Below are 72089 nucleotides of genomic sequence, written 5' to 3'. Positions count from 1 at the left end.
CTTCAGCTTAGGAAAAAAAAAGAGATGGCAGAATGGACACAATAGAAATTTATAAAATCATAGGTGGAATGGAATGGATAATTAAAGGCTGGGGAAACTCCAAGAAACTATCAACCAGAAGATTTAAAAGAAATAGTAGAAATGATTATTTCACACAATCAAGCTGTGAAATCTGTTTGCCAGAAGACATGGTCAAGGCAACTAGCATAACAGGGTTTAAAATAGGTTTGGACAAGTTCCTAGAGGAAACATCCATAAAACACTATAAAACACTGGGATAACAAGAAATAGATCTACTTTTTGGAATCTGCCAGATACTTGTGGCCCAAAATATACAGGAGACAGGATGCTGGGCTCAATAGACATTGGTCTGATCCAGCATGGCATTTCTTATGTTCCTAGAACTTGGTGAGAAATGGATACACCTTTCCTTTTGGGGTTCTGGAAGTTATTTTGGTTTTAGTGTTCATGAATATCTATGCAAATAAGGAGCTTAAGAGGAAGTGGTGTCTGACTGCAGCAGAAGACAAGAAGGCTCATCTGCATACTTTTCCCAGCAGCTCCATTAGAGGACTCCAGAGGACACCATGAGCCATTTAAGTTTCAGCTTTTATAACCCCCTTACACTATTTCCAGCAGCAGAGAACTGGAAAGCTTATTTTCATCTTTTTCCCAACAGAGGATTCCAGAGGACACTGTGAGCCACCTAGGTCTGAGCCTTCATAGCTCCTGCACTCTAACAGTAGCGGACCTGATGGCTCATTTGCATATTTTTCACAGCAGAGGAAGCTTTCATAGCTCCCCACACTGTTTCCAGCAGTAAACTGGTAGGCTTATTTACATATTATTCTCAGCAACCCCAGAGGAAGACACTGTGGTCCATCTAGATTTCAGCTGTTATAGCTTCCCACACTTGTTTCTAGCAGCAAAAAAACTAGAGGGATTATTTGCATACTTTTCCCAGCAGCCCCCAGCAGAGAATTCCAGAGGATATTGCAAGCAATCTAAATTTGAGCTTTCACAGTCCCTGTACTCTAACAGCAGAGGACTTGAAGGCTCATTTGCATACTTTTCCCAGCAGCCCTAGCAGAGAATTCCAGAGGACACCATGAGCCAGCAGGGTTTCAGTTTTCATAGCACCTCGACACCCCCCCCCCCCCCCCCCCCACACACACACACACACTGTTTTCAGCAGTAGAACTATTATTTGCATACTTTTCCCAACAGCCCAAGCAGAAGATGCTATGAGTTGTCAAGGCTGTTTCTAGCATCAGAGAACTAGAAGGTTCATTTACATACTTCTACTAGTAGAGGATACTGTGAGCCATATAGGTTTGAACTTTCACAGTCCTTGCACTCTTTCTAGCAATAGAGAGCCAGCAGGCTCATCTGTACACTTCTCTCAGTAGCTCCAGCAAAGGACTCTAGAGGACATCATGAGCTGTCTGGACTTCAACCCCCACACCCCAGCTTCTACAATCCCCTTTCTTTCCAGCAGCGGAGAATCAGAAGGCATATGCCAAAACACCATGTCAACAACAGATTTATTTGATACAATAACAGGAATTAGTTTAAAAGAAGGTCAATAAGTTATGTAAGTGAGTAAGTGTAAGTAGATTAATTGTTGTCTCGGGAGGATCACTGACAGATAAATACAAAATAAACCAATAGATTAAAAGTACTTTAGATTATTTTGAACACCCCTACTCCTTTAGAAATGTTAAATCACTAGCAACTGAACAAAATTAAGATGCAGACAGTAGACCAGCAGTGAGAGGAGGGCTATCTAGTCTTTTGCACTGAGTACCAAATGTATGATTATTTACCAGTTGGTGAGAGGTTGCATGTGTGCACTTGGTGCAAAGAGCTCCTAACTCTCACAGAATTAGTCATATCTCAAGGCTAGAGTGGCTAGGGCTAGCTGGAGAGGGGGGGGGGGGGGGGCAGACTACACTATGGCTGTGGGGAGGGACTCTGCCTGGGGAGGGCAGACTGTACTGGGGCTGAGAGGAAAGGCTTGGCCTAGGGAGGGCTGGCTGTGCTGAGGCTGCTGAGGCTTAGGGAAGGCTATGCTGGGGCTGGGCTGCAGGGGTAGGAGCAGGCTGAGCTGGGGCTAGAACAGGTAGGGCAATAAATAGGAGCCTCTGGGGAATTTCCATGAGTGGCTATGCAGCAGCTGGGGCAGAGGCTGAGACTGGAGGAGAGAGGCAGGCTGTGCTGCTCCTGGAGGTACCAGGGGGATGGAGGACAATTCATAGGCGTTTCCAGGAAATTCTCATGGGTATTGGCTAGTATAGACTAAAGCTACACACACTTGTTATTGTACTTTTGATTTGCTGTTTTTATTGTCTGGTGACATTCTACTGGTATTGGGATAAAATTCCCTAACCTGTGCTGGTAAAAGACCAGTTCCGATCATATGTTCACCCTGGTTTTGGAACTATGAGCTCTGTCGCCTAAGCACTCCATCTTCTAGACAGACTACAGATGTGAACTCTACACCAAGAATGAAACTTAGGTCTTTTGAATAGCACTGCAGAGCATTAGTTAGTGGGTTATCAGTGGGATACCAGTGGGCTAACCCTTTCAATTTATCAATTCATTTCAAGAAGCCATAAAAAAGAGATTCTAGTAACTATCTACAAAACTACTGTAATAAAAATTAATTAATAAATGTGCAAAAGGAAATGAAGTGACATGCTGCCATCTACTGTATTTGTAGTTTATAACTCCACAGAATTTAAAACAATTTGCAACAATTTGAAAAAAATCAAGATCTAAAAATAAATACACTTAAGTAAAATTTAAGATTGGCATGAATAAGTTACTGTAAGAGGCCTGTCTAAAATAGTAAGAATTGTAATCTCATAAATAATGCAGCAGGGGCCTTATAGGACCTGCAGAGAAGGATTGGTTGTGGGGAGAATTTACATAGCTCTGTGTTTTGGCCCAACTCTTGCTCCTGTAGTAGGGGAGTAGAAGCTCTGACACCCTTGGACTGACATTATCAGGCTATGCCCAGGCATTTGATAAGAACCACATTCTGTGGTATGCAGCCACCAGCACACTGCCAAAGCTGTACACCAAAAGGTATGTGCTCCCTGTGAACTCCTTGGGGAGTTTCATGGAATGCACTGGGGGCAGCGAAGATCACTGTTTGAGCTGCCAGTAATCTCATACTTTGGGTGCTGAGGTTTTGCTAAGTAGGCTGGAAATCTACCCGATTAGTGGCCAGTAATATCCCAAGGGTAAGAAGTGGAGAAGATGTACCTGGACTTTTCAGTAACAGTCTGTTTCATCCAAACATCTGGCACAGACAACTTTAGAAGGATTTGTGACTCGCTCAACTCATGACTTAAGGTTGGAAGGATGAGACTGAGATTGGAGCACCTCTGTCAGAGGTTTCACTCAGTCCCAACAGCCGCATGCCTTCACGGAGTGGGAGGGTAATCTGCTTCAGGGTCTCAAACATCCAGGGGGCATTTGAAGTTACTACAGTTTCCAGATTGTGTGTACGGAGAATAATGGCTACAGGTGACCAGCAGATTTAACTGATAACCTTTGATATGAATTCAATAGTTTTTAAGGGAGCAGAAGCTTACACTTTTTATAGGGTAGTCAAATCAGTTATTTTAGCAGCATAAGTATATAAGATTTAATATGTTAAATATAGTTTTGTTTTTAAATTTCTAAGTTTTACAGAGCCAAGCACTGATATGGAAATAAGCATAAACTCAAGAGTTACCTCCATGTTAACCTGCACTTGACAAATACGCAATGCCAGATTAATTAACCCAGCTGAAAGATTAATTAAGCCAGTTTATCTCACCCTTAGCGACTGGTGGGTCACACTCCTGCAGAGATCCAGGACCTGTCTCACAGCACAGTATAGGGGAATTTAGCAAAATTCCAGCAGGCAAATGACAGATTGTACCAAGTCGCAAGGAAAATAAAACCCAGAGGTCTCACAGCGTTCTCTGTGAGGTATATTGGCAAGAACAGGGTAAAGGACTTAGCTTGCCCAAGTTCCAGCAGGGCTAGAACTGGTGAGTATGACAAGACAGCTAATCCAAGATTAGCAGAGCAAACTATGCTGGAGCAAAATCTCAGTCTTAAGCTTGATAATTCATAGGTATAGTGAACTGCAATAATTAAAATTCTGGTGAACAAAATCCTTCAGAAAATGTCCTTGGGAAAAAATCCACAGTCTGTATAGTTCAGAGCCCTTTTCTCTGTTCGGAACTTCACTGCATATTCAGTCTCATATTAAGTTGCCAAAATTATCATGTGACTGAAGACTCCATTTTTGTAATGCTGAGGCCTGCACTTTGGTTCAGTCAGTGTGCACGGCTGCAGGCTACAGTTCAATTATGCACAGCCTTGTTTCAGATGACGAGCTTTTGCCTTATAGTGTCCCCATGCCTCTGCTGAAGGAGGGGGCATAGTTGCCTATCTAAGTCTATAGATCTTGATCTGATATAAGTCCCTTCCAATAAAACCATCTGTAATGACACTAGATACTCTATGGACAACTATTGTTTGTATAGAGAAAGCCCTGATTGCTAAAATTGATTATGCACTATTATCACATATTGAATTACATAATCAAATTAATACTCAGGCACAGGTGACTGAAACTGGTTCACCTTGAAAACCAGCAAAAGGAGATGAAGGGATGTGAAGCTACTCTGATTAAAGATAAGAATATAGTTCATAAGTTAGAGCTTTTAGAAAATCAATATAAGGAGGTTCCATTTTTGATTGCTAAATTTTCCAAAGTCACTTCTGATTGTACCATTAGATATGCTGAAGAAATTTTAGAAAAGAACTAGCATGAGTTTTGTTTTGTTTTTTTTAATTCTGAGAGGGTCCGGTAGGTATGGCCGAAGGTTGGGTTTTTGTTTGTTTGTTTTGTTTTTTAAATGAGGTGTGCCAGTGGAGCAGCATGGAGCCGCTGTGAGCCGATGTGACCGTGTGGTAAAGTGAAACTGGCTCTCGGCCACACGATGCAGGAGTGCCGTGGGAACCTGGGCTGTTCAGGAGAGAAGCCATGTGGGTGAGGAGCCAGAGAGGGCGGCCGGTAAGACTACTGCTGCTTCTGCTGCTGAGACTGGCCAGGACTTTTTTTTCTTTTTTCTTTTTTTAAAAAGCTGCGCCGTCACACAAATTTCCAGTCAAGGCAGTGGCAGCCTTTGGGGAAGTTGCTGCTACAGGATTGAGAGTGATCAAGACTTAGGCAAGCCCCCGGCACAACAGAGGCATAGGCCAGGTCCTGATATCATCAGTGATGTCAGCAGGCACCCATGACTCAACCAGGAAGCATTTTTTTTAACTTAAAAAAAGGCAAAATAGGTAAAATAAAATGTAAAAAACCCAGCGATTTCAGTGAGCAACCCAGGGAGAAGTTCCCCACCAAATATCAAGTCCCGGGAAGCACCTCAGTGTACCCAGCACCACAGAGCTAAAAACTACTTAAAATTAATAAAATTTTAATGGTTGCTGGTGGTGGTCAGGTGAGAAGGAGGATTAGACCTGAACAAACCCTTTTGTTGAGCTGAAAAAACATTTTTAAAGCAAAGGTTTGTTTCCCTGCAGAGGTCTTCTTGTGCTGGGAAAACAGACAATATCAGTGGAAACAATGGCTTTTTGGTTGGAAACTTCTAAGCAGTTGTCTGAGACCCATGGTTGGACATTAATTAAGTTTAAAATATTATAATTTGGAAGTTTGGGAATGGGCTTATTCCTAATGGATTATAGAGGGGTTTGGTGATATTAGGATGCCCCAGAGGACATGGGAGTGAAAATGAATGAGTTTGGACCAATTTTGGAGTGCTAGAGTGAGATTTTATAGTTTTATTCATACATACTTTTAAATTTAGTGCTGAGTCCAGTGAAAAAATGAGGTCTGCCAGATGGATGGCAGGGTAACCGGTTGTTAGAGAAGCCATTACCAAGGTAATACTATGGAGTTGGAATGGTTTTCCCAAGCTCAGCAGTGAGATTGTATGGGTAATTATACTTTTATTAAGCCAAAGTATCACATGGAGAAATTATTACTTACCTGATAATTAAATTTCCTCTAATGAGGACAGGTCAAGCCCCACCAGTGGGTTATGCACCTCTGCCAGCAGATGGAGACAGAGCAAAAGATGATGTCACAGCTATATAGTCCCGCCCCAACATCAGCCTGCCAGTATTCTCTGGAAAAGCCAAACTGTGGACAAACTGATTATACTTGAACATTATCATTAAAAATCAACCACTCAAGTTTCCAACCCAATGGGAACACTGAGCTCAGACAAAAGAAGTAACATATGCACTAAACTAAGGGGCTAGAATAGCCACTTACCAGCCTTCAAAGAGCAGGAATCACACTCTGCAACATTTTCCCCAAAAAGGCTAATCATAAATTCAACATTGGAAGCCTATGGTGGGTCCAGGATTGAATTGCCCTCATTAGAGGAAACAAAATTATCAGATAAGCAGTAATTTCTCCTTCCTCTGCATTTTGGCAGGTCAATCACCACCAGTGGGATGTTTCAAAGTTAATCCCGAAAGGGCGGGAGGCTGCCAGCGGTCCAGTCAAAACCGCCCGTGCGAACGCGGCATCCTCCCTAGCCTGAGCATCAACATTGTAAGGCTTGGAAAAAGGTGTGCAAAGATGACCACGTCACCGCTCGGCAAATCTTGGCAGATGACAACAAACGAAGTTCTCCCACAATACTTCCTGAGCCCTCGTGGAATGCGGTCTATGTTTCGACAAAATAACCTCAGCAGCCATATAAGCAGCCGTAATGACTTTCTTAACCCAATGGATTACCATTGCCCACATCCCCAGTTCTCCCTGTTTACCCTTATTATGGAGTACAAACAGATGATCAAACTTCCAACAGATTTAGTCATCTCCAAGTATTGCAGCAAATGACGCTTGATGTCCAAGAAATGCTAAAGAAGGTACTCCCTTTCATCTCTGTCCCTGTCCAATTTGGGCAGCTAATGGTCTTATTTAAATGAAAGTCTGAAACCACGTTTGGCAAAAAGTAGGACACAGTCTGAATCTGTACTGCTCCCAGAGTCATATGTAGAAAAGGCTCCTGGCAAGAAAGAGCCTGCAGTTCATAGACCGGACATGCCGAACAGATTGCTACCAGAAAAACTGTCTCAAAGTAAGCAGTCGGACGGAAAGAGTATGCAGCAGCCAAAAGATTGGACCTGCCAAGAACTTCAGGACCAAATTAAGATCCCACAGAGGTACCGGAAACCGTAAAGGGGGGCAAAGTTGCTTAACTCCCTTCAAGAAATGAAACATGTCAGAATGGAAAGAAAAAAGCGCTCTATTGACTCTCCCCTATAACAAGGAAGAGCTGCAACTTGAACTTTCAAGGTGTTAAAGGTCAAGCCCTTATGCGAGCCATCCTGTAAGAATTCCACAATCAAAGGTATACCCATTTTGAGAAGCTGAGAACTTCACTCAGAACACCAGGCCTTGAAAACTCTCCAAATTCTTATAGGCTGGAGAAGTAGAAAATTTCCTGGCCTGAAGTAAGATGGAAATCATAGCAGACGAATAACCCCATTTCAACAATTGAGCCCTTTTAATGGCTATACCGTAAAACAAAACTGACCCAGATTCTCATGTAAAATGGGCCTCTGCCGCAACAATAACTTCTAAGACAGTAGCCTGAGGGGACTGCCAGCAGTGGTCTCTGGAGATCGGCATACCATGGTCTCCGAGCCCAATCCAGAGCCACTAAAAGGACGGTGTTGGATTGACAATCCTACCTATCATAGGCCAGGGCGGAAACACATACAGCAGGCACTTCATGGCCACTCCTGAATGAGTGCTAATGCCCCGTGCTTTTGGGTCTTGTCTGCAATTGAAAAATCATGGAACCTGCATGTTGTTGAAGGTTGCCAACAGGTCTAGGTTTGATAGGCCCCAGCATTTCCCAAGGAGCTGAAAGGCTTCTTCCACCAGCTCCCATTCTCCTGGGTCCAAGTTTCTCCTGCTGAGGAAATTGGCTCCGATATTGTCCATCCTGGCAATGTGAGAGGCAGATATGTTTAGAAAATGTTGCTCCACCCACACCATGAGGGCAATTATCTACTTTGACACCTGCTGACTCCTGGTTCCACCCTGATGATTGATGTAAGTACCGCTGTTGCATTGTCAGACATTATCCGGACTGCTCAAGCCTCTAGATACTCGGCAAACTGCAAGCACGCTAACCGCACCACCTGTACTTCCAATCTATTGATGTTCCACTGTCACTCCTCTGCATTCCAGCAACCTTGCACCATCAACTCCAGAAAGTGAGCCCCCCCCCCAGCCCAAAAGGCTCTCATCTGTCATGAGTACCAACCAATCTGGCATCTCCAAGGAAACTCTCTTCCTGAAATAATCCGCTTATAACCACCAGTTCAACTGAGACCTCACCTCCAATGGTAGGAGCAGCCTCACCACATAGTTCTGTGACTGTGAGTTCCATCAGGAAAGCAATGCACTTTGAAGAGTTTGCATATGTGTCCTTGCCCAGGGAATCTCTTCCAATGCGGCAGCCATCAACCCCAGGACTTGCAGATAATGCTACATCCCTAGATCTACCAAAGAACTCTTAACAATGATTCCACAACCGACCTCATATAGTATATATTACTTCATCAGAAAGACCCTTGGAATTGTTAAACCCCCCGCTGCTACAGATCCAAATGTATAATATCTCACCCAGCCTATACACCTTCCCCTATCCCTCACTTATTAACCCAAGCCTATATGTAACATCAGTATATATATGTAATATCCTTGCTGTATGTAAGATCTTTACTATATATGAGCCTCACAATTGATAACTTTTATATGTAATCAACTTACACCACATGATAAGATGCTGTGATGATGTTTATACAACTGTCCCATGATTCTGTAAACCGTTCTGATGGCGAAACCGAATGACGGTATAGAAAACACGATAAATAAATAAATAAATAAGCTCACATGGTTGGGTGAGCAGTGTTCTTCAGGGTTTGAACTCAACCCATCAATATTTGGATTCAAGTCTCTTGCAGAAATAATCTGCCCTGCCTTGTATAGAAGCAAACCCCAAGATACTCCAAAGTCTGAGACAGCTGCAAATTGCTTTTGGCCAGATTCACCACCCAGCCTAGGTCCTGTAGCAATGAAACCACTTTGCGAGAAGCATGAAGACTTTCTTCCACACTCTTGGCCCAAATTTATTTATTTATAGGCTTTTCTATACTGATATTAGTGGGGACATCATATCGGTTTACATCAAAACTATAGTGTGGAAATTACAATGAACAGGTATGGGGGAGGGATTACAAAGGAACAAGGACAGCAATGAAGTAAAAGAGAACAAACACTTGGGGCTGCTTAAGGTAACATTGGGAGCCCATGGGCATGAGCATAATAAAGTAGCAAAATGTAACAAGCATGTAACAAGCATGTAACAAAAAATGCAACAAAAGTAAAACTATGTACAAGGACGAATGGACGAATCAATCAGTCATCCAGACATCCATCTTTGCATAGGGCTGCCGCTACCACCATCATGACCTTGGAAAAGGTCCTGGGTGCCGTGGCCAGCCCCAACGGCAAGGCCTGAACTGGTTGATGATTCAGAGTGGCAAACCGAAAGAACTAATGAATGAGAATATGCAGTAGGGATGTGAATCGGTACTGGACTCATTTCCGGTATCGGGTTCGGGTAAAAACCACGGGAAATCTTCATTCCCGCTGTTCTTGCAGGTTTTAATCAGCTGTCTTGTGCCAAACCCCCCCCCCCCCCCCGACCCTTTAAATTTAATTATTTCAAATCTCCCACCCTCCTGATCCCCCCAAACTTTTTTAAAGTACCTGGTGGTCCAGCGAGGGTCCCAGGATCCATCTCCCGCTCTCGGGCCGTCGGCTGCCAGTAAACAAAATGGCGCTGATGGCCCTTTGCCCTTACCATGTGATGGGCTATCTGTGCCATTGGCCAGCCCCTGTCACATGGTAGGAGCAATGGACAGCGGGCACAACCTTTAAAAATGGCACGGGCCGTCCAGTGTTTTGCACTGTGAAATGCTTACAAACAGGCAAGAATCTGTTTATTGTAGTTATGCCAGTAGTTCTATGGTAAGAAAGTAAACAATTAATTCATACTAAAGTCTGAGAGACTGAAGGTCACACAGCTGTGCCTGAACCTGATAAGAACTCAGAGGGCAGGAACATTGCTGCTTTTCCCAAACATTTAGTGTATAAGGAGAAATAGCAGCTAGAGAGAGAGAGGGAGAGGTACTTCTGGATGTGATAGCATAGACTGATCCTTTGGAAACCTGTAAGCTTTATATATATGTAGCAATTATTATTATGATCTGCAACTAATTATTCTGTATGATCTGATTCTATTTGCTCTATCCTCTTATTGCTCAAATAAACTTACTTCCCTAAATAACTGGAACCATGATATACTAAATAAAAGTTTGAATGTGTGACTATTTGTGTGGGGAATAAGCTCCTGGTATAATTCCAGTAATTGTGTGTGTTTACTTTGGGTAAGTCCCCGAGGCAGACCTGTGTGCAAGCAGTGATAAGCCCCTCCGGTAAGTCCCAGTGTAAACCCCAGTGAGATTAGCCCCCAGGTCAGATCCCTAGGAAGAAAACCAGTGTGCTTTTTAATAAAATATATAAATGATTTGGAAAGGAATACGACGAGTGGTTATCAAATTTGCGGATGATACAAAATTATTCAAAGTAGTTAAATCACAAGTGGATTGTGATACATTACAGTAGGACCTTGCAAGACTGGAAGATTGGGTATCCAAATGGCAGATGAAATTTAATGTGGACAAGTGCAAGGTGTTGCATATAGGGAAAAATAACCCTTGCTGTTATGTTAGGTTCCATATTAGGAGCTACCACTCAGGAAAAGTATCTAGGCATCATAGTGGATAATACTTTAAAATTGTCGGCTCAGTGTGATGCAGCAGTCAAAAAGGCAAACAGAATATTAGGAATTATTAGGAAGGGAATGGTTAATAAAATGGAAAATGTCATAATGCCTCTATATAGCTCCATGGTGAGACCGCACCTTGAATTCTGTGTACAATTCTGGTCGCCACATCTCAAAAAAGATATAGTTGCGATGGAGAAGGTACAGAGAAGAGCAACCAAAATGAAAAAGGGGATGGAACAGCTCCCCTATGAGGAAAGGCTGAAGAGGTTAGGGCTGTTCAGCTGTTATTATGGGAGAAGAGACGGCTGAGGGGGGATATGATAGATGTCTTTAAGATCATGAGAGGTCTTGAACAAGTAGATGCGAATTGGTTATTTACACTTTTGAATAATAGAAGGACTAGGGGGCATTCCATGAAGTTAGCAAGTAGCACATTTAAGACTAATTGGAGAAAATTCTTTTTCACTCAATGCACAATAAAGCTCTGGAATTTGTTGCCAGAGGATGTGGTTAGTGCAGTTAGTGTAGCTGGGTTCAAAAAAGGTTTGGATAAGTTCTTGGAGGAGAAGTCCATTAACTGCTATTAATCCCCACGAGCATCCAGGCAGCGCTGACACAAACTTAAAGAAAGCTCCAGCTGCATTGACCTGATGTGGCATGCAGCATAAATAGATAAGCGCCTAGACTTCTTCACCACAGGCACCATGGTTGTAAAGCACCCAACTAGACGCACAAAAAAATGCGGTCAGGTATATGCGTATAGAATGCTTGCCCAAACTAGATGCCCAAAATGGGTATTCAGGTACACCCAAGGAATGCCCAAGTTAGACATCCAAGTTGTGCATCCATATACCAGGATGCCCAATTTTGTATGCACAGTCGACAATGGATGTACAATAGGAATGCATAGGCGCATACCAATGGCGCACAGTGAAAAATGCGCAAAATCACCCTTGCGGCCTAACATGCACCAAAAAGGGAGAAGCCTGAGAGTGAGGCCTAGCCAAATGGCTACTCAACTGGCTGTGTCTGAACTACCTCCACACCTCACAGAACTCTCCAGAGACATGAGCAGGAAGGCTGAACGCAGAGGATACAGACCCAGTGGGAAAACTCCTCTCTTCTGCGTTTTTTTTTTAATTATTATTATATAAAGCGAAAATTTTTATTTGAGCTCAGTCCTCCATAGCTGACACTAGAAACGGGTCCCAGCTACGGGGGGAGGGCGAAAGCATCTCCACCTAGTCTCTCTCGGCCTGCAACCGCTAATTGAATTTTAAGTCCGCGCCACCCAAGGCTACCGGACTGAAATTACTCTATTGAGGGATCGAATGGTATCACCTCAGGAGGCAAGTAGTGTTATATAGACGTCTCATTTTCGTGATGTCTCCTTTTGTACTTCTTCCTTCTTATCTTTCTTTAACGTTTACTCACACGTAATCCCTCGTATAGGAAATGCATGTCCACCGTTTGCTGGAGACGGAAAATACTGGCGGGCTAATGTTGGGGTGGGACCTTACAGCCATGATGTCAGCTTTTGCTCTGTCTCTATCTGCTGGTAGAGGTACATAACCCACTAGTGGGAATTGACCTGCCAGAATGCAGAGAAATTTTGTATTATTTAATTGAATTATTTAGAAATGTTAATAACATCAAAAATATCTGTGAAATCCTCATATATGAAGAGGAGAGTTTAAAGTTGGTTATGTCACAGACTATAAGTTATTAGTGGGATTAGTACTATTTGCTCTGATGACATCACAGTAAACAGGGATTCCCTGACCATTAGCTGAGAGTGACAATTAGAAGCTGTACTGATTTTTAGGAGAGGGACTGAGATGCTTTTACTCTCTGTCAGGCCTAAATTGAAGTGTAAAAATATTCAACAGTAGTGAGGGAACACATTTTTGACATGAGTGTGTAAGCACATTATTTAAATGCTCAGATACTTTTTTCAGGTTAAGCAGGGGCAATAGTGAGGTAACTTTAAATTATAACTGATCAGTGTTCCTTCATCGGCTTTATCAGTTATTGGTGTGAAAGAAAGTAGAAGTGAGAATATTTTATTTATTTATTTATTTAAAAACTTTTATATACCGGTATTAGTATGCATACATCATACCGGTTTACAATGTAACTTTAAAGGTAGAAATTACAATGAACAGGGAGGGCGAACAAGGAGGAGTATACAAAGAGCAGGAGGTGGAGGAATTAAAGCAATAAATAAAAACTGCAACGGACTATTTACAGGAATATACAAGGCGTAGGCAAGATACTTGCAGAAATTAAATATGTGATCATAAATTTGGTGATACCAAAATAATCCCATATTTCCAGAGGAAGTCATAAACCTCTGAATTCTTATTGAAAAGAGGCTTATATGTTTGGAATGTACTGTAAAACTTCTAAAATTTATTCTGAAGTTTAAAACAGTTTTGATGAAAAGGCTAGGCTGTACAAAAGGAGTGCTGAGTAGAGATGTGAATCGGAACCGGAATCAGTTCGGATTCCGGTTCAGATTCACATGTGGGTTTTTTCCCATCGGGCACAATCGCATTTTGTTTATCGGCTGCCCAGCTCCCGGACCCCAGCTGGACTTTTGGCAAGTCTTGTGGGGATCAGGAGGCCCCCCCCCCAAGCTGGCCACAAGTCCCTGAGGGTCCAGCGGGGGTCCGGGAGCGATCTCCTGCACTCGTGCCGTCGGGTGCCAGGAACCAAAATGGCGCCGATAGCCTTGCCCTTACTATGTCACAGGGGCTACCGGTGCCATTGGTCAACCCCTATCACATGGTAGGAGCACAAGATGGCGCCGGCCATCCAGTGCTCCTACCATGTGACAGGATCCGGCCAATGGCACGGATACCCTGTCACAAGTTAAGGGCAAAGGACGGCCCGGTAGCTGGAGGACGGCCCGGAGCGGGAGATCGCGGGAGATCGCTCCCGGGATCCCCAGTGGACCACCAGGTACCTGTAAAAAGGTTTTGGGGGGTCGTGAGGGTGGGGGAAGCTAAGGGGTTACTTTTAAAGGGTCGGGTGGGTTTAGGGGTTATTTTTGTGTGCCGTTTTTTCCCGCCCTCCCCCAAAAGGATAAGGGAAGCCCCACGATCAATATCGTGGGTTTTCCTATTGTTTTCGGAGAGCCCCCGATTGCTGACGATTTTGAAAATATCGACGATATTTTCAATCGTCCGAAGCCCGATTCACATCCCTACTCAGCACTAGGGATGTGAATCGTGTGCCCGATCGTCTTAACGATTGAAATCGTCTGGCAGGAGAAGAAAATCGTGTTTGGCACGATTTTTTAGTAAAAAAATCGGTTTTTCCGATTAGTGCGCACTAAAGGGAGTTAGTGGGCACTAACCATTGTTAGTGAGCACTAACAGAAAATGATACAATTTGACACTTTTCAGGGCAGTTAAGGTCAGTTTAGGAATGAATATGTATTCCTATTGGCTGCCCTCTTATTTATTCATGTTACCAAGGTTCCCACTGACAATATATGGGGGATGGGAAATGGAAATGGTTGGTAGCTTGACAAAAAAAGTAATGTGATCAGTCAATGTGACTAGAACTTGCGCCCTATCCCTGATACCGGGAGTGTTGTGATCTTCCTGCAAACAGTGCCCTATCCCAGTTACCGGGGGTGTTGTGATCTTCCTGCACGCAGTTCCCTATCCCTGATACCGGGGGTGTTGTGATCTTCCTGCACTCAGTGCCATATCCCTGATACTGGGAGTGTTGTGAATTTCCTGCATGCAGTTCCCTATCCCTGATACCATGGGTGTTGTGATCTTCCTGCACACAGTGCCCTATCCCGGTTACCGGGGGTGTTGTGATCTTCCTGCACGCAGTGCCCTATCCCTGATATGGGGGGGTGTTGTGATCTTCCTGCACACAGTGCCCTATCCCTGATACTGGGAGTGTTGTGAATTTCCTGCATGCAGTTCCCTATCCCTGATACCAGGGGTGTTGTGATCTTCCTGCACTCAGTGCCCTATCCCTGATACCGGGAGTGTTGTGATCTTCCTGCACTCTGTGCCCTATCCCTGATACCGGGGGTGTTGTGATCTTCCTGCACGCAGTGCCCTATCCCTGATACCAGGGGTGTTGTGATCTTCCTGCACACAGTGCCCTATCCCTGATACCGGGAGTGTTGTGATCTTCCTGCACACAGTGCCCTATCCCTGATACGGGGGGTGTTGTGATCTTCCTGCATGCAGTGCCATATCCCTGATACCGGGAGTGTTGTAATCTTCCTGCATGCAGTGCCCTATCCCTGATACCGGGGGTGTTGTGATCTTCCTGCATGCAGTGCTCTATCCCTGATACCAGGGGTGTTGTGATCTTCTTGCACTCAGTGCCATATCTCTGATACCGGGAGTGTTGTGATCTTCCTGCACACAGTGCCCTATCCCTGATACCGGGAGTGTTGTGATCTTCCTGCATGCACTGCCCTATCCCTGATACCGGGAGTGTTGTGATCTTCCTGCAGGCAGTGCCGTATCCCTGATACCGGGAGTGCAGTGATCTTCCTGCACGCAGTGCCCTATCCCTGATACCTGGAGTGTTGTCATCTTCCTGCACGCAGTGCCCTATCCCTGTTACCGGGGGTGTTGTGATCTTCCTGCATGCAGTGCCCTATCCCTGATACCGGGAGTGTTGTGATCTTCCTGCATGCAGTGACCTATCCCTGATACCGGGGATCTTGTGATCTTCCTGCACTCAGTGCTCTATCCCTGATACCGGGAGTGTTGTGATCTTCCTGCATGCAGTGCCCTATCCCTGATACCGGGAGTGTTGTGATCTTCCTGCATGCAGTGCCCTATCCCTGATACCGGGAGTGTTGTGATCTTCCTGCATGCAGTGCCCTATCCCTGATACGGGGAGTGTTGTGATCTTCCTCTCTGCAATGCCCTATGCAGGATCTCGAGAGCTGTGATCTTCTAACTTGCAATGCCCTATCCCTGATACAGGGAGTGTTGTGATCTTCCTGCATGCAGTGCCCTATCCCTGATACCGGGAGGGTTGTGATCTTCCTGCATGCAGTGCCCTATCCCTGATACCGGGAGTGTTGTGATCCTTCTGCATGCAGTGCCCTATCCCTGATACCGGGAGTGTTGTGATCTTCCTGCACGCAGTGCCCTATCCCGGTTACCGGGGGTGTTGTGATCTTCCTGCAAACAGTGCCCTATCCCGCTTACCGGGGGTGTTGTGATCTTCCTGCACACAGTGCCCTATCCCGGTTACAAGGGGTGTTGTGATCTTCCTGCACACAGTGCCCTATCCCTGATAACGGGCATGTTGTGAACTTCCTGCACACAGTGCCCTATCCCTGATACCATTGCAAGGTAGAAGATCACAACTCTCGAGATTCTGCACAGGGCAGTGCAGAGAGGAAGATCACAACACTTCCAATATCAGGGATAGGGCACTGCTTGCAGAAAGATCACAACATGCCCGGTATCAGGGATAGGGCACTGCGTTCAGAAAGATCACAACACTCCCGGTATCAGGGATAGGGCATTGCAAGGTAGAAGATCACAGCTCTTGAGATCCTGCACAGGGCAGTGCAGAGAGGAAGATCACAGCACTCCCGGTATCAGGGATAGGGTACTGCGTGCAGGAAGATCACAACAATCCCGGTATCAGGGATAGGGCACTGCGTGCAGGAAGATCACAACACTCCCAGTATTAGGGATAGGGCACTGCATGCAGGAGGATCACAACACTCCCGGTATCAGGGATAGGGTACTGTGTGCAGGAAGATCACAACACTCCCGGTATCAGGGATATGGCACTGAGTGCAAGAAGATCACAACACACCTGGTATCAGGGATAGGGCACTGCATGCAGGAAGATCACAACACCCCCGGTAACAGGGATAGAGCACTGCATGCAGGAAGATCACAACACCCCCGGTAACAGGGATAGGGCACTGCGTGCAGGAAAATCACAACACTCCCGGTATCAGGGATAGGGCACTGGGTGCAGGAAAATCACAACACTCCCGGTATCAGGGATAGGGCACTGTGTGCAGGAAGATCACAACACTCCCGGTATCAGGGATAGGGCACTGCATGCAGGAAGAGCACAACACTTCCGGTATCAGGGATAGGGCAGTGCTTTCAGGAAGATCACAACACCCCCGGTAACAGGGATAGGGCACTGCGTGCAGGAAGATCACAACACTCCCGGTATCAGGGATAGGGCACTGTGTGCAGGAAGATCACAACACTCCCGGTATCAGGGATAGGGCACTGTGTGCAGGAAGATTACAACACCCCCGGTAACAGGGATAGGGCACTGCGTGCAGGAAAATCACAATACTCCCGGTATCAGGGATAGGGCACTGGGTGCAGGAAAATCACAACACTCCCGGTATCAGGGATAGGGCACTGCGTGCAGGAAAATCATAACACTCCCGGTATCAGGGATAGGGCACTGCGTGCAGGAAAATCACAACACTCCCGGTATCAGGGATAGGGCACTGGGTGCAGGAAAATCACAACACTCCCGGTATCAGGGATAGGGCACTGTGTGCAGGAAGATCACAACACTCCCGGTATCAGGGATAGGGCACTGCATGCAGGAAGATCACAACACTTCCGGTATCAGGGATAGGGCAGTGCTTTCAGGAAGATCACAACACCCCCGGTAACAGGGATAGGGCACTGCGTGCAGGAAGATCACAACACTCCCGGTATCAGGGATAGGGCACTGTGTGCAGGAAGATCACAACACTCCCCGTATCAGGGATAGGACATTGTAAGGTAGAAGATCACAGCTCTCGAGATCCTGCACAGGGCAGTGCAGAGAGGAAGATCACAACATTCCCGGTATCAGAGATAGGGCACTGCGTGCAGGAAGATCACAACATGTCCGGTATCAGGGATAGGGCACTGCATGCAGGAAGATCACAACACCACCGGTATCAGGGATAGGGCATTGCAAGGTAGAAGATCACAGCTCTCGAGATCCTGCACAGAGCAGTGCCGAGAGGAAGATCACAGCACTCCCGGTATCAGGGATACGGCACTGCCTGCAGGAAGATCACAACACTCCCGGTATCAGGGATAGGGTGCACTGCATGCAGGAGGATCACAACACTCCCGGTATCAGGGATAGGGCTCTGTGTGCAGGAAGATCACAACACTCCCGGTATCAGGGATATGGCACCTAGTGCAAGAAGATCACAACACTCCTGGTATCAGGGATAGGGCACTGCATGCAGGAAGATCACAACACCCCCGGTAACAGGGATAGGGCACTGCATGCAGGAAGATCACAACACCCCCGGTAACAGGGATAGGGCACTGCGTGCAGGAAAATCACAATACTCCCGGTATCAGGGATAGGGCACTGGGTGCAGGAAAATCACAACACTCCCGGTATCAGGGATAGGGCACTGCGTGCAGGAAGATCACAACAATCCCGGTATCAGGGATAGGGCACTGCGTGCAGGAAGATCACAACACTCCCAGTATTAGGGATAGGGCACTGCATGCAGGAGGATCACAACACTCCCGGTATCAGGGATAGGGTACTGTGTGCAGGAAGATCACAACACTCCCGGTATCAGGGATATGGCACTGAGTGCAAGAAGATCACAACACTCCTGGTATCAGGGATAGGGCACTGCATGCAGGAAGATCACAACACCCCCGGTAACAGGGATAGAGCACTGCATGCAGGAAGATCACAACACCCCCGGTAACAGGGATAGGGCACTGCGTGCAGGAAAATCACAACACTCCCGGTATCAGGGATAGGGCACTGGGTGCAGGAAAATCACAACACTCCCAGTATCAGGGATAGGGCACTGTGTGCAGGAAGATCACAACACTCCCGGTATCAGGGATAGGGCACTGCATGCAGGAAGATCACAACACTTCCGGTATCAGGGATAGGGCAGTGCTTTCAGGAAGATCACAACACCCCCCGGTAACAGGGATAGGGCACTGCGTGCAGGAAGATCACAACACTCCCGGTATCAGGGATAGGGCACTGTGTGCAGGAAGATCACAACACTCCCGGTATCAGGGATAGGGCACTGTGTGCAGGAAGATTACAACACCCCCGGTAACAGGGATAGGGCACTGCGTGCAGGAAAATCACAATACTCCCGGTATCAGGGATAGGGCACTGGGTGCAGGAAAATCACAACACTCCCGGTATCAGGGATAGGGCACTGCGTGCAGGAAAATCACAACACTCCCGGTATCAGGGATAGGGCACTGCGTGCAGGAAAATCACAACACTCCCGGTATCAGGGATAGGGCACTGGGTGCAGGAAAATCACAACACTCCCGGTATCAGGGATAGGGCACTGTGTGCAGGAAGATCACAACACTCCCGGTATCAGGGATAGGGCACTGCATGCAGGAAGATCACAACACTTCCGGTATCAGGGATAGGGCAGTGCTTTCAGGAAGATCACAACACCCCCGGTAACAGGGATAGGGCACTGCGTGCAGGAAGATCACAACACTCCCGGTATCAGGGATAGGGCACTGTGTGCAGGAAGATCACAACACTCCCCGTATCAGGGATAGGGCATTGTAAGGTAGAAGATCACAGCTCTCGAGATCCTGCACAGGGCAGTGCAGAGAGGAAGATCACAACATTCCCGGTATCAGAGATAGGGCACTGCGTGCAGGAAGATCACAACATGTCCGGTATCAGGGATAGGGCACTGCATGCAGGAAGATCACAACACCACCGGTATCAGGGATAGGGCATTGCAAGGTAGAAGATCACAGCTCTCGAGATCCTGCACAGAGCAGTGCCGAGAGGAAGATCACAGCACTCCCGGTATCAGGGATACGGCACTGCCTGCAGGAAGATCACAACACTCCCGGTATCAGGGATAGGGTGCACTGCATGCAGGAGGATCACAACACTCCCGGTATCAGGGATAGGGCAGTGCTTTCAGGAAGATCACAACACCCCCGGTAACAGGGATAGGGCACTGCGTGCAGGAAGATCACAACACTCCCGGTATCAGGGATAGGGCACTGTGTGCAGGAAGATCACAACACTCCCCATATCAGGGATAGGGCATTGTAAGGTAGAAGATCACAGCTCTCGAGATCCTGCACAGGGCAGTGCAGAGAAGAAGATCACAACACTCCCGGTATCAGAGATAGGGCACTCTGTGCAGGAAGATCACAACATGCCCGGTATCAGGGATAGGGCACTGCATGCAGGAAGATCACAACACCCCCGGTAACAGGGATAGGGCACTGCGCGCAGGAAGATCACAACACCCCCAGTAACAGGGATAGGGCACTGCGCGCAGGAAGATCACAACACCCCCAGTAACAGGGATAGGGCACTGCATGCAGGAAGATCACAACACTCCCGGTATCAGGGATAGGGCACTGTGTGCAGGAAGATCGCAACACTCCCGGTATGAGGGATAGGGCACTGCGTGCAGGAAGATCACAACACTCCCGGTATCAGGGATACGGCGCTGCCTGCAGGAAGATCACAACACTCCCGCTATCAGGGATAGAGCACAAGTTCCAGTCACATTGACTGATCACAGTACTTTTTTTGTCAAGCTACCAACCATTTCCATTTCCCATCCCCCATATATTAAACCATCAGGTCAGTGGGAACCTTGGTAACATGAATAAATAAGAGGGCAGCCAATAGGAATACATATTCATTCCTAAACTAACCTTAACTGCCCTGAAAAGTGTCAAATTGTATCATTTTGTTAGTGCGCACTCACTTCCTGTTAGTGCGCACTAACCAAAAAACGATTTTTCACGATGAATCGGGGGAATTTCTATTGTATCGCACTCTTTACTGATTAATGACTATTTAAACCTTATCTGGACAATAATCTAAATAGTTGAAAAACGATTCACATCCCTAGTATTTAAAAAGCCAAAGGGCTTTGAAGTTAAGCTTTCTCCCTGCAGGAAGCCCAAGCCACGCAGATGAGAACTGCTATCCTGGAGAACTGTGAGAATAGAGTCTGTTTTTAGATTGTGTCCATTATATGGGCTTTTCCCACCCAAGGGTAACACTTCTATGATTTATGTTGTATTGATTAAATTTCTTCTAAAGGCCCCTTCTTTGAGACCTAATTAACATACGGGCCAATCCTGTAAAGTGCGGCTGCATTTACCCTGCTCCTAAGCCGCTTTTAACTCACGTTCCGGCCGCGTTAGCCCTTCCTGCGATCCCGAATCCCCTTTAACCTACTCCTACCGCGTCCTAAATTCCCCGGGTAACCCCTTCCGCCCGCGGCATGTATATTGCATGCAAACGAGCGAATTAGCGCGATATTGCATGCAAACGAGCGAATTAGCTATTCCCCTAGCATCCCGTAACCCGCGCCCCGACTAACGCTACCTTTCCCTGCCGCTTTGTCGCGCGTTTAACCTGCAAACTTACCGCCTACCCTGACCCAGGCGGTAGAGGCAGGGGTCAGGGTAGGTGGCAAGCTTTCCCCCAGCCCCCGCTCACCTGCCCCGGCCGCGATCATGGGTGCCGGTCTCCGTGGCAGCCCCAGTCCTCTCCCCTGCTCCCGAAGCCAAAAAAAAAGCTTTTTTTTTTTTTTTGGCTTCGGGAGGAGGGGAGAGGACTGGGGCTGCCACGGAGACCGCTTTCCCCCGTGCAAGTAAGTTGTTTCGCCGCTTGTCTCTTCTCCCCCCTCCCGGAGCAGGGCGCGAAAAGCCGCCTTGCTCCGGGAGGAGGGGGGACACTGACAGCGGCGAAGCTTTCCCCCAGCCCGGACACCGGCGAAGCCAGAAGATAGCGGCGGAGAAACGGCGAAACGACTGTCAGTGTCCCCCCTCCTCTCGGAGCAGGGCGCGAAAAGCCACCTTGCTCCGGGAGGAGGGGGGACACTGACAGCGCACAAGCAGCGATGGAGAAACGGCGAAACGACTGTCAATGTCCCCCCTCCTCTCGGAGCAGGGCGGAAAAGCCGCCTTGCTCCGGGAGGAGGGGGGACACTGACAGCGGCAAAACTTTCCCCCAGCCCGGACACCGGCAAAAAACTTACTTTTTTGCAGCCACGAGCACGAACACGATCTGGCCTGCCTTAGCTCCTCCCGACAAGATGGCCGCCTGCACGGGGAAAGCGTGCAATTGGCCGCTGAAGACGTGACGTCACGACATCACGTCTTGAGCGGCCAATTGTACTCTTTCCCCGTGCAGGCGGCCATCTTGTCGGGAGGAGCTATCGGAGCCAGATCTTCGCGTTCCTGCTCGTGGCTCATGGCTGCAAAATTGTAAGTTTTGCCGGTGTCCGGGCTGGGGGAAAGTTTTGCCGCTGTCAGTGTCCCCCCTCCTCCCGGAGCAAGGCGGCTTTTCCGCCCTGCTCCGAGAGGAGGGGGGACATTGACAGTCGTTTCGCCGTTTCTCCGCCGCTGTCTTCTGGCTTCGCCGGTGTCCGGGCTGGGGGAAAGCTTCGTCGCTGTCAGTGTCCCCCTTCCTCCCGGAGCAAGGCAGCTTTTCGCGCCCTGCTCCGAGAGGAGGGTGGACACTGACAGTCGTTTCGCCGTTTCTCCGCCGCTGTCTTCTGGCTTCGCCGGTGTCCGGGCTGGGGGAAAGCTTCGTCGCTGTCAGTGTCCCCCTTCCTCCCGGAGCAAGGCAGCTTTTCGCGCCCTGCTCCGAGAGGAGGGGGGACACTGACAGTCGTTTCGCCGTTTCTCCGCCGCTGTCTTCTGGCTTCGCCGGTGTCCGGGCTGGGGGAAAGCTTCGTCGCTGTCAGTGTCCCCCTTCCTCCCGGAGCAAGGCAGCTTTTCGCGCCCTGCTCCGAGAGGAGGGGGGACACTGAAAAGTCCTTTCGCCGTTGCTTCTGCGCTGTCGCCGCCGTTGCTTCCTGGTATCTGTCATTTCAAATGACATTTGAAATGACAGATACCAGCGTGGCGTGAAGCCTTAGGCCCGCGCACCCAGGATCCTGTATAGGCGCTCTATCCAGTATCCTGGGTTGCGCGGGACTAAGGCTTTTCGGACGCGGCTTACATTTACATATAATTAGGCTTCAGGATCGCGCGGTAGGTGAGCTGCTCTGTGCGGGCGGTAACCGCGGGTGCCGTAGGCACTAACGCAGCTCTTCCTACCGCACGATACAGGATTGGCCCGATAGTGAAAGGCCCAGATTTAGGCATAGGCAATGTGGAAATCTGCCTCTGGTGCCAAATGTCGATAGGCACTGCAGCATTACCAATGTTGCCGCCATCGAGATCTGTAACCATTTCTTCTTCCAGGTCTCCTCTCTGAGGCAACAAGTACTTCCCCTAAATAAAAATGGGGCCTTTTCACCAGCAATTGCACCCCGCGGCACTCCACCCCTAGCGTGGGTTGCTCTGGTAAAGGGAAGCCTATGCTGTTAACAGTGGGTGGAGTGCCCCAGGCCTGCTGGGAGTGTAAATGCACCAGTGCATAGGCTTCTGCATTTGTTCAGCAAAACTTCTTGCTGCAGTGCCAACAGGACGAGACCTGGAATGGGAAGAAAGAGTTGTAGGGGAGACACAAACCTGGGCAGGGACCCTGCCTGCACCCTCTGAATTCTTGGGGGCAAGATGGATTCTGCCTCCTCCTTCACTGCTGATGATTTTTAGGGATAAATTCCCTTCCCTCCCACACTCTCCATGATTTCTGGGGGGGGGGGGGGGTGTTTAATCCCACTCAACCCATACACTTTAGTGATTTCTGGGGGCCCCAACCATTTCCTATAGCCGCCTAAATTGTAAATCTAGAATTGCACGATGGAAACATTTCTAATTTACTTAGAGTTGTTTTTTAAATCTGCCTTATTATTATTTTTTCTTTCCTGTACTATGGCGTTTCTTTCAAAATTGTCTTCTTGATGGATCGTGGAAACTTAATAAAATAAATAAATAAATAAATAATAAAGCTGGAAAGGATTATAGGAATGGCAATGGAATGTTGTTCAAGAGAAAAAGGTTCAGTTTATTTCAGCACATGATCTCCAGCCGTGCTTCATATTGTAGTAATGATCTGCTCTTCCCAAATCTCTACTGCTGGTGATAATGCTGTTGTTTGTGTCTCACCAATTAATACTCTATGTACATTCTGATAATTATGCCCAGATTCTGAGGGGAGAAAACTTGGGCTGTAGAGACTGGGCATCAATACCACTACCTGGGAATTATTCCAGGTTCTGCACAAGATGGGGCTCTCGTGTTGCACTGGCACAAAAGCAACCTGATCTTGAGTAATGATGAGGCTCTGCACAGTCATAATTATCCATAAGTCAGTGCTGATGAGGCCAAAGAGAAAGAAAAACTCTCATTGCTTGATTGTCTGGCTCAGGGAAGAATAAAGATTTCACATTGCAAGCAAAACTTGACATCAACCTAGAACCCTCCTTTTGGAATAGAAACATCCCAATTCTGTTTGTGAACGATTGTATGATTGAGGTTTTGACTGAGCATGCATGTGAGAGAGAAACTGAGATTTTTTAAATCTGTATGAGAATGTCTGGCAGTACCAAACAGAGAGAGGACGAGATTTGAGGATCTAGTAAAATAAAGGCAAAAATATGCAATAAGTCTGCAAATTCGTTTCCTTACACCATTTTAAAATAGTGAAATCGTTGCCAAAGGTTTACTTGAACATTCTTTTCAGAATAGAGAGTCATGTAGTTAAATAAATTTATATATTAACATAGGGATGGAATACTGCTGATCCCCGTCGTCCCATACCCCCAATAATACAACATACACAACAGTGGCATTTAAATTGGCCGCAGTTTAATACCAAAACAACAACCCGAGCCCTTACAACTTACCACTGTAAAACAACCCCACCAACACCCCCCCCCCCCTCCCGTCCACTTTCCACCCTCTCCATCTTCACCACCTTGTCCCCAATGGTGAAATGACTTCTTCCCTCCCCTCTCCCCATCTACTCCGCCTCACACCCGCGAGAGTAGACTTGGCCCCGTAGTTCGCCGGTGCACCCCGTGTAGCAGCCCCTCCATGCTACACGAGGCTCTCCCCCCCCCCCCTCCTTACCACCTCTCGCTGCCCCACTACTTACAACTTTTGGGCTCGGGTTTCCGCCACAACAAACGATAGGGTATCGTTTGTCCCCCCACTGCGGCCAGGTTACCACTTCCTGATCTCCCTCTCTATCCCTTCTTGTATGGTGTCATTAAACAAATCCATACCGACCTCTGAGAGATGTATGCCATCCCCGCAAAATAAACACGGTTCTGTACCCCAAGTCCATTGGTGTCTCACCCAGAATCCCCCCTCCCACCCCATCCATTTACCCACTTGTGTGTTTAATTTTTTTGACCCCAGAACGCCACAATATCTCATCTTTATTACGCAGTCGCACAATAATGTCTGACCATCCTAATAAAATCCGTGGCCATCTGATCATAAGCTGGGAGAAATCTTTCTTCATACAAGTGATTAATTCCCTGCATGACTTATACCCGATGTCGTTCCCACCCAGGTGAACGATAATTAAGTTCGGCTCTCCCCACATTTTTATACGCTCAAACAAAAAGGGCAATAGATCGTCCCATCCCATGCCCCTCTAGCTAAACCATGCCACGCGCCATCCAACTCTCTCCAAGTCCAAATTTTCACCATAAGGACGTTTCAGCGCTCTTCTCTGCGCCCGATGTATGTAGGAATGACCCGCTATCCAGGCACATCCTTCGAACCTCCTCACCCCCTCACGCTCTGCAATACAAATACAAAATTAGTAAACAGCCATTGCATCCCACCCACCCCCCCTGTCATCACCCCCCGCCCCCACTGCCTCATGCCCCCATACCCTAACGAAAACTAGGCCTAACGTACCACCTAAACACAGATGACTTCCACCGGCCTAATCCCTTGATATCTACATCAGACAGCCCGGCTTCAGCTGCCGAAGTGGCCGCCCCTATACGAAACAAATGCAAACTATAGCATCTCGTATCGCCACCTCCTCTGCCAATGGCTAAACTTAACACATGTGCGAACTGAAACCTCGTCAGAGGAGACGTATCCTCATGTATGAAAAATGGACCCTCCAGCTTCGGACGTATACGCATATAATTCTGAGCCATGCGAACCGGACAAACAGTCTCTTGCGCATCTTGCACCAACGTGATTACAGATCCCTTGCCCTCCTGATCCGTCTTCGATCTAGGAATGAACAATCTAACTGTTGAATCACTAATCTGCACGTTTTCGAGCAATATGCCGGTTTCCACACTAGCCCGCCTTGATTTTGCCACTAATTCACTAATCCGCATAGCTCCAAAGAAGGCCCATGAAAAAACAATTCTGAACAGGATGACTTCAAAAGCCGACCAACAAACCTGTGGCAAAGTCGCACCTAGTATGCCTAAGTCCCGGTACCAGATTGGCCGCCTTTTGTCCTCCCTACAACCCTGGCCCCGCTGCCAACCCCCAAGTACTTTCTTCACACGAAAGCTGTTAGACGGGTTCGGTTGCCCGCTTAATTTCTGGAAAAAGGCGAAGCCTGCTAATTGGGAACGCACTGTAGCCAGCGAGCATCCCGCCTGTTTTGCTTCCAATATAAATTGAGCCATCTCCCGCTCGGTCACATCCCTTCTCCTGCACCCTATATTCCGTAGGAAACCTGACACCGCCGATAATCCTGCGGTGTATGCCTTCCATGTTGCCGGCGCAACAGAGTTGTGAATCATCTCCCTTTCTTCATCTTCCCAGGAAGACCCGGCGGTACTCGTATAGCTCGCCTCGGACCACTCTGCTCGGCTGTACTCTGCTGGAACACCGTGAGAGTGAGACATGGCATCGGCATCAACACCATCCCCCCGTATCTTCCCCCCCCTTTTTTTTTTTGCTAGCGCTTCCCTACTGCTGCACCTTTTGCAGCTGCTACTTGCCCAGATTGTGGACATCGGGACACAGGGTGAGCTCCGCTGCACGTGGAACACGCATGTCTGAACTTGCATTCGGGAAATAAACACATGGCTCTATTATATCTCCAGCACACATCCGACCTGCCGGATGAGACCCTGGCTTCATTCCCTTTCGTGATGGTCCCTATCCCCGATGCCTCTCTCTCCTTTCCTCTGCCTAACCTGCCACCCACCCCACTAACCAAACTGGTACCCCGCTCTTTTTTTCCTGAACTTTTATTTGTCATCTGGGTAAGCCATAAGTTAATGTCCTGCGTTCCCCATGACATAAACCGGTTTCCCGCCATTTTTTCCCTGAAGCGCTCATCATAGTTGAGCCACGCCCAACCTTCGTAATCCTTATACGCTCCCAGTATGCTGTCCCCGTATGTCAGTAGTGCCCCGAATTGATCCAGGTAATAATGGCATACTACACTTGCTAACCTCAGGAATCCTCTCATCCAATTAAGGATATTCTTAGCTACTTTGGGCTCCGAGTAGCCCACCTTTTTCTTCTTTTTTTCCCTTTCTACGGCTCTTGGTGTCCCCCCTTCTTCCATCTATCAATTGGAAAATGTTAACATATCTTCTTCGGCGTATTCTGCTACGAAGCCTTCTCGGCACCCCCTCCCATAGCTCCGTCAGTGACGCTAGCGCTGGGTGGCCCATGTCCTGACATGGTCCTGCTCCTATAGCCCTACGTCTCTTTCCCGAGGACCCACTGTCTGATGAAGTAGTATCGGATGAGCCCGAACTCCCTGACGTATCATCGCTGTGCGCCCTCCTCTTCCTCCTTTTGATCGCATTTACGCTTTCCTCCCCGCTTACTTTACCTGTCTTTCCAGGAAACCTGGCAAAGCTGTGTGGTCCTGCTTCCTGTTGCGGTCTCACACCCTCCACCGCTGCCAAACCGCCAGGGCTTTGCTCCTGTCTATACCGCCACCTGTCTCTCGCAGATGTGCTTGGTCCTTCCTCGTCATCATCACCTGAAAAAACAGAGTACCCACCGCCAGTATCTCGTCCTAACAACCCTCGTCCCTCGACGTTCCTCACCCTGTATTGTGTGGTCTCATCTATGTAAAAAAAACCCTTATCTCCCCCACCGGAGGCCACAGGCTTGTATCGTGCATCCCCTGACCCCCCTTCTCTTCCTGCTCTTACATAATCTCCTGATCCGGGACCTCTGTCTAGTCTGCACTCCTCCAAACCCTCTGCCCCTCCCCGCACGCCTGTGACTGCACTCCTACCAAACCCTATAGGGGTGAACCCTGCCCGGATTCCTCTCTGTCTCACTACAGTGTCTTTCATATGATCATATAAGTGACCACACTCACCACATGTCTGCAAATTCTGCCTGTTGCACCCTTCTCCGGCTTTCTATCCGTGCAGCTGTGTCCTCTGCAACCCTCCTCTGCTGCCTTGGAATGTTTGCCTGCCTGCCTGCCAGGACTGGCTTTCAGCGTGTCTGTCTGATCTGTGCCTCTTCTCACACTGGCCGAGGTTCCTCTGTGATTCAAACTCCCTTTCCCTGTTGTGTCCCCACGCTTCCTGGCTGCAGCTGCCCTGGCAACGTTCTCTCCGCCCTTTGTCTTTGTTACGTGTGCCTCCTGCCCCTCCCCCTCTGCAGCTAAGGGAGCTGCTCCCCCTGTGTCAGTCAAAAGCGCTGCTTGCTCTGCTGGGTAAATGCTGGGGGATGGGCTGTAATTGAATTCCTGAAGCTCAGCGTTGCTGAAACCAGCTCCGGAGGAGGCAAGCAGGGGGGAGGGGGGTTTCCAGGGCACGATCGCATGGTCCCTGCCCACTCTCGTTCGCTACAGGGTTTTCCCCTGATGCCGGAGCCTCAGTGCCGCTTTCCCCTGAACTGGCGTCCTTCCGAGGTGAGGGGCGCGGCTTGCCTGGGGTCGGGTTACAGGCCCTGTGTGCTTGATCGGGAGGGGCTGGAAGTGCTCGCTCCCTTGCGGCCTTTTTTGGGCATGTTACCAGCCGCACTTATCTTAACTGCGATAAGGGAACTCACTCGCCTTTTAATCGAAGGAACCGTCTGGCTGCCTATCCGGTTGGTGCTGAATTTGTTATTATTATTATTTTTTAAACTGCTCGCAGCGAGGACCAGGAAACCCACTGCTCCTCGCTGCTAACCGGGAAATGGCGCGAAACGCCCTCTGCTGGCTAGCTTTGAACGCCGTGAGCTGTCGTGTCCGATGCTCATTGGCCAGCTTACCCCACTCTGAAGCCTGCTCCCCTCCCCCTAACTATGCTCGCTGCTCTAGCAGATTCCACCCATGTTATAATTGCAGCACCAGACCTGCTGGTGCTGCTGCTCGATATTCCTGAATTTTCTGGAAGGAAACTTATTCTGCAAACAAATCCTGTAGCAAAAACACTGGAGGATTTTTGCATAACTCATTGCTTGAACATTCTTTTCCGGGGAAATTTCTCCATTTCACAAGTTGCAGAAAATTAAAGCCTTGGCTAAAAAAATGCAAACAAGCTGACGTTTGAAGACTTTTCCAGTGCTTTTTTTGCCGTTCTTAAATCTGACCCTCAAATGCGTATCGATTTACTTTTCTAGATAAGTGTAGGCAAATTTTGGAAAAGTCATGAGTGTGAGGCTTTGTAGGTAAAAGTCCTGCTTTTGAAAGGAAGCGATAAAGAGGAATGTTAAATAATAACTGAATCTAATAAAAACAGCAAATCTGTGAAAAACAGGACAAAAAACTATAGTTCTTATTCAATAATAGAAACAGAACGGGAAAACGTTTACTGATACAATAACCCTTTTTTTGATTATCATAAGAATTTGAAAAATCGCCATTACTTTTCGTTGATAGCGGAAACTTCCCTTTGAAATATTCTACCTCTGGCATGTATGTCTTCAAGCAATGCCTATACTTCCACCATTTCCTCTTTCATACTTCCCGCTTCGCATCTCATACAGCTCTTAGCACAACAAAGAGCCATCGCTGAGCCACGGGTTGCGACGTCATAGCACCCCCTCCCACCGAGCTCTCGTGCAGCTCAGCCCGCCTTCCCTACCTAAACTATATAACCGGAGACTTCATCACAATGACCAACCATAGCGCCTACCGGAATAATCTACGTGTATAGGGATATTCCCCTCCGCACCAGCCGCCCTCCTGTCAGCCACTAGCAAACCTCGTTCTAGCTCTCTGTTTTATGGTTTTCAGTGAACAGCTCTTATTGGTTGAATAAACTTCCTGGCGTGGAGGTGAGGTCTGAAGCCGAAGAGAGCATTGGAACGCTGCGGTGGGTGGATTGTTTCGCCGGGAAAAATGGCGGAGCTGGGGATTCGAGATCTCCTTGTTCGAATGGTGAGTAATGGGTTCCTTTTGTAGTATGTTTAAAATGCCAGCTTTGTGCTCCGAGACAACTTCAGCTGGATTTTTTCTCTGCCTTTTGGGCTATCAAGTATAATGTCGCCGGGGAGGGGGGGTGCGGGGTTCAGAAACAATCAAGCTGCAACGCCGGCGTTACTACAAAAGGAAAGGAAGATTTTCTGGGCAGTTTTGAAAAATGGAGGGTGTAGAGATCTGGACATCAGAAAGTGGAGGATACATAACACAAGTGGCCTTGTGATGGGTCCAGCAGCTCCTAGAGAGTTCTGAAACAGTCTGCTTAGAATCAGCCACAATGGCCTTATTTCCTAAAGTGTAGACAGATGGACTCGGGACCAGTGGGTTATACTCCCCTGCCAGCAGATGGAGATGGAGCAAGCTGACCTGACCTCACACCTGCAGCGCCCCCCCCCCCCCGTCTCCAGCATATGGTGGAAATCATCTCCCTTTGGGGATTGCTTCAGGTTTTTTGAAAGGAGAAAATTGAAATTTGAATTAAGGAAAAGAAAGCCCCACTCTCCTGCGGTGCTATCAATAGGTCCCTCCCCCAGTTGAGAATTCCTGAAGTGATTTCCGTGGTCCATCAGAGGTGTGCCTTGGTCTGGTAGCTGGGTCTCCTGGCGTGGACTTTGCTGCTAGTTCAGCTGAAAGGCAGCGGGTGCAGGACGCCGAGAGCAGCGGTGACGGCAGATGCCTTCTCCCCCCACAGCCGAAGACTGTCTCTGTGCTCAACCGGTAAACACTGAGCTCAGGTAAGATTTAAAAAAAGAAGCAAAAGTTTACTTTGTGAAACAGAGATAAGTAGAGGGGTTTTAGGACTTCCTTCGGTCTCAGTATTCGGCGTGCCATCCCGGCGTGCCATCCCGACGTTCATTCCCTGTTGGGGTTGGGGAATAGGGCAGCCTGGCGGGTTGAGCAGCCCCGGTGGGCTAGGCCCCGCAGTTAGGCTTTTGGATTGCACGCCATGCAGTAGGCTGCAGCGGCATTTTCGCACACTCCTGTGCGGGTTTTGCTGCTCTCTACAGGCCATCAGTTTGCGCAGTGCGTGCTCCATTTTGGGTGTGCCCGTTGCACACACAAGTTTTGAACTGATTTAAACGCTTTTGCTTGGCGCACAAGTTGTCCCTGTGCCTTGCCGTGCTTACTTCTACAGCACTTAATTTTTAGGCGCATACATTTTTGAGTGCAAGCCGTTCAGATGCATGTTTACTGCCTCAATGGCTCTGGTAAACAAGAAGCCTAAGCACCTTTCTCTTTGTGTTGATGTCATATTAGGGCTTCTCAGCCTGACCTGTCTTCTAACTTGTCAGTGCTATTACGATGCTCAGGGCGAGTTGCCTTCCTCGGATTTTGCTACCACCTGACTCCTCCCATTCTGATGATGGGATGGCTTTGGCTGGAGGGTCGCCAGACCTTGGTTCTCCTTTGACTGGCTCCTCAGCAGGAGAGGGCATTTCTGTGGGCCCCGCTCCAGCTCCTTCCCGGCTTGGTCTGGATCATGCTGCTTTCACTTGGGTAACATTTTTTAAGGCTCACAATCTTTTCATCAGGTGCAGTCCTCAGCTTCACCCAATCCTGTCAGTTCAGACCCTCAGCTGGTGGCTCTTCCCTCTTCCACTCCTATACTAAAGCGCCGGAGTTCGCCTCTTCTCCCCCCGACAGGAACCCAGAGGGCACTGATGATGAGGTAGATTCTGTTCCCTGTACGTACCAGGATCAGTCCAGACTGCTGGGTTATGCCTCCCTTCCAGCAGATGGAGTCAGAGAGAAAACTGAAAAGCACCACCCACATAACCCGGGGTGCCACCTGCGATCCCTCAGTATTTTCTCTGACTCCAGCAGATTGAGAGGCATACCCTGCGGTCCTGATCTCAGTTTTCCTTGGGGCTTTGCCCCACCAGGTTTGACCACCTTAAAAAAAAAAAAAAAAAGTAAAGGAAGAGACTTTTGTATATTAGCTATAATACAGCTTCAGAGCCTTTGACTGGATCATTAAAAAAAAAAAAAAAAGAGTTCAAAAGCAAGTTTGGTTTTTATGACTTTTTCTATTGTCTAATTTGCTGAAGCAGCCAGCATAGGCAGGCACGGCAGGGCATAGTCCTGTTTCTATTCCCGGAGTGTGTTTAGGTCTAGCCCAGTGAGAAGAGGGGGAGGATTTACCGGTGGGCCGGTCACTCTCCCCCTCCCTCAGAGACGTTCCATCCCTCTGCTTTGATATTGATAATACTGAGGGATCGCAGGTGGCACCTCGGGTTATATGGGTGGTGCTTTTCAGTTTTATCTCTGACTCCATCTGCTGGAAGGGAGGCATAACCCAGCAGTCTGGACTGATCCTTGGTACTACAGGAATGAAAATTAACAGGTAAGAACTAATTTTCCTATTCCTGAACATATCCAAATCAGTTCAGACAACTGGGTTTTGCATCCCTACCAGCAAATGGAGTCAGAGAAGCAAAATTTTGAAACACTGCTACATAAGAGTGCCACCTGCAGCCTCTTCAGTATTTCTCTGACTCCAGCAGATGGTAGAGGTGCAACCCTGCAGTCAGAGAAAAAAAATTAAGAGAAGGCTAGTAGATTTCCGAAGAAGCTCCCTGAGATGTTAGGCTCCTTGGTGGACCATTCTTCAGGTCGAGCCGGGCATCTGGGTGGTTGCTCGCCCACATTCTGCCAGTGATCTTGATAGCCAGGGGACTGGCTCCCTTAAGACTGCCGAAGCCCCTGTCTGCCAGGCCCTGGATCCAGGAAAGCATCCCTGCTTGGTTTTGGTTGTTTTAGCCGGAAGGTAAAGTTTTAGAAAAAAAAAAGGGGGGCAAACAGCTTGAGAGCTGGGGGATGAATGGCACGGCCTGCAGCGGTGCAGGAGCCTTTAAGCAACGGGACCTGCTGGCTGGTGCATACAGTGGGATGCATTGAGGCAGGTAGGATTCACACCAGGGGTCCTGGGAAGGAGTTGCGCTGGTGGTCGGCTTTGAGACATTCGGTGCGGCGGCTTTGACGCGGCCACATTTAGTTTCCCATGCACCACCGGGCCGCGATCAGGTCTCCCTGCGGTGGTGGCCAACATTTTTCCAGTGCGTTGGTCAGCATGGAGGGTGTGAGAGGCTCAGCTCGAGTGAGCACTTAAGGCCAGCCGATTGGGAGACCACATAGCATTAGGCGGTACGGGTGCACGTGCGATGGTGCCAAAACCACGCATGGAGGCCTGCCGAGCTTGTGGCCTGTAGGCAACACGCTTAAACTCCCATTCCCTCTGTGCGGGCTGCGCTTTGGGAGAGGAGGGTTCCTCAGTGGGTGTTAAGCATCAAAGTCATCTCCCCCGACCTCCAGGGGTGGCGACAGCTGAGGAATTGGGCAGGTCCTGGGTCGTGGCTGTACCCGCAGAGGACCATGGGCGGGCATCCTCTTCGGTGGGAGAGCCTGCAGACTCTCCCCCCTCCTCTATATCCAGGTGGATCAGGAGAGTCCAGGAAGAGGGGAGGACTCTGAGGACAGTCTAGGACAGGGGCCTGATGGTCTGGATGATTTTTTGCAGGCATTTGTGCTTCTGATGCACAAAGCCTTCCTAGTAAGGAAGGGGACGAAGGATAAGAGATTGCGAGATGGGCCTTTCTCCCCTGCGCTGAAGAGGTCTAGGAGGGTCGCCTGAGGGCCTGGGGATTTGCTGAAGAGCTTGGGCTTGCGTCGTGCGGCACCTGCATTGGACCCCAGTGACAGAGAGGATTTGGATAATTCACAGGATAACCCTATCGCCTGTCAAGGAGTGAATCCAGATGCTGATGGGCGGTGGCACCCGGGATGGATCCCGATGTGGTTAACGACCCCGATAAGGATGATTTCCCGGTTCCAGAGGGAGATGTTTTCAGATTGGTTCATTTATTTAAGAAGGAAGAACTGCGCCCTTTTAGTCCCCAGGTGTTAGAGGAATCGGGGGTTAAGGTGACTCGAGGAATCGGATAATGAGGGCATTGGTCCAGTCCTGGATGGACTACGGGGCCCTCAGAGTGCTTTTCCATTGCCTAAGAAGATCTGGAATTGGTATACTGAGAGTGGGACTTCCCGGAGATGGGCCTTAAGGTGGGCAGAGCTATGGCAAAGCTATACCCCCTAATGGAGGAAACTTTGGAGATCCTTTGGGTGCCAAAGGTGGACGCTGCGGTTTTGGCAATCACTAACAAGATGCCCATTCCAGTGAGGGGTGCAGCCACTTGGAAGGAGGTGTAGGACCGCAAGTTGGAGATTCAATTCAAGCATGTGTTTGAGGTTTCCACGCTAAATCTATGGGCGGTATTGTGTGCCAGCCTGGTGCAGAGGGTTTGCCTGTTTTGGGTGCAGAAGGTCCAAGAGCAGACATCCGTGGGGATAGCCCTTTGCAAGCAGCCTGCTTAGAGGCCAAAGTCGCATATGTAGTGGATTCTCTGTACATTTTGGTTCGGGCGTTGGCCAGGAGTATGGTTTCGGCGGTGACTGCCCACAGGCTTCTATGATTGTACAATTGGTCAGCGGACATGTGGTCTAAGGCTACGCTATGTAACTATGTACGCTTTAGAGGGAAGCTCCTGTTTGGGGAGGATTTGGATAAGTTGATGAAGACTTTGAGAGAATCGAAGGGTAATAAGTTGCCTGAGGATAAGCGGACCAGTATGAAAGCCCTTCCCCCTCCCCTCAGTCGAGGTTTAGGGATTCGCGGAAGTTTTGCTCAGGCAGAACCACTTTCAACACTTCTTAGAAGCCAGCCGGCGGTCCCCAACTGTCCTTTCATGGAAGCCACAGAGGTTCCAGAGATGGTGCTGGTCAAGAGGCCAGTGGTGGAAAGTCAACACAATGAAGCCAGGGCCTCCACTCCTGCATAGAAGTCAGAGGGGGGCAGATTGTCCAGCCTTTACAAGGAGTAGGCCAACATTATTTTGGACCTTAGGGTACTGGAGGTCATAAGAGATGGCTACGCTTTTGAGTTCTAGTGCCCGGTCAGGGAGGCCTTTCTCAAATCTCTCGTGGTTTCTCGAAGCAAGTGGGAGGTTGTGTGGGGGACGCTGCAAAGGCTACTGGATTTGCAAGCCATAATGCCTGTGCCGCGGGAGGACCATGGGGCAAGGCAGGCGCTCCATTTAGTTTGTGATTCCCAAGAGGGAGTGTACCTTTCGTCCCATTCTTGACCTGCAGAAAGTGATCAGGGCCCTTCGGATGCTGCGTTTTTGTATGGAGACACTGCACACGGTGGTAGCGGCAGTCTGTAAAGGAGAGTTCCTGGTGTCCTTGGTCTTGACAGAGGCGTATTTTCATATCTCGATTCGGCTGGGCGATCAGAAGTTTCTTCGCTTCATGGTGCTGGGTCAGTATTTTCAGTTTCGGGCTTTTTGGGCCTGGCAATGGTGCGACAAACCTTTACCATAGTGGTGGTAGTGGCTGCGGCTCTATGCAAGGAGAGAGTTCTGGTTCATCCATACCTGGACGATTGGCTCATTCGAGCAAAGTCTGAGGAGTGTGAGAGGTCTCTTCAGCGAGAGATGAACACCTTGCACGGCTACTTCAACTTGCGTTACCAATGGCTTGGGCTTACTTGCAAATTCTTGGGTCATTGGCATCCATGTTAGATTTGGTTCCATGGGCATTTGCGCACATGAGACCTCTTTGGTATGCACTGTTGTCCAGGTGGGATCCATTGTCAGAAAAGTATCATCTGCCATTGCCCCTGCTGCAAGAATCCGGGTCCAGTCTCTCTTGGTGGCTGTTGGCGCAATCTGAGGAAAGGAATGGACCTGGAACCCCTGTATTGGGTGGTGGTCACCACAGATGCAGTTCTCAGGGGTTTGGGGGGTGGTGTGCTTGGATCGGACAGTGCAAGTTCTGTGGTTGCCAAGAGAGAAAGTCTGGTCCATTAGTCACCTTGAGACAAGGGCGGTTCATCTGGCCCTGCATGTTTTTCTTCTCCTTGTCAGGGGGCAGATGGTTTGCGTGTTTTTGGACAATGTGACCGGTGGCGTACATCAACTGTCAAGGCGGTATCTCTGAAGTCTCTGAAGTTTGTTCATGTGGGCAGAGCGCCATCTAAGGGTGTAGCAGCCTTGCATGTCACGGGGGCGGAAAACGCACAGGGAGATTTTCTGAGCAGGTAGCAGCTGGACCCGTGGTAGCGGGAGCTGTTCCAGGCTTGGAACCGCATTTGTGCCAAGTGGGGGTGTTCCCCAGCTGGATCTCATGGCGACGTGGGTCAACCCACAGACAGAGAGGTTTTTCAGTCTCAGAAGAGAGGTTGGTTTGATGGTCTGGATGCTCTAGTGTGCCCTTGGCCGACGGGGATCCTGCTGAATGTGTTTCCTCTTTGGCCTCTGGTCGATCAAATTCTGAGGTGAATAGAGGCGCATTCTGGTTCCGTGGTGCTGGTGGCACTCATGTGTGGCCATAGCGTCCATGGTTTGCAGATCTAGTGCATCTGGCGGTGGACGGGCCCCTTCGGCTGGCTCATCTGTCAAAGTTGCTGTGTTGGGGTCCCATATTTTTGGATCAGGAGGATCACTTTTGTCTCACAGCTTGGTTTTTGAGAAGCAAATGCTGCGCCTGAAAGGTTATTCGGATCATCTCCACGTTTCTCCAGGCTCATCGACCTGCCACTTCCTTGGTGTATGTATGGGTCTGGAGGGCGTTTGAGTTTTGGTGCCTTCAGAGACAGGTGGATCCCCTGTTAGTGGAGGTTCCTCTTACCTTGGAAATTTTGCAACAGACTTTACTAAGGGTCTAGCCTATAGTTCCATTCGCATTCAGGTATCTGCATTGAGCGCTCTTCGGGGCAAAGGGCGAAGGAGGTCCTTGGCCTCTCTTCCGAATATGGTTCGTTTAAAAGGGGTCAAGCATTTGCGACCTCCAGTCTGGAAGTTATGCCCAGATGGGAGCCTTAATCTGGTCTTGCGTGTTTTGTGGGGGGGCTTCGTTTTGAGTCTATGCGGAGAGCGATGCTGAAGGACTTGATTCAGAAGACAGTGTTCCTGGTGGCCATCTGTTCAGCCAGACGGGTTTCGGAGTTACAGGCTCTGTCTTGCAGGGATCCCTTTCTGTGGATTTCCATTGATGGGGTTTCCTTGCGGACAGTCCCTTTCTTTTTACTAAGATGGTGTTCTCCTTTTATGTTGATAGTCGGTAGATCTTCGACTTTCCCGGAGTGGTCTAACGATTCCCCAAGGGACAGGGAGCTTCATCTTTTGGATGTGAGGAGTATTCTGTTACACTATCTGGAGATGACAAATAGTTTCCAGCCCTCTGATCACCTTTTTTTGTCCCGTATGGGGGCAGGAAGAAGGGAGAAAGGCCTTTAAGGCTACCATTTTCTGTTGGTTGAAGAGGCTATTTGCACGGCCTATATATTTGCATGAGCTATCAAGTTCCATGGGGCTGAAGGCGCATTCCACAAGATTGCTGGCCACTTCTGGGCAGAATGTCAGTTGCTGTCACCTCAGGAGATTTGTAGGACGGCGGTATGGTCCTTGCTGCATACTTTCACCAGGCATTACTGCTTGGATGTGCAGGCGTGGGAAGAAGTGTCCTTTAGTGAGCATGTTCTGTGTGCAGGTCTTTAGGATTCCCTCCCAGTCTAGGGGGTACTTGGGTACCTCCCACTTGTCTGGACTGATCTGGGTATGTTCAAGAAATGAAAATTGGTTCTTTATGGTAATTTTCGTTCCTGTAATATTACAGGTCAGTCCAGAGACCCATCCTGTCACTGTGTTTTTGTCAACTGGTGGTTCAAGTTGTTTTCTTTTCAGAGCAAGTGGGCAGTTTTTGATCATGGCTTGTGTTTTTCAAATTGAGTGTTTTGGGCTCCAGTTTTTGGGGGTTTCCAACCCTATCAGTTTCCTTGTTCACCCGAGAGAGGGGTTTTGGGGATACATCTTGGCTTGGGTACAGGTCAGTATTGAAGAGGCTGCAGGTGGCACCCTCCGTTAAGTAGCAGTGCCTCACTTTTGTTTCTCTGACTCCATCTGCAGATAGGGATGCAAAACCCACTTGATCTGTGGTATTACAGGAACAAAAATGAACATAAAGAACCACTTTTCTTTTCTTTTCCTTGGAAGATGGGGAAATTTCTCCGGGACTGGAACCATATCGAACCATGTTGTGGTTCTTTCATAGAGATGAACTGCCAGCCCTGATTTCCTAGACTTTGAAACAGCTGGGTGTTCCTGGTATGGATGCCATGTCTGAGCCGAAAAAGAATCCCATAAAGCCTCTTGTTTTTCCCTGTGATGGACGCCATTCAGGAATTGAATGATCTTGAAGGGATGCCCCGGAGCAAGTTTTAAAGGGGGTCGGACATTGGAAGGCCTGTACCCCCTGGATCTGGCTGTGAAAGAGCATATGTGCCATCTATAAGTGGACGAATATTCCCGTGGAGGGAGGAGCATCCCTGAAGGATGTGCTTGATAGGAGGATTGAGGTTATCCTTAAGAAAGCCTTTGAGGCAATGGTGATGACTTTATATATCACTTCCTTTGCACCTTAGTGGTGTGATCTTGTCAGCTTCTCTCTCAGGAGACTGATGATTCTGGAGGGAATTCCAGAGCAGTTATGGAACCCACTGCTGCCTTTTTAGCAGACACAGGCTATGATTTAGTCTGTACCTCGGCCAGAGGAGTGGCTTCGGTGATAATGACCAGGCATCAGCTCTGGTTGCAGAATTGGTCAGCTGATGCATCCTCCAAAGCTAATCTCACAAAGATGCCCTTTAAAGGCTTGCTCTTGTTTGGGAGCAAGTTGGAGAAAGTGGCCAGTAAGTGGGGCGAATCTCCAGTTTCTCAGTTGCCGGAGGATAGGAAGCAATTACAGCGCTCCTTTGGCACGAGAGATTTGTCTCCAGGGTTCCAAGCAGTTTCATACCTACAGAGGGCCTACCTTTCAGAGAACGCTGCCTTTCGGTAGTCCTTTCATTCCAGACAGCCCAAGAGAGGAGCGGGCTCAGGTTGCGAACCTTACTTCGGACCAGTGGGAACTGCAGATTGTACAAAAAGAATATGCACTGGAATTTCGCAGTATTCCTCGGGACATGTTCATGGTATTCCCCTGCCATTCCCTGCAGAAGAAGCAGGCAGTGGAGTTTACGCTTCAAGAGCTCCTCAGGCTGTGGGCTGTGGTTCCGGTGCCCATGTCTCAAGAAAGTATGGGGCAATACTCCATTTATTTTGTTGTGCCAAAGGAGGAGGGTTCCTTTCATCCCATCCTGGATCTCAAAAGGTTCAACCGTCATTTGAAGGTGACTCATTTTCTTATGGAAACCTTATGCTCCATGGTAATGGCAGTGCAGTCGGGGGAATTTCTGACCTTCCTGGATGTGTCTGAGGCCTACCTTCATATTCCCATCCGTTTGGAACACCAACGTTTTCTATGTTCTGCGAGGTTGGGGCGCCATTATCAGTTTTGGGCGCTGCCCTTTGGTCTAGCCACCGCTCCCAGAGCATTTTCCAAGGTTATGGGGCTGTAGCGGCAGCCTTGAGAAGCGACAGGGTCCTGGTGCACCCGTATTTGGATAACTGGCTGATTCGAGCCACATCTCGGGAAAAGAGCTGCCTGGTGACAACACAAGGTGAACTTGTTGCAGGAGCTCGGTTGGGTGGTGAACCTGGCCAAGAGAAGTCTTTAGCCATCTTAGTCACTGGAGTATCTGGGGGTTTGGTTCGACAAGGAGCAGGACAAAGTTTTCCTGCCAGAAGTTTGGATTCAGAAAATGTCTCAGGTGCATCAGTTGGTGAACGCTATACGCCCGACGATGTGGTCCTATCTACAGGTGCTCGGCTTGACGGCGGCAACCCTGGAAGTTGTGCCGAGGGCAAGGGCACATATGCGTCCTCTTCAGCTCTCTCTACTGTCTCACTGGATCCTGCAGTCTCAGGACTACTCTGTTCGCCTCCACTTGGAAATCTGCTCTCGCCTCCAGTGGTGGTTGCAGGGGGCTCATCTGAGAGAGGGAGTTTCCTTGTCCTCCTCGATCTGGTTGGTACTCACGATCGATGCGAGACTCCAGGATTGGGGGGCTCACTGTCATAAGCTGGTGGCCCAAGGGAGTTGGAATGCCGAAGAGTCCCACTGGAACATCAATCGCCTGGATGCCCACACAATCCGGTTGGCATGCTTGCAGTTCAGCCACAGGCTGCAAGGTCAAGCGGTTTGCATGATGTTGGACAAAGTGATAACAGTGGCCTACATCAATCGCCAGGGAGGAACCAAGAGCTGGCAGGTGTTGCTGGAAATAGACCAGCTTATGGAATGGGCTGAAGGACATCTACAAATGATCTCTGCCTCTTACACTGCAGGAAAAGATGACATAAGAGCAGACTTTCTTAGCAGGGAGAATCTGGACTCAGGAGAATGTGTTGTCAGACGAGGCGTTTCAGCTGATTGTGGATCACTAGGGCCTTCTGTTCCTAGATCTGCTGGCGACTTCTCGCAGTGCAAATGTTCCTCAATTTTACAGTCTCAGGAGAGATCAGAGGTTCCTGAGCATAGATGCTCTCGAACAGGTCTGGCCGGAAGACAGAGTGCTTTATGCCTTTCCTCCGTGGCCATTGCTGTGCAGGATGATTCGCAAAATCGAAGGCCACAGGGGCTTGTACTCCTGGTGATGCCAGACTAGCCCAGGCATCCATAGTATGTGGATTTGCTGAGACTTCTGGTTAAGAACCCCACCCCCCCCCCCCCCTTCGTCTTCCAACAAACATGAATCTGTTACAGTACGGTCTGGTTCTTCACGATTCGACTTTGTTCTGTCTTATGGTTTGGCTCTTGAGGGGGCTCTTCTGTTGAAACATGGTTATTCCTCCACGGTGATTGCCATCTTACTCCTCGCTCACAAGAGCTCCACTTCCTTAGCTTATGTGCACGTTTGGAGAGTTTTTGAGACCTGTTGTGAGGAGCATGGTGTTCTTCCTCGTTCAGTTAAGATCGCACTCATTCAGAATTTTTGCAGGATAGGTTGAAAAAAGGATTGGCCCTTAATTCCTTGAAGATGCAGGTTGTGGATTTTGCCTGTTTCAGAGGCCCAGTGAATGGTGCTTCCTTGTCATTTCATCCTTTGTTTTTTGAAGAGAATGAAGCATTTTAGGCCTCCCTTGAGGTTACCAGTTCCCTTGTGGAGTCTTAACTTGGTGCTGGATTTTTTGGCAGACTGTACATTCTGACTGTTGCGTGGCCTTTCCTTGCAGTTGTTAACCTTGAAGACAGTGTTCCTGGTGGCTGTATATTCTGCGTGTCGAATTTCTGAACTGCAGGCCGTGTCTTGCTGGGAGCCGTTCCTTCGGGTGACTCCAGGGGCGTTGCAGCTGTATACTGTTCCATCTTTTTTGCCCAAAGTGCTGTTGGACTTTAATTTTGAATCCGTCCAGCTCCTTGCCTTCCTTGGATAAAGTCAGAGTTGCAGGGGAGTATTGCCTCCTGCGCCCCTTAGATATCAAGAGACTTGTCGTATGGTATCTGGAGGTTTTTGAACCTATCCAGAAGGCGGATCACCTGTTTGTCCTCCATGGCAGAAGTAAGCAGGGCGCTTCAGCTTCACGGTCTACAATAGCTCATTGGATTAAGGAGGTGGTCATGGCCATGTATGTGGATGCTGAGAAGCCGTAGTCTACTCAGATTCAGCTCATTCCACTAGGTTTCAGGCAGTGTTATAGGGGGAGGTTTGATTGTTATCGCCCGTCGATATCTGCTGAGCTGTGATGTCCTTGTTACATGCTTTTTCCAGGTTTTATCATCAGGATGTGCAGACCCAGGAGGATGCAGCCTTTGCACGTGCAGTATTGAATGGACAGCAGGCAGCCTCCCACTCTGTTAGAGAGTAGCTTTGGTTCATCCCCTAGTCCTGAGTGCATCTGTCTACATGCTAGAAAATGGAGAAATTACTTACCTGATAATTTTGTTTTCCTTAGTGTAGACAGATGGACTCTGCTTCGTGCCCTCGACTGCTGCTTGAGTGTTTCAATAGTCCTGTGAGGCTCTGGGTCCCAAGGGATTACTGGTAAGTGTTCATCCAGTCCCTAGATTAGAGTACCTCGATTCTTACATGTGTTCAGTGTTTTTTGTTATTTGAGTACAATCATGGTTGCCTGTTTTTAATCAAGTTTTTTTTTGTTAGTCTGTCCACAGTTGCTTTTGAAAAGAATACTGGCAGGCTGGGGTCAGCTTGCTCCGTTTCCATCTTCTGGCAAGGGAGCATAACCCACTGGTCTTGAGTCTATCTGTCTACACTAAGGAAAATGCAATTATCAGGTAAGCAATTTCTCCATTGGCAAATGCTATGTTCAACCTGGTAAAAATATTTTCTCAGTTACTGGCTTCTGGAATAGCAGCCAGGAGATTCCTATAGCTATGAAACTAGACAGCGGATTCAGCCTCTAAATCACGCCTTTGCACTTTGCCCTTTATTAGATAACCTACTCCATGGAGAGGAATTAGAGAAATTTGTAAAGATTGGGTAAGTCAAATCCCCAAAGTCTAAGATAGGACATGCCTAGGGTCCAGTACCTCCAGCAATGGCGCAGATATAAGCCAGTTAGGTGTTCCCTTTCAGGCATGAGAAACAAGAATTGTACCTTTCGGGTGTGGACTAGAAGAACTAAGATACAACCCCTTGCAGCAGCAGGTGGTAACTTGTCAACACAGTAATATACAGTGGTTCTTTCTGGCAAGAGTACTAGAGTGTGGCCAGCCGCCTGTTACAGTACTATTCAGAATGGGGGGTTATACCCCAGCATATATGTAGCCAGTCCCAAAGGCCTTTGTTTCCCCCATTCACTTCTGAACTCAAAGAGAGAAGTGGTAAAAGGGACATTATTAAAACTAAAGCACTTCCAGGTGATAATTTCAGTACCTCTTCAGGAAAAAGGGCAAGGTACTTATTCAGTATAATTTATGGTACCAAAAAAGGATGTTCTTTCCGTATTGAATCTAAAAGTGGTCAGAAAATGCCTTCATGTGCCCCACTTCCGAATGGAGACACTACAGTCAGTCATGGCAGTAAGAGAAGGTGAAGATTTGGCCTCCCTTGAACAAGTAGTACTGTATTTTTCATTTTCTCATTTGGGTTTCCCACCAGAACATATTAAGGTTCTGTATATTGGGTGAACATTTTCAGTTCCAGGCATTGCCTTTTGGGCTAGTGATGGCCCCTAGGACCAGGTGGGAGTAGCGGTGGCACTGCATAAACAAGGCATAATGCAGTCTTATCTGAATGATTGGCTCATAAGAGCCATATCAGCCCAGGAGAAGCCACCAAGCCTCAGAAGTAGTGGTCCACCTCCTACAGCAGCTAGGCTGGGTAATAAATTATGTAAAGAGCAGAGCCATCCTAGGTGCTCTGTCAGTACAAGAGAAGGGCGAGTCACTTTATCACCCAACAGTGTCTCCAAATTAATCAGTCAGGTATTAGCCTTCCATGGTCTGAAGGCACCTAGATTTTGGGACCATCTTCAACTATTGGGGCTTATGGGAGTGTCACCAGATCTGGTCCTATGGGCCAGACTGCATATGTAGCCATTGCAGCAGTCCCTACTGGTGTGCTGGTCTCCCTCCTCCTGGGATTACCAGCTTCAGCTCCAGGTACCCTTGGTGTTAAGGAGGCAAGCTACTGGAAGGAGTAACCCTAGAATCTCCTAGCTGGATCATAGTTACTACAGATTCCAGTCTATGGGGATGGGGAGCTCTTTGCCAGGGCCAGCTGACCCAAGGGCATTGATCAAGAGAAGAAACGTCTTGGCCAATTAACAGACTAGTGTAAAAATAAACAAAATTAGACAAAATTAAGAGCAAACAAAAGTAATGACCAGGTGAGAAGAGCCTTAATACTTGATGAACGCCACTTTCTCAATTCCAGAGCAATTTAAAAATAATGAAATAGCTCAATTAGAAAGAAACCAGACAGTAAAAGAGACACTAAAAGGGTAAGAGAATAGAAAGTTTTCATGTCAGTCAGCAGTGGGAGTTTTAATAAGGCTGATAGGTGGTTAAGAAATCTTAAGGAAAATTCTAATTTTGAAATAAAATTATAAGAAAGTTCCTGAGGACTTGATGGCAGGTAGAGGGCTTGACTAAGCAAGGAAACAATAGGGACACATAGGAAATATTTTTCTATGTTATAGAAAAGACTTTTTATACCAACCGTCTGTTCAAAACAAAAGCTATTTAGGCAGTTATTAGACCAGCCTTCAGACTGGCTCTACAATACTTCCTCCTGCTGAAAAAAGGGAAGGCAGTCAGAGTTTTGTTAGACAGAGCCACAGTAGTGGCACGCTCAGCCTCGCGTTAGCATGAGAAATAGCCCAGTTGTTCGAATGGGTGGAGGAAGGGGGACAGTAAGCAATCCACGGCTTTCATGCTAAACTTTCAAAAGGGAAATTTTGAGAAAATGAGAAAAATAGAGAAAAACTGAAAGGAGCAGCTACAAAGGTAAAAAGTATGCAAGAGGCATGGTCATTGTTAAATAAATAAATAAATAAATAAATAAAAATATACCATCCTAGAAGCACAGTCCAGATGGATTCCACACATTAAAGGTGGAAGGAAGGCAAAACGATTACCGGCATGGTTAAAGGTGAGGTGAAAGAAGCTATTTTATCCAAAAGATCTTCATTCAGAAATTGGAAGAAGGATCCAACAGAATAGGATAATGCATAAGCGTTGGCAAGTTAAATGTAAGACATTGATAAGACAGGCTAAGAGAGAATTTGAAAAGAAGTTGGCCGTAGAGGCAAAAACTCACAGTAAAAACTTTTAAAAATATATCCGAAGCAGAAAGCCTGTGAGGGAGTCAGTTGGACTGTTAGATGATCGAGGGGTTAAAAGTGCACTTAGAGAAGATAAGGCCATCACGGAAAGATTAAATGATTTCTTTGCTTCGGTGTTTATTGAAGAGGAAGTTGGGGAGATATCCGTTCCGGAGAAGGATTTCATGGGTAATGATTCAGATGGACTGAACCAAATCACGGTGAACCTAGAAGATGTGGTAGGCCTGATTGACAAACTGAAGAGTAGTAAATCACCTGGACCGGATGGATTACACCCCAGGGTTCTGAAGGAATTCAAAAATGAAATTTCAGACCTATTAGTAAAAATTTGTAACCTATCATTAAAATCATCCATTGTACCTGAAGACTTCAGGGTGGCTAATGTAATCCCAATATTTAAAAAGGGCTCCAGGGGCGATCCGGGAAACTACAGACCAGCTAACCTGACTTCAGTGCCAGGAAAAATAGTGGAAAGTATTCTAAATTTCAAAATCACAGAACATATAGAAAGAAATGGTTTAATGGAACAAAGTCAGCATGGCTTTACCCAAGGCCAGTCTTGCCTCACAAATCTGCTTCACTTTTTTGAAGAAGTTAATAAACATATAGATAAAGGTGAACCGGTAGATGTAGTGTATTTGGATTTTCAGAAGGTGTTTGACAAAGTTCCTCATGAGAGGCTTCTAGGAAAAGTGAAAAGTCATGGGATAGGTGTGATGTCCTTTTGTGGATTACAAACTGGCTAAAAGACAGGAAACAGAGAGTAGGATTAAATGGACAATTTTCTCAGTGGAAGGGAGTGGGTGGTGGAGTGCCTCAGAGATCTGTATTGGGATCTGTACTTTTCAATATATTTATAAATGATTTGGAAAGGAATACGATGAGTGAGATAATCAAATTTGCAGTTGATACAAAATTATTCAGAGTAGTTAAATCAGAAGCCGATTGTGATAAATTGCAGGAAGACTTTGTGAGACTGGAAAATTGGACATCCAAATGGCAGATGAAATTTAATGTGGATAAGTGCGAGGTGATGCATATAGGGAAAAATAACCCATGCTATAGTTACACAATGTCAGGTTCCATATTAGGAGCTACCACCCAAGAAAGAGATCTAGGCGTCATAGTGTATAACACATTGAAATCGTCGGTTCAGTGTGCTGTGACAGTCAAAAAAGCAAACAATGTTGGGAATTGTGAATAAAACGGAAAATGTCATCATGCCTCTATATTGCTCCATGGTGAGACCACACCTTGAATACTGTGTACAATTCCAGTCGCCACATCTCAAAAAAGATATAGTTGCGATGGAGAAGGTACAGAGAAGGGCGACCAAAATTATAAAAGTGATGTAACAGCTCCCCTATGAGGAAAGACTAAAGAGGTTAGAACTTTTCAGCTTGGAGACGAGATGGCTGAGGGGGGATATGATAGAGGTGTTTAAAATCATGAGAGGTCTAGAACAGGTAAATGTGAATCAGTGATTTACTCTTTCAGATAATAGAAGAACTAGGGGGCACTCCATGAAGTTAGCATGTGGCATACTTAAAACTAATTGGAGTAAGTTCTTTTTCACAACGCACAATTAAACTCTGGAATTTGTTGCCAGGGGATATGGTTAGTGTAGCTGTTTTTAAAAAAGGATTGGATAAGTTCTTGGAGGAGAAATCCATTACCTGCTATTAATTAAGTTGACTTAGAAAATAGCCATTACTATTACTAGCAACGGTAGCATGGGATAGATTTAATTTTTGGTAATTTGCCAGGTTCTTATGGCCTGGATTGACCACTGTTGGAGACAGGATGCTGGGCTTGATAGACCCTTGGTCTGACCCAGTATGGCATGTTCTTATGTTCTCCTTCTTTCAGCTTCCCACATAGCAAGGAAAAAGAATCTCCGAAGCCAATTTAATCTGCAGAAACAGACTGGACCCAGGAGAATGGAAGCTGAGTCTAGAAACCTTTTAAAATATAGAGGATTGGTGGTGGCGCCTGGCCACAGACCTAATGCCTAATGGTGGCACCGGCAAAGGCCAAGGCCGACATTCTTAAGCCATTGAGTGGAAGCATGCTCCAGCAGAATAGATGCACTCCGATGTTCATGGCCAAGACTCAGTCTACTGTATGTTTTCCCACCATGGCCTATTATAGGCAGGGTGATAAAAAGGCTAAAAGACCATCAGTTGATGGTAATCCTGGTAGCTCCAGACTAGCCAAAGAGGCCTTGGTACATAAATCTAATAAGGTTACTGAGCAGAACCCCTCTACATTTGCCTAGGGAGTAGGCCTGCTCTGGGAAAGGCTAGTACTAATGGAAGACCTGTCATCATTCTCTCTTATAGCAATGCTCTTGAAAGGTGAGAGAGGATATTCTCTCTTATGGCAATGCTCTTGAAAGGTGAGAGAGGTTATTCCTTAGCCGTAATCTCTACCATGCTGAAGGCATGTAAGACCTCTACTTCCTTAGCTTACCTCAGGATTTGGTGTTTTAAGGGTTCATTCCCCATAGAAGTCAGACATTTTGCAAATACTAAACTTCCTGCAGGCAGGCCTAGACTATGTGATAGCCCTTAATACCCTAAAGGTATAGGTGGGGCTGTATTGTGTTTGTGCCAAATTAAAGCCATCCACATAGCAGCACACCCAAATATAATGTAGTTTCTAAAAGGGGTAAAATGTATTTGACCGCCTACAGACCAATATTCCTGAAATTGAACATTAACGTGATCGTTAGGGCCTTGATTCGGAATCCCTTTGAGGCAATAAAGCAGGTGTCTATAAAGGGATCTGTCACTGAAGGCCCCCTTTTTAGAAGCTATCTGGTCTGCTAGGCTCATTTCTGAGCTACAGGCCATCTCATGTAGAGACTCTGATTTAGTTATTTTTCCAGACATAGTCACCTTTTGTTCAGTACCCTCTTTTTTTTTTTTTTTTTTTTTTTTTTTTTACACCCCAACATAGACTAGTTCACATGAAAAGAAGATACTATTTCAGTTCTAGTCTTTAGAAGCAGTGACCAGAGACTGCAGCATATGTTTCTGAGGTGCCTAAAGGAGCAGTGACTCAAGAGAAAGATAAGAGCCTGCATCTGCTTCTTTAATTCCTGCTAGGCCAGTACAGAACCTACCCAGGAACATGAAGTCAGTGGAGAGTAGTATCGCTATCTAAGGCATGTCCTCATTCTCCAACCTTTCTGTCTCCTCTGGTCTCATACAAAGTGGTCTTTCAGACCCTATAGTTTTTGATGATGATGTAGTGTTTCAATTGGTGGGGTGGTTATTTTGTTCACAGTGTTTTGGCTGAAGTCTACTGGCAACTGACCAGGACCACACCTCACTTTATAGTCTTGAGTGAGGTCATAAAAGAGGTGTATCCTCTGTCTCTGTAGACAGGAACATCCTATACTTAAGCAAGAATCAGTGAAAGAAAATTATCATATAAAAATAAATTTAACCATTTTTTTCACTCGGTGCACAATCAAACTATTGAATCTGTTGCCAGAAGGTGTGGTCCTACTAATGTAGTGGGATTCAAAAAAGATTGGCCAAGTTCCTAAAGGAAAAATCCATAAAGAGTTATTAGCCAGGTAGATTTGGGAAAGTCAGCACTTATCCCTGGGAGTGAGGTACAAGAAATAGGTTAACTACTGGGGATCTGCTGGATACTTGTGACCCACATTGGCCACTGTTGGAGATAGGGTGCTGGGCTTGATGGACCTTGGTTTGACTCAGCATGGCAGTTCTTAGGTCCAAGTTTTATATTACACCACCACTATTTTTTGGTTACATATAATCCAAGTCCAAGTGTTTTGAAGCTTTATTTCCCAGATGAAAGCTCACACTTTTTCCCAGTAGCTCTAGAACTGGGTAGGAGATTATAGTTTTGAAGATAGGCAATAAAGCCATGGTGATGAAGGTTCAAACTGACTCATCAAGTAACAAAACCAGAAAATGCCATTGATGGTCCCGCAGCCTTAGCTGGAATTTCCTTAGATGTCTCATATGACTCTCCTATTCATCTCCACTCTTATATTGTATTCAAAGAAGACACAAACAAAAACTGCTTGCTGTTTAACTCATAAATTCACTTTGTTTTAAAGCAAATTGATATGCACAGGACACAGAGTGAAAAGATGCACATAATTCTAATAACTTCACACTGTAGTTAGTTAAAGAGCTTATGTCATTTGTTAACTGCATTGACACTGCACCTTATTACAATACACAAAGGAAGAAAATACCTCTAAAAAGCCTTTAAAATCCACTTCAGATACTACCCACGATATGTAAAATGGAAATAAATGATGGAACCCTCCTTTAACAAGTCCTTCATATTGTGGTTGTGTTTAGTATTTTCAAACAAGCTCTAAATATTTTCAAATTCTGTTTTATCTGTAGCCAATTGAATGGTCTGAGCCGTGGCTGATTGGACTAATAGCATTCCACATTGTCTGTCTGCTAGTTACCTATGTTTCATTCCGGTTTTATGGACTACAGATTGCTCACTTCCTTTGTATGGGTGAGTATAGAAATGTTTTTTGGGGCAGTATGCATTGTTAAATAATTGTCACTAAGCAATTTCTTCCATTTTTGTACATATGCCGTAAGCCTTCATGGTATGATTGAAGCTAGCTGAACAGAACCAAAGTAGGGAAGATGGGGTACAGTAGAACTCTATGTAACAGTATTCAACTCCACTCCATTTCATTTGGATTTTCCAACACAAAATTTCCCACAGGTAAGCAGGCTGAATTGTACAGGTCCTTGGTGAGACCTCACCTGGAGTATTGTGTTCAGTTCTGGAGACCGTATCTCCGAAGAGACAGAGACAAGATGGAGGCGGTCCAGAGAAGGGTGACCAAAAAGGTGGAAGGTCTTCATCAAATGACTTATGAGGAGAGATTGAAGAATCTAAATATGTACACCCTGGAGGAAAGGAGGAGCAGAGGTGATGTGATACAGACTTTCAGATACTTGAAAGGTTTTAATGATCCAAAGACAACGACAAACCTTTTCCATAGGAAAAAAATCAGCAGAACCAGGGGTCACGATTTGAAGCTCCAGGGAGGAAGATTCAGAACCAATGTCAGGAAGTATTTCTTCACGGAGAGGGTGGTGGATGCCTGGAATGCCCTTCCGAAGGAAGTGGTGGAGACCAGAACTGTGAAGGACTTCAAAGGGGCGTGGGATAAACACTGTGGATCCATAAAATCAAGAGGCCGTCAATAAAGAGTGGGTGGCTCGCCAGAATGACGGCTACTGCCTGGAGATAATACCCTTATTCAATAAACATACACATGGTTACTGTGACTCCAACATCGCTCTAAGCTACAACAGCAAGAGGAAATGTGGAAAAAAGGATTCGCACTCACAAAGTGGGGAGTAGCTGGCTTGTTACGGCGGTTACTACCCCAAACCAATAAGCCTGATACTTCACTTTCAATGCATATCCAGCATAGCTCTCTGCTTCAACGGCAGGGGAGAAGAAAAACTGATACTTCACGCATATCCAGCATAGCTCTCTGCTTCAACGGCAGGGGAGAAGAAAAAAGGATTCGCACTCACAAAGCCTTGTTACGGCGGTTACTACCCCAAACCAAATAAGCCTGATACTTCACTTTCAATGCATATCCTGCTTCAACGGCAGGGGAGAAGAAAAACTGATACTTCACGCATATCCAGCATAGCTCTCTGCTTCAACGGCAAGGGAGAAGAAAAACTGATACTACACGCATATCCAGCATAGCTCCCTGCTTCAACGGCAGGGGAGAAGAAAAACAACCAATAAGGGCTGAATAACACAGTCTGGGTAAAACAAATAAGCATGGGTGTAGCTTGCTTATTGCGGCGGTTACTTCCCCTACTACCCATAACTAATCAAGCTTGATATTTCACTTGGTTGCAGCTCCATCACTGCTCTCTACATTAATGGTTGGGGTGGAAGGGAAATAGAACCAAAGAGCTAAGAGAAACAGATAAGTAAGAGAAAAAAAATGTGAAGCTTGCTGGGCAGACTGGATGGGCCGTTTGGTCTTCTTCTGCCGTCATTTCTATGTTTCTATGTTTCTATGAATTAGCCATGCTGTCTAGTACGTCCCTCTGGGGTGGCTGAGGCGGAGCTTCTTAAAGATGACAGAACTTTGATCTGTATGTGGATGCGTGTCCTTTCCCACGCGACTCCATCTTTCTCCTCTGTTTTTTTCCGCATTGCAGGCTGAATGCAGAGCTTCACGTCCCCTCAGATTTTTTTTTCTTTCAGTGACTATCTAGCTACAACTGACTGAAAAATGCCTCCCAAGCCGCCTGGTTTTAAGTTTTGCAGGAGTGGAAAGATTGTGTCCATCAAGGATGGATATAATTACTGTTACATATGCCAGTGCCTGAAGTATGATCAGGCCCCCTGCAGGGACTGTGGCCGCATGTCCCCAGGGCCCAGCGCCAACGCGCTGCCAAGATAGCCCGGCTTAGAGAGGAGGAATTGGGGTCCTACGCCCCTTCATCGAAATGCTGGTCAGCCCATTATTCTCCTTGGCTGTGCTCAGATTGGCCTGAGAAATTGAGGGTCTCCTCCTTGGGACCGCTGGAAAAATGACCGGGACAGGTGGATCAGCCCCCCACCTTGCCTCCGTGTCCCCACGACTCAAAGAAGCGAAGTGTGTCAGGAGATGCGCCGCCGAAAGCCTGCGGCATCCAGCATCGAGGTCTCAACCCAGCCGGCAAAGACCTTCCAACCAACGCAATGCTCAGGCTGAGGCACCGCTCACGAGATGTGCCGTCAACGCATGCATTGGAAGCCAAACCCACCGCACAAGGAGGCATCGCAGCCCGATACACCATTGCCGTCCATCGTCCAGCTTAACACAAGATGACCCCTCGACGAAAGTGCCAACGCAGGGCCGAGCAACATTGAGATCCCCGATGCAAACAGCAGAAAAATCGTGCCAAGAATGTCCAGACTAAAGTCATTTAATGGGGCAGCTCCCCAAGAAGCCTCTTCAAGCAGTGGACCCCTGGGGGCCTTTGTCACAGAGGAGTTGGTTGAGTTGGGGTTTTCTGATGAGCCTGCCGTGGAGTACATGTCCACCGGCTCCTCGCAGTCCTTGGGATGTGTCCATTCAAATATGTCCTCGATATCCAAGAGAAAGAGGTCTTTGCCACGACTGCAGGAGGCCCTCCGGAAAGACACAGGGAGTCTTCTAAGACAGAGCAGATGCAGTTCCGACCCAGAGGTCTTGAGTCGGTCATTCTGTTGACAGGTTTTCTCCCAAGGTATCCCTCAGTAGGGGGAACAACATCCCGCCAAGGCCGAGGACACCTAGCCTCACAAGCAGTATCACAGATTTCTCAGATTCTGTCACAGTTTTTTGCCTCCATGGAGGATCAAGGGAATAGCTTGCCTGATCCTACTCCTTGTGAGGCCTCACCCCAAGGGGAGCCGCCTTCTTCACAGCAAGGAGACAGCAGCCTGGAGCCTCGGCCTCGCAGCCCGGTCCCTCCATGCCATCCTCAGCCGGCCATCTCTCCGCGAATTTCATCACCATCTTCGTCCGGTTCCTCGACGGGGTACCTGTCTGACCCGCTGGAGGAGCAGCCTGAGCTGTCCTCACCTCCATAAGACCTTTTCTATTCTAAGTTTGTGGAAAAGTTGGGTGTTTGGCTTAACATCGAAACAAGGTGCTGGACCCGTGGGCTGAAGTGCTAGAGATCCTGAAGAATTTTGTAGCTCTGGCTGAGCCGACTGCTTTGCCATCCCATGCGGTTCTGGACTTAGTAATGACAAAGGCTTGGGGGGGAGTCCTTTTCCGGACAAGCAACCTCATGGAAAAACGGAGCCAAAGTTTAGAATGCGCTAGTCACCGCACTACAGCCTGGTCCAACTCCCACATGTCTCGGTGGTGGTCAAAGCTGCCATGAAGCGAGCAAAAAAAGTCCTGCCTCCATTTAAATACCCCTGCAGGCCATGACTGCAAATTTTTAGATGACTTTTGCAAGAGAGCATTACAAGTAGGCATGCTGAATGCAAAAATTCAACAATAACAGTTCTACATCACACAGTACCTATATGAGTGCCTGCAGTCTTTGAAGCCCCACTTTGCTGCTCCTTCACCGGATATGGCTCCACTGCAGCAGCTTCACGACCTGGTAGAAAGGCTTGGACACCTTTTGAGAACCATATATGAAGCCTTTGAGATGCTGCTTGGACTGCAGCAGGGGCCATAGCGGCCTGGAGAATGGTTTGGCTGCAAACTAGCACTATTCGGGAGGATGTTCACGAGAAATTGGCTGATCTCCCATGTTCTCCTGGATAACCTACTTGGTGACAAGTTGCGGGAAACTGTAGCTCAGTTAAAAGATCAAAACATAGCTGTCTTGTCACTGGCGTCTCCTACTGACCAACAGTCCTCGAGCAGGAAGTGCTATCCAGGCTTCAGGAAAGCTTTCTACTAGCGGTTTCCTTACAAACAATACCCAGCCTATTATCTGCCTGCTTTTCCTAAAGCCCGACCACAGTCACAACAGCAAAGCCACAGCAGGCCAAGGAGCCAGTGTCTGCAGCGACCACCACAAAACAACGCAAAGCCCAAGCAAAGTTTTTGTAGAGGTTCCTGGGCCACTCCCACCACTGAGGGTAGGGGGCAGTGTGTCCTCCTTCTGGCATTCTTGGGCAGCGATCACCTCCAATCGTTGGAATGCGACTTGAACTTCAGGGACATCCCAGGGCTTCCACAGCTGGCACAACCTCATCAGCCCAGCTTGCAGAACCAACGCCTGCTGCTGGAGGAAGTCAACATGTTGCTCTAACAACAATCTATTCAGCATATTCCTCACAGCCAGCTGAACCAGGGATTCTGTTCACAATACTTCCTCATCCCCAAGAAGTCAGGGGAGCTCCGCCTTTTCCTAGACTTCCAGGCTCTCAACAAATTCCTGTTGCGGGAGAAGTTCAAGATGACATCGCTCAAGTTCATTCTACCTTTTCTGCAACTCACCAATTGGATATGTTCGCTAGACCTCAAGGATGCGTACTCACATATCCCGATGCACTGCTCATCCTGGCTCTACCTATGTTTCCAAGTCAACAGGCGCCATTATCAGCACAAGGTTCTCCCTTTTGGTTTTTCGTCTGCCCTGAGGGTCTTCACAAAGTGTTTAGCAGTAGTAGTGGCCCACCTCAGACAGAAGGGAATCCAGCTATTTCCCTACCTGGATGACTGGTTGATAGTGGCACTGCAACCAGCAGCTCTGCAGAGCGGCTTGGAAACAATGATCCATTGTCTGGAGGGCCTCGGTTACATTATAAACTATGAAAAATCCAGTCTACAACCCACACAGAACCTGCAGTTCATTGGATCAGACTTTCTCAGCAGGGAAAGTCTGGACTCTGGAAAATGGATGTTGCCGTAGAGGCATTTCAGCTGATAGTAGATCACTGGGGCCATCCGTCCCTGGATCTGCTAGTGACTTCTCGCAGTGCAAAGGTTCCTTGCTTCTTCAGTCACAGTAGAGATCCGTGGTCCCTGGGCATCAATGTCGTCATACAGGTTTGACCAAAGACAAGTTGCCTTTCCTCCATGGGCTCATTTGCAGAATTGAGTTCCACAGGGGGCTAATACTTCTGGTGGCTCCGGATTAGCCCAGACATCCGTGGTATGCGGACTTGCGAAGACTCCTGGTGAAGGGCCCTCTTTGTCTTCTGCCGCACATGGATCTGTTGCAGCAGGGGACGGTAATTCACCAGGATCCAGCTCGGTTCTGTCTTACGGTTTGGCCCTTGAGTGGGCTCGCCTGTTGAAGCGTGATATTCTGCAGTAATTGCTCCCTTGTTCTGCGCTCGGAAGTTCTCTATTTTTCTAGCATATGTGCAGGTCTGGAGCATGTTTGAGGCCTGGTGCAAGGAGTGCGGTGTTCTTCCTCGGTTAATATCCCACTTAGTTTGGAATTTTTGCAGGATGGGTTGACTAAAGGATTAGCCCTTAATTCCTTAAAGGTTCAAGTGGTGGCTATTTTCCTGATGTGGCCTGTTTCTTGACAGAGGTAAAGCACCTTTAGCCTTCCTTGCAGTTGCCGGTTCTGTTGTGGAGTCTTAACCTGGTGCTGGATTTTATGGCAGGCTCTGTGCAGCGGACGAAATGCAATCTTTCATTGTGGTTATTGACCCTGAAGACAGTGTTCCTGGTGACTAGAGATGTGAATCGTGTGATCGATCGTCTTAACGATCGATTTCGGCTGGGGGGGGGAGGGAATCGGATCGTCGCGGTTTTGTTTTTTTAAATATCGTGTAAATCGTAAATCTGGGGAGGGCGGGAAAACCGGCACACTAAAACATCCCTAAAACCCACCCCGACCCTTTAAAATAAATCCCCCACCCTCCCGAACCCCCCCCCCAAAATGTCTTAAATTACCTGGGGTCCAGTGGGGGGGGTCCCGTTGTGATCTTCCACTCTCGGGCCACGGGTGCGTTGATAGAAATGGTGCCGGCGCTACCTTTGCCCTGTCATATGACTTAAAGACCTTCACTGGCTGCCAATCCACTACAAAATAATCCATAAGTCCCTCACCACAATCTTCAAAAATATTCATGGACTAGCTCCTCTCAATCTACAAATAGCTCTCAAAAAACACTCCTCCAACAGACCCATCAGAGAAGCGTACAGAGAATATCTACAGGTACCACATGCCAATACCACCCAACATATAACACTGAGAGACAGGGCCTTCTCTACAGCAGGTCCCCCACTATGGAACTCAATCCCCTTAGAATTACGACAGGAACCATGTCTTCCAACCTTCAGAAAGAGACTTAAGACATGGCTGTTCAAGAAAGCCTTTCCGGACCCTGACTGATGCTCTCCCACCAAACACAGCAAGACTGATTATCACCCACTAAACTGATACAGACTTACCAACCACTGCACGTTCTACTTCTTGTTAAACTTCTTGTTAAACTTCTATCATCCTCTTCTTCAACTCCCAGTTAGAACCATCCTTGTTTTATTGTAACTGCTTTTTCTGCGCACTTGTTATAATTTGTTATATTTTGCAAATGTATACTCTCATGTTATAGTAATGTACGTTTATAATTTATTGATCACCCCTTGTTTTATGTAAACCGACATGATACGAACTCCGTGAATGCCGGTATAGAAAAAACTCAAATAAATAAATAAATGACAGGGCAAAGGTAGCGCCGGCGCCATTTTGCTTCCTGTCCCCCGACGTCACGAGCGTAGGAGATCGCTCCCGGACCCCCAGGGACTTTTGGCCAGCTTGGGGGGGCCTCCTGACCCCCACAAGACTTGCCAAAAGTCCAGCGGGGGTCCGGGAACGACCTCCTGCACTCAAATCGTGTTGCCGTAATTTTATTTATTTATTGATTTATTTATTTTTAATTTTTATATACCGAAGTTCTTGTAGGGACTACAAATCACTTCGGTTTACATAAAACAATGAACTGCCCAACAGAGAGCGGAGCTTTACATAGAACTGTAGAACATATGGAACAATATAACTAGATGACAATTTAACATAATTGTAATGGAAAATGGCACCGGCCGTACGGCCTCCTGACCCCCACAAGACTTGCCAAAAGTCCAGCGGGGTCCGGGAACGACCTCCTGCACTCGAATCATGTTGCCGTAATGGAAAATGGCGCCGGCCGTATGGCCGGCACCATTTTACAGTACGGCAATATGGCCATATGGCCATTATGGCATATGGCCATTACGGCAACACGATTCGAGTGCAGGAGGTCGTTCCCGGACCCCCGCTGGACTTTTGGCAAGTCTTGTGGGGGTCAGGAGGCCCCCCCAAGCTGGCCAAAAGTCCCTGGGGGTCCAGCGGGGGTCCGGGAGCGATTTCCTACGCTCGTGACGTCGGGGGACAGGAAGCAAAATGGCGCCGGCGCTACCTTTGCCCTTTCATATGACAGGGCAAAGGTAGCGCCGGCGCCATTTCTATCAACGCACCCGTGGCCCGAGAGTGGAAGATCACAACGGGACCCCCCCCACTGGACCCCAGGTAATTTAAGACATTTTGGGGGGCCTCGGGAGGGTGGGGGATTTATTTTAAAGGGTCGGGGTGGGTTTTAGGGATGTTTTAGTGTGCCGGTTTTCCCGCCCTCCCCCTTCCCCGATTTACGATTTTTGACGATAAATCGGGGGAATTCCTATTAAATATCACCTCTAATGATTTTTGACGATTTAAAATATATCGGACGATATTTTAAATCGTCAAAAAATGATTCACATCCCTACTGGTGACTGTATGTTCTGCGCATCATGTTTCTAAGTTGCAGGTGTTGTCTTCCCAGGAACCATTCCTTCAGATGACTCCAGGGTGTTGCGGTTACATACTGTTCCATCCTTCTTGCCTAAAGTGGTTTCAGAACTTCATCTGAATTAGTCTCTCATTTCCCTGCACCACCTTATATACCTCCCCTACCTTCCTAGTAGCATTCTCTGCTAGACTATATATAGCTGCCTTTCTGATCATATAATTTGTAATGTCATATATAGTGTTTTCTGACTGTAATAGTTCCATATAATGTATATTGTTGTATATAGTGCCTTTTGGAGTGTATAATTTATATATAGTGTATAAGGTTATATATAGTGCCTTTGAGTGTATAATTTTGCAATGTTACATATTAAGTTCATTGATTGTTCCTCCCATCAGGTACTGTTCCTATACTCTCTCTCTTTTGTCCTGTTTTTCCCTCTCTTCGCTCGCTCCTTTTATTCTCCCATCAGCTCCCCTCCCCCTTCCCCGGTTTTTTGTATTTTCCTACTTCAGTTATATTATAAACCAGCATGATGTACCCACAAATGTCGGTATAAAAAAGCCAATAAATAAATAAAATAAATATTTCCTTGCTGTCTCTGGCTAAGGTCAAGGATGCGGAGGAGTTTTGCCTTTTGCGTTCTTGGATGTTAGGAGGCTTGTTGTGCGTTATCTGTAGGTTTCTGAGCTTTTTTTTGGATGTCTGATCTGTTTGTCCTTCATGGTAGGAAGAAGCAGGGGAAACCAGCTTCGCGGACTATGATAGCTTGCTGGATTAAAGAGGTGGTCACAGCCACGTGTGTGGATGCTGAGAAGCTGTTGCCTGTTCAGGTGAAGGCTCATTCCACTAGGGCTCAGGCAGTGTCATGGGCGGAGGTTCATTTGTTGTCTTCCGTCGAGATCTGCCAAGCTGTGACGTGGTCCTCCTTACTTACCTTTTCCAGATTTTACCGTCTGGATGTGCAGGCCCGGGAGGACGCAGCCTTTGTATGTGTGGTGTTGACTGGACCGCGGGCAGCCTCCTGCCCTTTTCAGGAATATCTTTGGTACATCCCACTGGTCCTGAGTTCATCTGTCTACACGCTATGAAATGAAGAAATTACTTACCTGATAATTTTGTTTTCCTTAGTGTAGAAAGATTATTTATTTATTTTATTTATTTTTAATTTTTATATACCGAAATTCTTGTAGGGACATCACCGGTTTACATAAAACGAAAACGAAAAACTGCCCAACAGAGAGAGGGGCTTTACATAGAACAGTAGCACCGATGGAACAATATAACTGGATGACAATTAAACATATTAAACATAGTGATAAATAAATATTATAGTTTAACATAGTAATAAATAAAAATTATATTATATGATGGACTCAACTTCCCACCCTTGGCTGCCGACTGCTTGTGTTCCTGCTCCTCCTGTGGGGATACAGATCCCAAGGGATTACTAGTCAGTGTTCATCCACTCCCTAGAATGGGGTACCTTTGTTCTTAGTCGAGTTCAGTGTTTGTTTGAGTACAGTTATGGTTGACTGTTTTTAATCGTTTTTTGCTAGTGTGTCCACACTTGCATTTGGAGAGAATACTGGCAGGCTGGGATCACTATAAAAGTATATATACTGTGACATCAGCTTTCTCCTTCTCCATCACGTGGATTGTGATACATTTCAGGAGGACCTTGCAAGACTGGAAGACTGGGCATCCAAATGGCAGATGAAATTTAATGTGGACAAGTGCAAGGTGTTGCTTATAGGGAAAAATAACCCTTGCTGTAGTTACACGATGTTAGGTTCCATATTAGGAGCTACCACCTAGGAAAAAGATCTAGGCATCATAGTGGATAATGCTTTGAAATTGTTGGCTCACTGTGCTGCAGCAGTCAAAAAAGCAAACAATGTTAGGAATTATTAGAAAGGGAATGGTTAATAAAACAGAAAATGTCATAATGCCTCTGTATCTCTCCATGGTGAGACTACACCTTAAATATTGTGGTCGCCGCATCTCAAAAAAGATATAGTTGCAATGGAGAAAGTACAGAGAAGGGCAACCAAAATGATAAAAGGAATGGAACAACTCCCCTATGAGGAAAGCCTGAAGAAGTTGGGGCTGTTCAGCTTGGAGAAGAGAGGGCTGAGGGGGGATATGATAGAGGTTTTTAAGATCATGAGAAGTCTTGAACGAGTAGATGTGAATCGGTTATTTACACTTTCAGATTATAGAAGGACCAGGGGGGTACGCCATGAAATTAGCAAGTATCACATTTAAGACTAATCGGAGAAAATTCTTTTTCACTCAACGCACAATTAAGCTATGGAATTTGTTGCCAGAGGACGTGGTTAGTGCAGTTAGTGTAGCTGGGTTCAAAAAAGGTTTGGATAAGTTCTTGGAGGAGAAGTCCATTAACTGCTATTAATCAAGTTTACTTAGGGAATATCCACTGCTATTAATTGCATCAGTACCATGGGATCTTCTTGGTGTTTGGGTACTTGCCAGGTTTTTGTGACCTGGTTTGACCTCTATTGGAAACAGGATGCTGGGCTTGATGGACCCTTGTTCTGACCCAGCATGGCAATTTCTCATGTTCTTATGTTCTTCTGCTGGCAGGGGAGCATTACCCACTAGTCCTGAGTCCATCTGTCTGAACTAAGGCAAACAAAATTATCAGGTAAGTAATTTCTCCATTTGGGCTCTGACACCTGACAGAAGAAGATACTGGTGAACCCCTTCCAGGAAGAGCGAGTCATGGTAATTGCAATATGGTGACGCTAGAACACATGGCTGCAACAGCTAAAAGGGCCCAGGTGGGAAGAAGAGGAGTTTTGGCTGCTTGAAGGGGGCCCATATGGGAAAGTTTGTAGTAAAGATCTTCTGGGAGGAAAGAGAAGGGTAAAAAAATCCACCAAAAAGTAGAAACTAACAAAATTTAAAAAACAGACAAAAGTATAATAGCCAACAAAAAAATTACAAGTTGAAAGGTTCATGCCATAAACATTGCACAGAAGTGTGTTTTCCAGCACTCAAATCTCCCATAGCACCAGCTCTTGTCCTGCATTTGTATTTGGGGGGTGACATTTCTGTATGCATTGGGTTTCTTCTTTCTTTTCGGATATCACTTCAATCTCTTTCACAAGAGCTTCTTCAATAACTAATACAGAGAATGCTTTTTGCGCTTGTCACTTGATACAGTTTGTGTCTCCGCATCACATGTCTGATTCTACCAGAGCCCACTGTAATTTTTTTTTTGAGTTCCTCAATGCCCTATGTGAGTGAGGGGGTAATCTTGTGGGCTGCACGGCTATCAAGAACGGGTGTCTGTGGGTCACAGGTCTTATCCTGCCTGAGCCCACTGTAAACCCCTTTTTCCTTGACTTTTGGTTTTTATGTGGTAATGTGGAATTAATTCCTGAATAATATAAAGTGGGTGAAACTTTATTGCAGCTAATTCAGCTGTAACTTCAGCCAGCTCTTTTTTTCAAGGAAGAGAGTTCTGAGCATATAGGGCAAGCCCTAAATTTCCAGATGATTTCCCTGAAAATAAAGGCTCTACAATAGTTACATTGGATAGTCCTCATTTTGTTAAATTTATTTGATGGATAACACCTAAGTAACTACCAAATTACTAATTTATCTTGTTGCCAATTATGTATTTAGGCAAACTATATCAGAAAAACAAACCTAAGGGTGGGAGGGGTTAAACAGTGAGTGATATTTGTAATAGGAGGTTTTTTTTATTCGAGCCAGGATGGAGTTCCATTGTAGGAGAGTGTTCTGTAAGTCTTCTTTCATGGTGAGGAGTATCTGGACGTCATCGGCGTATATAAAGTATTGTAGGCCCAGGTCGGTGAGGAGTTTGCATAGTGGGAGCATGTAAATGTTGAACAGGGTGGAGGAAAGTGATGATCCTTGGGGAACGCTGTGTGAGAGGGGGGAACTGTTTTGATTCTTTGTTTTTGAAGGTTACTTTGAAGGATCTGTTAGTTATGTAGGAGCTGAACCATTTGATTGTGGTTCCGTCAAGTCCAATCTCGCTTAGTCTGGATAGGAGGGTGTTGTGGTTGATGGTGTCGAATGCGGCAGATATGTCCAGTAGTATAAGAAGGTAGGATTGGCCAGTGTCTAGACCTCTGAGTGCTGAGTCGGCAAGGGAAAGTAGGAGGGTCTCCATGCTGAGTGTTTTTCTAAATCCGTGTTGTGATGGGTATAGTATTTTTTGGGATTCCAAGTGTTCGGAGAGTTGATGGTTGACAGTTTTTTCCATGATTTTTGCAATGAAGGAGAGGTTCGAAATGGGTCTGAAGTTTGTGGGGTCGTTGGTGTCTAGTGGTTTTTTTATTATAGGTTTGATGATGGCGAATTTAAGGGCTTCAGGAAAGCTTCCTTGCTCTAGGGATATATTGATGATGTCTGCTATAGGTTTGGCTATGATATCTGGTATTAGTTTCAAGGTTGTGATTGGTATGGGGTCGAGGGTGTGTGAGGCTGAGTTTATTTTTTGTATGGTGGTTTTTATCTCTGTAGAGGCTATGGGTTTGAAGGTGGACCAGGTGGGGATGGTTGTGAGTTGGAAAGTCATTATATCCTTGGTAGTTTGATGGGTGGGTGTTATTAGTTTGGAGACTTTGTCCAGGAAGATCTGTGCTAGTTTGTCGAAGGTTATGGGAGGTGTTCTCATTGGAGGGTGGGGTTTGGATAGGTTGAGAAAGCTTGGTGACTTTTTACCTTTGTAGCTGCTCCTTTCAGTTTTTTCTAACTATTTTTCTCATTTTATCAAAGTTTCCCTTTTGAAAGTTTAGCGCAAGAGCCGTGGATTTGCTTACCGTCCCCCTTCCAGTCATTAATTCAGATTTGATCATATTATGATTACTATTGCCAAGCGGCCCCACCATCGTTACCTCTCTCACCAAATACTGTTCTCCACTGAGAATTAGATCTAAAATTGGTCCCTCTTGTTGGTTCCTGAACCAATTGCTCCATAAAGCTGTCATTTATTCCATCCAGGAACTTTATCTCTCTAGCATGTCCTGATGATACATTTACCCAGTCAATATTGGGGTAATTGAAATCTCCCATTACTGCACTACCAATTTTGTTAGCTTCCTTAATTTCTCTTAGCATTTCACTGTCTGTCTCAACATCTTGAACAGGTGGACGGTAGTATCCTCCTATCACTCTAGTCTTCCCCGACACACTAGGGATTTCTACCCATAAAGATTTGATTGTGCATTTGTTTTTAGATGTATGTACTCATAAATTATTGCAATTCAAAATGGAAATTGTGTGGTGTGTTTCTCTTTTGCAGTGGGATTGGTGTACTGTGCTGAATATATCAATGAAGTAGCTGCTATGAACTGGAGGTAATTTTGCTTATTTAAATTTATTTTAGTAAGGGTTGCTTTTCCAAGATTAAAGTGGTTAAATAGAAACTCTTGTTTTCTTTTAGAAATAAAAGGTGTTAACCACATGCAGATATATTAGATCTTCTATCCCAGGCTGTACTTATAGGAGTAGCCTTAAATTAAGTGGACCCTAAACATAGAAAATAAGTCCTATTATCTTTTTGTAAGTGTATTTTTAATTAAATCAGTCTGATACTTTTGATACTGTTAAACATTACCTACTTCTTAAAACTCTGCCCTCTGTCGGTCTCTTCTTATCTCTCCCATTGCACTTTTAGAATTTAATCTGGTACGTTAGAAAATCCACTCTTTTTCCACTACCATTTACCGAAAGGACACTGACCGCAACACTATTCTTAGATTTGACAGCTGTCATCCGAAGGTATTAAAGAAAAATATTCCTACGGGACAGTTCCTGCAGTTACGTAGACTGTGCTCAACGAAATCAGATTTTGTCATGAAAGCTAAGGAGATGACCTCATGGTTTAGACTGAGGGGGTACCCATCCAAGGTTTTAAAAACAGCTTTCAAACGCGCTTTGAATATCAACAGGGATTTATTATTTCTTCCCCCACAAAAGAACATGGAAAAAATTTATAATTGTATTTTGCCCTTTTCACCATTAAGCAATTCAATTACTCAAATTATATGTAGACATTGGCATGCGCTATCTTTTCAGCACTTGTTTCAAAGAACCCTGAGGTTTACTTACCGTAGAGGCAAATACTTACGAGATTTATTAATACATTTGGACTCAACTCCTAGACAAACCATGAGAGACTCTGCTGGCCTACATAAACCATGTAGAAACTGTTCGGTTTGTAAACATACCACAACTATGTCTCAGTTCATTCACCCAGTTTCTGGCAAATGCTTTACACTACATAATAATTCTGACTATAGTTCTGAGTGAGTGATTTATGTCATACGGTGCCCCTGTGATAAATTGTATGTTGGGGAAAACCATAAGACAGGTCCGCACCAGAATTATTGAGCACAGATCCAATATTAAACACTCCCGAAATTTTGCTCCATTAGTAGATCATTGGTTAGAACACACACACAGTGAGATGGACTTGTTCTTTTTTGTTTTGGAGGTGATTGATTTTCCGCCGGGGGGGGGGGGGGGGGGGTAATCATGATGACCGTCTGATCAGACATGAGCAGAAATGGATACACATGTTAAACACTGTCACCCCTACTGGTTTGAATAAGGAGATAGAGTGGTTTCACTTCACATGATTTTCATTGGACAATTTCATTTTGATTGGCGGGTGGGTCTCGCAGCTGATTGGTCCGTGAAGTTTTGGCACATATCTAGTATAGTTTTAAAAAAAAAACCTTCTATCATACAGTGTACAACGCGCTCCCTGCTAAACCATTTCTGAAACTTGATTAAGGTATGTCCTACTTTAGAAAGGAATATGACTTTATTCGTTTGGCACTGTTTCCATGCTATCATAGTCGCCTTTTACATTTTGTTTATAGAATTGTTGATGTTACCGGTGTGTCCCTCCCGACGCAGCCTCGGCGAAACACGGGTCCATGTCGGGGGACACGCTTTGAAATCCAAATTGTTAACAGTGGAGTTGCTGCATGTAAAAATAAAAGAGGAATTGATTAAGATTTTGGATTCATGGACTATGTGAACTATTATCCAGCACCCTTCTTGGCTTCATATATATATTGAGTGCTGGTCTTGCTTGTGTGTTTTCCTAAATCCTCCTCTACTGCCATCCCACTATTAATTGATGTGCCTTAGGGTTCTATCCTGGGTCCTCTTCTCTTGTCTCTGCATACTAATTCTCTTAGTGCTCTGATTTCCTCTCATGGCTTCCAATACCATCTTTATGCTAATGATTGCCTCTCAACCCCAGAAATTTCAGCAGGAATCCAGTCCCAGATCTCAGCCTGCTTGTCTGGCATTGCTGCCTGGATATCCCACCGCCATGGCCAAGATGGAGCTCCTTATCTTTCTTCCCCAAAACCACTTCCCCTCTTCCTCCTTTCTCTTTTTCTGTAGATTACACTGTAATCTTCCATGGTCTTTTGGTTTTAGCCATAAACAAATCATTGGAGAATTTGGCAAGGGCTGTTTCCTCTGTACTCAGGCAGGTCAAGCCCCACAAGTGGTTATGCACGTCTACCAGCAGATGGAAATGGAGTAAAAACTTATGTCACGAACATATAGCCCTACCCCGACATCAGCACACCTGTATTCTCAGTCTCCAGCAGATGGTGGACATGTGTTTCCCTACTGAGGATTGCTTGTAGTAAAATAAAAAAAATAAAAGAAAGAAGTGAAGAATTTTAGGAGAAAACGAGAAGTTGGATAGCGCCGCTTACTTGGTGAGGTGATACTGGTGGGTCCCTCTCTCATTTGAGTGCCTTAAGTCCAAAGGCCTATTCAGACGTGGACATTAAAAAAGAAAAAAAAAAACGGTTGAAGGCCAAGAGAGGCTCGGCAGTGAAGGCTTTCGCCCTCTCCCCCTGTAGCTAGGGACCCGTTCCTGCCTTCAGCCAAAGAGGGCTGAGCTCAGGTTAAAAAAAAAAAAAGTTGGAAAAAGATTTGGGAGGTTTCTTTTCCCCTATATCGCCCTTACCAGGTCTTCCTCCTTCAGCGTTATTGGTAGGTGCTTTTCCCGCTTACGTCTCTGGGGCTTTTAGTGAGATGCAGAGGTGGTACAGGATTGGCAGGTTGAGTAGCCTGTCCACGGAGTATGCTGCAGCAGTGTTTTTTTGCGCTTTTTTGCCACATGGCATAGAGATGTTTTACGCTTAAGACCAGAGCCTATGTTTGTATGCATACTTCTGTGGCCTGCCAGAGTACGTGTATTGAAATACGTTTTGTGCACGTAGCTGAGCGCATATTTTAATTTGGGCGCTCAGTGAGCCGGTACAGTATGGCTCCGGTGTCAAGTCTAAGCGCTTAGCAATTTGTGCTGCTTGCCATATCTCAAAAAAGATATAGTTGCGATGGAGAAGGGCAACCAAAGATATAGTTGCGATGGAGAAGGGCAACCAAAATGATAAAGGGGATGGAACAGCTCCCCTATGAGGAAAGGCTGAAGAGGTTAGGCCTGTTCAGTTTGGAGAAGAGACGGCTGAGGGAGGATATGATAGAGGTCTTTAAGATCATGAGAGGTCTTGAACGATTAGATGTGAATCAGTTATTTACACTTTCGGATAATAGAAGGACTAAGGGGCATTCCATGAAGTTAGCAAGTAGCACATTTAAGGCTAATCGGAGAAAGTTCTTTTTCACTCAATGCACAATTAAGCTCTGGAATTTGTTGCCAGAGGATGTGGTTAGTGCAGTTAGTGTAGCTGGGTTCAAAAAAGGTTTGGATAAGTTCTTGGAGGAGAAGTCCATTAACTGCTATTAATCAAGTTTACTTAGGGAATAGCCACTGTTATTAATTGCATTAGTAGCATGGGATCTTCTTGGTGTTTGGGTAATTGCCAGGTTCTTGTGGTCTGGTTTGGCATCTGTTGGAAACAGGATGCTGGGCTTGATGGACCCTTGGTCTGACCCAGCATGGCAATTTCTTATGTTCTTATACAGCCAGGGCTTTCTGCGAGTCTGTCAGCGCTGCCTGGATACTCAAGTTGATTTGCTGCCTACTGATTTTGCTGATGCTGGTCCTTCCCCTCAGTCAGAGAGGAGTGGGGCTGTAGGCGACACAGCGAGGGTATCCTTTCCTCACTTGATCCAATAACAGAGACGTTTTCAGGAGATATTTGCTCTGAGGTCATCAGATTTGGGCTTGGTATGATCTCATCTTCCTTTTCTTAGATGGAATTTTTCCAGGGTCTACAGACCTTTCTGCAGGGGCGCCCTTCAGAGACTATAATGGCACTTAAATCAAGGTTGCATACTCGGGGGTCCCCCCTTGTGTGCCACATGTGTAAATTCCATGGTGCAACAGTTCCTGATGATGTTCGGGAGGATGTGGATCAAGATGACACTGGCAATGACTTGGGTTTCTCCCCTCTTGATGAAAGGGAAATTCCCCTGGATTTAGCGACACACAGAATTCTGCATTGTTTCTTTCATAGAGATGAGTTGCTGGGTCTGTTATCTGCAGACACTTAGAGTGGCTGGGAGTGACTCTACAAGTGCACAGAAGGAGGATCCTATATTGGTCATCCTACACAAGGAGTCATGTTTCTTTCCCCTCCTAAGTGATATTCAAGAAGTAAGCTTTAAAGGGGGTCGTGTCTTGGCGGGTTTATATCCCTTGGATCTGAAGGCAAGGGAGCAGGTGTGATTCCCAGAGGTGGATGCGCTGGTGCGTTCTGTTACTAAACGAACTACCATTCTGGTGCAAGGAGGGGCAGCTTTAAAGAATGCTCAGGATAGAAGGATTGAAGCTATCCTTAAGTAAGCCTTTGAGACCATGGCAATGAGCTTGCGGATTACTTCTTGTTCCCTGGAGGCTAGAACTAGTCTGCGTCATTTCTCAGAAGTCTGAGGGAGCCAGATTGGATAGCAGAGCGGTAAAGGAACTGGGAGCCGCCACCTTAGCTGATGCTAGTTGTAACCTTGTTTGCAATGCATCCAAAGGAATTGCTTCTGTGATAGCGGCTAGGCGTCTGCTGTGGCTGCAGGAATGGTTGACGGACATCATTTCTAAATCCAGTCTCACAAGATTACCTTTAAGGGTTCTCTTTTATTTGGCAAAGAGTTGGAGAAGATGATAAATAGATGGAGGGAAGCCCAGGTCCCTTGCTTGCTAGAGAATAAGAAACCAGTTTCACGTCCCTTTTGGGCACATGGCCACACTCGGCATTACAGGTGATTTTGTCCTTCTTGCAGGAGTGTCTTCCTTTGGGAGGTCTCAGCCCTTTTGCCCCATTAAGCCTTGGAAAGATCTGGGCTCTGAGAGCAAAGCCTCTTGTTCTTCTCAGTGAAAATTTGAAGACTCACTTGTTGGGGCAGGAGATAGGCTTGGTGCCTCTCTCGCTTTTATCAGAAGTGGGTCCAGATCACATCGGACCAGTGGGTCCTGAAAGTGATAAGGGGTGGCTGTGCTCTAGAATTTCTTCACATTCCTCCAGATGTCTTTATGATTTCTCCAAGCAACTCCCTCCAGAAGAGGTTGGCAGTGGAGACTACCTTAAGGAGTCTCCACTGCCAACCTGCCATAATTCCTGTTCCCGAGCTGCAATAAAATATGGGCCGCTATTCCATTTATTTTGTCATACCCAAGAACGAGGGATCTTTTTGACCCATCCTGGATCTCAAAGCAGTCAATTGACATTTGCGGGGGACTTATTTCCGAATGGAGACCCTGCTCTCCATAATGACTGTACAATCAGGGTAACATCTCAATTCTCTGGATCTGATGGAAGCATATCTGCATATTCGGTTCCTGCGGTTTGCTGTTTTGGTACATCAGTTTCAGGCCCTGCCCTTCAGATTGGCCACAGTGCCCAGGACCTTCTCCAAGGTCATGATGGTAATAGCAGCATTCTTGTGCAAGGACAGCATCCTGGTTCACCCATACCTGGACGACTGGTAGATTTTGGCCAAGGGCATGGAGGATAGCCACCTGGCTTCTCACAGGATGGTTTCCTTGCTGCAGGATCTAGACTGTGTGGGGAACATGGCCAAAAGCAGCTTACAGCTGTCTGACACTGGAGTATCTTGGCATTCATTTTGATATAAAGCAGGGCAGAGTGTTTCTGCCAGGGAGTTGTATTCAGAAGTTGATTGCCCAAGATCAAACCCTGCAGTCATGTTGTGTGCACTGTGACTGTCCCTGTAAGAAGAGTTGTGGCTTTGCAAAGAGATGCATCTGCAATTGTTTTGGAAGAGCAGGAAAGTGGACTTGCAGTGTCTGCCTGCACCCAGGACCTATAAACAGACCTATAGCAGTTTCAGCAAATATGCTGATTTTGGCTTTTTGGTTTTTTTCACTAGCATATACATTTTGTAGTATTCTATCCTGGCTCACAGAAGTTAGTATGAGTTCCATGTTTGGCTTTTAGAATTGTTCCTGAAACCTTGTCCACTACAATAAAATGTTGCAGAACCAAAAGGGAATTGAGAAGTTGCAAAAAATAGGCTTACAATACACAACCCTGTAAAACCTAGTTATGCTTTGAACTAGAAGCAGAATACTGTCAGGTGAATTAAAAACAAGCCAAATCACCAATTGCTTTTAAGTATGGAGATAGTCTAAACACTATGCTGAATATCAAGGAATGAGACTGTGTCTATAGCATCATATTGTAATTAACATTGACTTCTAATGATATTTTTTTTTGCAGGACTTTCACTAAACACCAGTATTTTGATTCAAGAGGGATGTTCATTTCTTTAGTATTTTCTGTACCATTGCTGTTTAATGCTCTAATAATTGTGGTAAGTATTCCGGTAGCTTGTCTTGTACAGTTTAATTCATTTGAGCACATCTGCTATGCATATTTATGCTTGCTTTTCAGATTGCTTGGGTATATAAAACATTGACAGTAATGACTGAGCTCAAGACCCTGCAGCAGAAAAGGAAAGCTGACCAGAAAAATAAAAGAAAAGCTGAATAAGTGTATATTTGTTTGAAATCATGTTTATTTTTATACTGTTCCTTCTTCCATTTCTTATTTTTTCCATATGCTTATGAAATGTTTTACAAGAGATTTTTATTGTAAATTGTATAATAAACTCTGTATTCCTTCACAGCTGTGTTCAGTGTGTGGGTGTGATCATTCGTTTTAGGTGTAAAACAGGTCATTAATGGATGACATCCATGAAGCATGCAGAGAGGAGACACAGATAACTATAAAGTCAGTCAGTAGTAGTATTCTCCGTATGCTGGCAGCACATAATTTCCTCAGTCTGCTATTGAATTAAATTGTCAGCTGTATTGACACATTTTCATAATTACTATTGGAAGGTAAATACTTCTTTAAACTTTGATCATAAACATTTGCAAAAATATATCCTGCTAATCTGATTACAGTGATTTATATTTAATATTTTTGTGCTAACATTTTCATTTTACGTTATAAATTAGACTGCCATGTAAAAATAAGTCAACACTGGTTTTTTGGGCCACTCTGTATATGTGACCAGTCAATATAAATGGGGGAAAGAAGAATAACAAATAAAAATCAAATAAGGGAAGGCCTATTCCGATGGGATCAGATTCACTTTAACTAGAGCAGAACCTGGTTCCTGGCGCTAACTAAAAGGCAATAAGTGTAGTTTAAAACGTTTCCCATGATAGAGTTTACAGTTGCTAAGTAGCACATGCTCCTGACTGAGGTATCTTTTGCCAGAGCAAATTGACAAACTAAATAGTTGCAAATTGCTAGGACTTGATGGTGTCTATTCCAGAGCTCTTCAAGAATTCAAATATGAAATGGCAGACCTGATACTGGTAACCTGTAACCCAGGGCTTCCCAAACTGTGGGTCATGACCCCAAATGTGCCCAACCCACAGTTGGGTCAGAAGTGCCTCAAATGGCAGCACTCTTTAGACAGCAGCAGCATTAGTAGTAGAAAGAGACATGGGGGTCTGTGAACTAGTATGTACTCACAGGCCCTTCAGTGGCGCTGTCCTTGCATGAATTTCTTTGATAAGAGGAAGCCCTGCACAAGGAGGAATTGGAATCACTGCAGTATGCTTGCGCTGGCTCACAGGCTCTATGCTGGCTTTCATAACTAGTGCTGCTGCTGCTTGCAGATCACCACCTCACTTAGTACCAGCCATGAGGCAAGGAAAAGGCTGAGTGTGCATGGGTCAGTGGAGATTTCCACAGTTCCTCTCTTCTCACCAACCACTGAACCTAACAAAGAGAAAAATGTTGCCCCCATCATCATCCTGTCCTTTCTTCTCACTAGTTGTCAACATGTTTGGACCGGGACCCAGGAAGATTTTTAGAGAATGGGTTGTTTTGAAGGGAGGGATGAGATGGAGGAGGGGTTTGAGGGTTGGATCATCTGGAGAGAGGGACAGGCTGTGGAGGGGGATGAAAGAAGATTGTCAATGTAATAGAGGAGCTGGGGATATGAGAGAAGGGTTGGAGAGAAGGCAGGGAGGTGAGAGAGGGGGAAAAAGGATGGGGAGAGTGGAATGATGACAGGATCAAGTTGAGAGTTTGATAGGCATGGGCATGAGGCCAGCTGGGGATACATAAATGGCTGAAGGTGAGAGGGAGTGGGTTGGAGAGGTGAAAGTTGCTGGGGATATACAGGGCCAGTTCTTCTCTTAGTCAAACTAAGTAGTTGCCTAGAGTGCCAAAATTTTAGGGGCAGCAAAATCCAAGTGCCAGTACCACCACAAAAGGGAATTCTTTGCTGGAGTGCTGTACTTGGAGGTAAGTTTAGGGAGGAGGGTGAATGATTGAAGGTTTGCCTAGGCCTCCAAATATTCTTGCACTGGTCCTGGTGATCTAAGAGGGTATCAGCTGGAGGGGTGGAGTTTAAGAGAGGAGGTATGCTAAAAGAGGGGATGAAAGCTGAGAGAAAGGATTGACTAGAGAGAGTGGAGGTTGAAAGAGATCATCAGGAGTGTGATGAGTGGGAGAATAAAGTGATTGTTGGTGAGGGACCAATACCCTCTGTTAATTTGGTTGTTCTCTGGGGTCATGTGAATTTTAAAATGCTAAAATGGGGTCATATTGGCTAAATGTTTGGGAAGCCCTGCTGAAACCTATCATTAAAGTCTGCTCTGTTTCTGAGGACTGGATGATCAGCAATGTAATGCCATTTTTAAGACAGGCTTGAGGGGTGAGCCTGGAAACTATAGCTCTTCTCCATCCAGTCAGACTAGTCAGTTGACTTAACTCTGCATGTGGAAATCGCCACAACCAAAAAGTGTCCACCTGGATAACTACTTGAGTTCCCAAGTCTAGAAACTCAAAATGTCCTTACATCAGTTGGGTTAGAACCCTGCAGATGTCCCATTACAAAAGGAGGTTTAATGGGAGGCATCACTGTAGCAATACTCTCTGGAATCTAACAAAGGTTGTATGGACATGGAGGTGTCCTTCTAAGAAGCAGTGGTAAGCACCAGTTGTTGTCAGGTGAATCGAGTTAATTTTAGGCCAAGCTCTGAAACATGTAGATGTCATTCAAGTGTTTTTTTTATGTAGCACAAGAAAAGGGAGCTGCCCTTCTACCATATAATAAACTGCCTCATTTAAAACCATAAAACCTTTTTGATGGCACATATAAGGTAAACAGTTGATCCCACATTTGTGCGCATATTTTTTGTGTACAAACTTTACTGCCTATGCAGCAATGAGTTATGTGCACAACATATGCGCTCACAAAAATGTTGAGTACAAGTTAATGCCCTCTCATGCAAATCATTTTCTAATGATGGTAATTGCTATTACATTGATGCAGAAAGGTGTGCTCCCTTAACTCGTGCTTTCATAACATTGGAAATTTCACTTCTAGTCAGAGATGAAGTAGAGGTTCCAGGGCTGTGATCTGTAGTTGGGATTATGTG

The 72089-nt window shown here is 46.4% G+C and overlaps 1 protein-coding gene across 4 annotated transcripts; it reads left to right on the top strand.

The window, feature by feature from the left end:
- Positions 1-28447: 28447 nt before the first annotated feature.
- On the top strand, positions 28448-69313 carry TMEM18 (transmembrane protein 18). 4 transcript variants are annotated; one of them, XM_029595786.1, is made up of 6 exons: positions 28448-28514; positions 30024-30167; positions 49348-49468; positions 62529-62583; positions 68902-68995; positions 69076-69313. In XM_029595786.1, exons 2-6 carry the CDS (start codon positions 30129-30131, stop codon positions 69172-69174), a joined length of 408 nt encoding a protein of 135 aa, XP_029451646.1. In that variant the 5' UTR covers positions 28448-28514; positions 30024-30128; the 3' UTR covers positions 69175-69313. The 4 variants fall into 4 exon arrangements, with proteins under 4 accessions (XP_029451646.1, XP_029451641.1, XP_029451642.1 ...); XM_029595781.1 differs by having other exon boundaries at positions 28474-28584; XM_029595782.1 differs by lacking the exon at positions 28448-28514 and adding an exon at positions 28577-28712.
- The last annotated feature ends 2776 nt before the right edge of the window (positions 69314-72089 follow it).

Source organism: Rhinatrema bivittatum, chromosome 3, assembly GCF_901001135.1.
Source record: "Rhinatrema bivittatum chromosome 3, aRhiBiv1.1, whole genome shotgun sequence".
Lineage (NCBI taxonomy): Eukaryota > Metazoa > Chordata > Amphibia > Gymnophiona > Rhinatrematidae > Rhinatrema > Rhinatrema bivittatum.
The sequence above is the reverse complement of the archived record's forward strand: the minus strand, read 5'-3'. Positions and strand labels throughout refer to the sequence as shown.

Excerpts from the sequence above, each read along its gene's own strand:
- TMEM18 (XM_029595786.1), top strand. The coding sequence starts at position 30,129 with ATGGCGGAGCTGGGGATTCGAGATCTCCTTGTTCGAATG. Across the intron at positions 49,469-62,528 it reads TGCTCACTTCCTTTGTATGG|TGGGATTGGTGTACTGTGCT; the intron begins GTGAGTATAGAA and ends TCTCTTTTGCAG. Across the intron at positions 62,584-68,901 it reads GTAGCTGCTATGAACTGGAG|GACTTTCACTAAACACCAGT; the intron begins GTAATTTTGCTT and ends TTTTTTTTGCAG.